The sequence below is a fragment of the Myxocyprinus asiaticus genome, chromosome 12, assembly GCF_019703515.2.
Source record: "Myxocyprinus asiaticus isolate MX2 ecotype Aquarium Trade chromosome 12, UBuf_Myxa_2, whole genome shotgun sequence".
Classification (NCBI taxonomy): domain Eukaryota; kingdom Metazoa; phylum Chordata; class Actinopteri; order Cypriniformes; family Catostomidae; genus Myxocyprinus; species Myxocyprinus asiaticus.
In genome coordinates this window covers 39,234,723-39,306,811 of record NC_059355.1, presented here as the reverse complement: position 1 = coordinate 39,306,811, position 72,089 = coordinate 39,234,723, and the positions used below count along the sequence as shown (strand labels likewise).

The 72,089-nt window shown below is 39.7% G+C and overlaps 3 protein-coding genes across 6 annotated transcripts; 2 read left to right on the top strand and 1 right to left on the bottom strand.

Moving 5' to 3' along the window:
• The first annotated feature begins 33,816 nt into the window (after positions 1–33,816).
• glyctk (glycerate kinase) lies at positions 33,817–45,103 on the top strand. Of its 2 annotated transcripts, none has more exons than XM_051712299.1 (6): positions 33,817–34,067; positions 34,552–34,659; positions 35,685–36,095; positions 41,728–41,879; positions 42,140–42,315; positions 43,868–45,103. In XM_051712299.1, exons 3-6 carry the CDS (start codon positions 35,731–35,733, stop codon positions 44,753–44,755), a joined length of 1,581 nt encoding a protein of 526 aa, XP_051568259.1. In that variant the 5' UTR covers positions 33,817–34,067; positions 34,552–34,659; positions 35,685–35,730; the 3' UTR covers positions 44,756–45,103. The 2 variants fall into 2 exon arrangements, with proteins under 2 accessions (XP_051568259.1, XP_051568258.1); XM_051712298.1 differs by having other exon boundaries at positions 34,452–34,659.
• Positions 45,104–51,667: 6,564 nt separating this feature from the next.
• LOC127449128 (T-cell leukemia translocation-altered gene protein homolog) lies at positions 51,668–53,581 on the bottom strand. Its single transcript, XM_051712323.1, has 3 exons — positions 53,197–53,581; positions 52,977–53,031; positions 51,668–52,534 (listed from the first exon to the last, which is right to left on the bottom strand). Exons 1-3 carry the CDS (start codon positions 53,405–53,407, stop codon positions 52,492–52,494), a joined length of 309 nt encoding a protein of 102 aa, XP_051568283.1. The 5' UTR covers positions 53,408–53,581; the 3' UTR covers positions 51,668–52,491.
• Positions 53,582–55,161: 1,580 nt separating this feature from the next.
• Positions 55,162–65,029, top strand: LOC127449123 (tumor necrosis factor receptor superfamily member 4-like). 3 transcript variants are annotated; one of them, XM_051712317.1, is made up of 8 exons: positions 55,162–56,544; positions 61,173–61,387; positions 61,496–61,606; positions 61,894–62,025; positions 62,118–62,190; positions 63,534–63,724; positions 63,826–63,930; positions 64,108–65,029. In XM_051712317.1, exons 2-8 carry the CDS (start codon positions 61,300–61,302, stop codon positions 64,167–64,169), a joined length of 762 nt encoding a protein of 253 aa, XP_051568277.1. In that variant the 5' UTR covers positions 55,162–56,544; positions 61,173–61,299; the 3' UTR covers positions 64,170–65,029. The 3 variants fall into 3 exon arrangements, with proteins under 3 accessions (XP_051568277.1, XP_051568278.1, XP_051568276.1); XM_051712318.1 differs by lacking the exon at positions 55,162–56,544 and having other exon boundaries at positions 58,757–61,201; positions 61,290–61,387; XM_051712316.1 differs by lacking the exon at positions 55,162–56,544 and having other exon boundaries at positions 58,757–61,387.
• Positions 65,030–72,089: the final 7,060 nt, after the last annotated feature.

Sequence of the window (72,089 nt, the reverse complement as noted above, 5' to 3'; positions counted from 1 at the left end):
GGGTGGGCCTGGCTACGCCACAAGTCGGGGCGTTTTAAATAGATTCTGTATTTTCTCTCTCTCTTTCTCTCTCTCTCTCTATCTCTCTCTCTCTCTCTCTCTCTCTCTCTCTCTCTCTCTCTCTCTCTTCAAATAATGAAACCGCCTTACTTTGATTTAGGTTTGTTTACCAAGCCAATCATCCACACAGTTACAGCAGACATTTTTAGCCCTCAATTAATCTCTGTTCGCAGGGTTTCTTAGCAAAACAAACAAACAAAACAAAAAAGGGCACTTTCAATTCCCTTTTAAATTTACAGGTACAAAAGCTCCTGCATTGTAAACATGTTAAATGGGTTATTAGCATTAAGTGCAATAAAGATAAATAGTAAGTGGTTTGTGCCCTATTAAAAAGCTGTGAGCTTTCATGTCCCAGTGCTGTAAAATTATTTTCCCTATCTGTTACTCACTTGACGTTGTGTCGATGTAGTGACACTAGGGGTCACACTTGGGAGCCCCAAACACCTCTGCTTTTTTTAAAAAATGCCAATGAGAATTGGCGAGTGGAATTTGCATGCCACTCCCCCGGACACACGGGTATAAAAGGAGCTGGTATGCAACCACTCATTCAGATTTTCTCTTTGGAGCCGAGCGGTTGTATTCAGTGCACTGAATTCAATTCCCTCCAAAGACTCACCTCAAAACTGCTGGATTTATGGTGCATTTCAGCGGCTTCTCCCCCTCTGCACCCATGGAGTGCAGAAAATGCCCCAGGGCGCTTCGGCAGAGCGAAAATAAGAGTATATTCTAAAAGAGTATATTTTCATTCACAAAAAGAATGGCACACATGGAACGTCTTTTTAAAGATGCCTTTCCGTTTGTGTGTTATTCCTGGTTGCGGTCGTTATCTCTCCGCTTCTGATGGCCACGATCGCTGTCTTACGTGTCTGGGCACTGCCCACGCGGAGACATCGTTCATGGATGAGTCCTCATTGTGAGAACATGATCATGGAAACGTTGTGGTCGCGACTTGCTTTCATAAGAAAGCAAGCCACCCCAGTGGCTCCCCGCACCGGTCCTTCTACCTACGGGTTTGAGGCCGCATCGGTTAGCACTGGGGGCGATTTGGGGACATTAATGGGACCACCTCCGCCAGGTCGAGATGGGAGAGGCGGACAAGGCACGGTTCCTTGACACCCCCATTTTCCAGGTTGGCTGTTTGGCGATGCCATCGAGGACTTTGCCCAGCAGTTCTCGGCGGTGAAGAAGAAGATGGAGGCCTTACAACATATCCTGCCCCGGCACGGCTTAAGACCCCGCATCCTGTCTGCTCGTCGCCAAGGGCTTTGCACAGACTCCCGTCCAAGATGCTTACACAAAAACGCACTCAAACAAGCATCCGGCATCAAGACTGGTTCGCGCCGGTAGACCTGAAGGACGCATACTGCCACGTCTTGGTCTTACCTCGACACAGACCCTTCCTGCAGTTTGCCTTCGAATGCCAGGCGTACCAGTACAAGGTCCTCCCCTTCGGCCTGTCCTTGTCCCCTCGCTTCTTCACAAAGGTCGCAGAGGCAGCCCTTTCCCTGCTAAGGGAAGTGGGCATCCGCATCCTCAACTATCTCGACGACTGGCTAATCCTAGCTCACTCTCGAGAGTTGCTGTGCATGCACAGGGACCTCGTGCTCCGGCACCTCAGCCGACTGGGGCTTCGGGTCAACTGGGAAAAGAGCAAGCTCTCCCCGGTTCAGAGCATCTCTTTTCTCAGATTGGAGTTGGACTCAGTCTTGATGACAGCGCGCCTCACGAACGAGAGCAGACAGTCGGTGCTGAACTGTCTGAAGGCGCTCAGACGGAGGACAGCGGTTCCACTGAAACTTTTTCAGAGGCTCCGTGGGCATATGGCATCCTCAGCGGCGGCCACACCGCTCGGGTTGATGCGTATGAGACCACTTTAACACTGGCTTCAGACTCGAGTCCCGAGATGGGCATGACGCCACAGGACACATCACGTGACCATCACGCCGATCTGTCGCTGCCTCTTCAGCACTTGGACCGACCTTGCATTTCTACGGGCAGGGATTCCCCTAGATCAGGTCTCCAGGCATGTCGTGGTTACAACAGACACCTCCAAGATGGACTGGGGTGCCGGATGCAATGGGCACACAGCCGCCGGCTCCTGGACTGGCCCGCATCTGTGTTGGCACATCAACTGCCTAGAGTTGTTGGCAGTACTGCTCACCCTGTGGAGGTTCCGGCCATTGATCCAGGGCAAGCACATGTTGGTCTGGACGGACAACACAGTGACGGTAGTGTACATCAACCATCAAGGCAGTCTACGCTCCCATCGCATGTCACAACTCGCCTGCCGTCTCCTCCTTTGGAGTCAGCAGTGCCTCAAGTCGCTACGAGCCACTCACATCCCGGGCGACCTCAACACCGCAGCAGATGCACTGTCATGTCAGGTTACCCTCAGGGGAGAGTGGAGACTCCACCCTCAGGTGGTCCAGCTGATTTGGAGTTGATTTGGTCGAACACAGGTAGACCTGTTTGCTTACCGGGAATCCTCCCACTGCCCGCTTTGGTACGCCCTGGCCGAGGCACCCCTCGGTATAGATGTGCTGTCACACAGCTGGCCCCCTGGACTATTCAAATATGCGTTTCCCCCAGTGAGCCTACTTGCACAGACCCTATGCAAGATCAGGGAGGATGAGGAGCAGGTCCTGGCCCACCCAGACGTAGTTCTCGGATCTCATGCTCCTCGTGACAGCCCCCCCCCCCGACGAATTCCCCTGAGGAAGAACCTTCTTTCTCAGGGACAGGGCACCAACTGGCACCCGCGACCAGACCTCTGGAATCTCCACATCTGGCCCCTACAAGGGACGTGGAAGACCTAAGTGGCCTACCACCCATGGTGGTAGACATTATCACTCAGGCTAGGGCTCCCTCTACAAGGCGCCTGTACGCCTTGAAGTGGCATCTGTTCACTAAGTGGTGTTCTTCCCGACGTGAAGACCCCCAGAGATGCGCAGTCAGATCGGTGCTTTCCTTCCTGCAGGAGAGGCTGGAGGGGCGGCTGTCCCCCTCCACCTTGAAGGTATATGTAGCCACTATTTCAGCTCATCACGATGCAGTAGATGGTAAGTACTTGAGGAAGCACAACTTGATCATCAGGTTCCTGAGAGGCGCTATGTGGTTGAATCCCTCCAGACCGCACCTTGTCCCCTCGTGGGACCTCTCTGTAGTCCTTCGGGGTTTACAGGGAGCTCCCTTTGAGCCCTTGGAGTCAGCTGAGCTTAAGGCACTCTCTTTGAAGACTGCCCTCCTGACTGCGCTCACTTCCATCAAAAGGGTAGGGGACCTGCAGGCATTCTCTGTCAGCGAATTGTGCCTGGAGTTCAGTCCGGGTTACTCTCATGTGATCCTGAGACCCCGACCGGGCTATGTGCCCAAGGTTCCCATGACCCCTTTTAGGGATCAGGTGGTGAACCTGCAAACGCTGCCCCAGGAGGAGGCAGACCCAGCCTTGGCATTGCTGTGTCAGGTGTGAGCTTTACGCATCTATTTGGATCGCACGCAGAGCCTTAGAAGCTCTGAGCAGCTCTTCGTCTGCTTTGATGGACAGCGGAAAGGAAGCGCTGTCTCCAAACAGAGGATCGCCCACTGGATCATTGACGCCATCTCGATGGCATATCAGGCTCAGGATGTGCCACCCCCTGCGGGGTTACGAGCCCACTCTACCAGGAGTGTTGCGGCCTCCTGGGCCCTGGCCAGTGGCGCCTCTTTGGCAGACATCTGCAGAGCAGCGGGCTGGGCAACACCCAACACCTTTTCAAGGTTCTACAATCTCCGGGTTGAGCCGGTCTCATCCTGTGTATTGACAGGCACGAGCAGATAAGTTCCAGGACAGCTGGCCGGGTGTACCGCTTGCATATAGCACCTTTCCCCTCCCTTGTGGTGAAGACGTGCGCTCTTGACTCCCAGTCATGTTCACAGACTGTGATCCCTGGATGACTTTCTTCCTTAGCCCTCTGGCAGTTGAGTTTGTGGAAAAACTCGCTGACCGGCCCAGTACGTGCGCTAATGAGCCCCTGTACTGAGTTTGGTGCTCCACATGTGCTGGTTCCCCGAAGGCGACCCCATGTGATATCTTCCGCAAAATCGTTTCCCTATTGGCAAACTGTGTCTTCCTTGGGCAGAGGCCCCTCTGCCCCCGGTCGCCATGCTCTGTAGAAACTCCTCCCCCTTCGGGTATGACCTACCATGGGACCTCTCCACATGACATACTTCCGAAAAGACTCGGTAAGACCATGTGACGTATTCCACTCAAAATGTGTGGTCTCCGCGGTGTCTTCCCCTTGGGAGGGACACCCCCCAACGCAGACACTTATGGCTCCCAGTCAGTTAACAAATTCCACTTTTTTGGGGGAGAAAAGTGAGGGAAAGAGGTCTTGGCTGGGCTAGCCTGTCCCTATAGTTGGGCAGTCGACTTGTTCCTGATGGACCATTCGACGCTCATAAGAGCATTGGGGGAGGTTACGTGACGGCCTGGTGCGCTGGCTACGAGGCACTCAGCGGTCTGCCCGTCACACACCGCCAGTTCAAGTAACACTGTTCAGATAGTTGTGGCATTTTGTATATGGACCCCTAGTGTCACTACATCGACACAACGCCGAGTGAGTGACAGACAGGGAACGTCATGGTTACTTTCGTAACCTCCGTTCCCTGATGGCGGGAATGAGACATTGTGTCCCTCTTGCACAACACTGAACTACTCGCTGAAATGGCCGGGACCTGGTCTCGGCTCAGCACAAAACCTGAATGAGTGGTTGCATACCAGCTCCTTTTATACCCATATGTCTGGGGAGTGGCATGCAAATTCCACTCGCCAATTCTCATTGGCCTTTTTAAAAAAAAGCAGAGGTGTTTGGGGCTCCCAAGAGTGACCCCTAGTGTCACTACATCGACACAACGTCTCATTCCCAACATCAGGGAACGGAGGTTACGAAAGTAACCATGACGTCTTTCATAATAAAAAAGGAAAGAAAGTTTGTGGACCTGAAAGAATAATTTACAGTATTTAATACAGCAAGGGGTCCCAGGATATGAAAGCCTCTTAAAAGCCCTTTGGCCACCTGAGAGATTGGCAATATAAAATTACTAAAATTAAACATTAGTTCATGCACTTGTATTCACTTGGATTCATAGCGAAAAAGAAAAGCAGCTTTTTTTCACAAATTAATTATAAAAAAAGGAAGACAACACAGAGAAGACCAGAAATGTCTTTAAAAGTTAAAAGTTATAAAGAAAATGAGAAAATATTTCAGTACATGTTGTAGGTCTACCTTATACATCACACATTGATGACATTTAGGATGTCATTTTATCAATTGAATTTTATCAGTCGAATATTTGAATGACATGGGATTGTCCTTGTGGTCTGCACAAAGACACTTTCTCCAAGAAAGGTTCCTGAAAGCTTGGATTGGAACATCTGAATATCTATTGATGATCTAGAGCTATCTGTTTTTGTGTCATTTGATATATCTAGTTCAAAAGAGAGAATGAGAAAGATAGGGGTAGAGAGAGCACGGGAAATGGTGAGAGTGAGTTCACTAACCCATGAGTCAACATAACCTCTGTTACGATGAAAGGGTGAGGATAAAAGAGTGACTCTGGTATGACTCAGCAGTGAACACTGACTGAGAGAGTTTCATCTTTACAAGGTGATTTTTATTCTGTTTCACTCACACTGTGGACCATGACATCCTGCAGTGAGTGCACCTGTCTCACTCTGTCTTCTTTTGCTCTTTCAAACAGTCCATGTGTAGAAATGATATCAAGGCCTAAATGTATGTGGAGTGTTGGGTGTAATTTGATTACCAAGATATTAGTTACTGTAAAGTCATTTTAAAAACATTTTAAACTCTTGTAATCAGATTACTTTTACTGACATTTACTAAAGTACATTTCTTAACATGTTTATAAAATAATATTATTTGTGTAGATTACATTTAAAACATGAATTGTGTTCATTATGTGGGAGAAACGTGAGGTACTGACTTGTGTGCGACAATCCAGACTGATCTCACAGTGAAATCGGAAACAGTAGGTTGACTTTTCTTTAGCTAAAATCGATCTGTGCTCAGCAAAATTCAAAACACTGCCCCAGTGGTCAAAGCAGTAAGTGTTGTTGGGAGTATGGGCAGTTGTGAGCATAATTCTCTGGGTTTAATGTTGTTTGCAGCTGTACAGGCTGTGATACAATGAAAATGAATGCATATTTTATAAACTTTACTCCCAACTGTATAAACCTAACCATCAGTGGTGTAGAAACTTAAAGTTAGAGGGGAAAATGCAACCTCTAAATCACAGTTGTCACTGATTAAGCAAACGTAATTACTTCCTGGTTTTAATGTGGGATCTGAACCCAGATCTCCCACACTGCTTATGCAACGCACTTCCAGTCGCACCACAAAGGTAAGGTAAGCCTGTTGGAGCTGATGCAAAAATCTCTGATAGAAAATGTTGTTGTCAGTGAGTTAGCATAATGTGGCCGGTCCTCAAGAACTGGAATTCTCGGAAACATCATGCCAACTTACTGTGTGATCATGTTGGACAATCAACAAAGAAGAATAGTTCATTTTAATTAATTAAGCGTAAAACAAAAGCTTTTCTGCGAAAAGTGTTTTAGAATAAATTTAAAAGTAAAGTAATTAGTAATGTGATTACTTTTCCATAATGTAATTATAGTAATCTGATTACCATTTTTTTGAAAAGTAATTAGTATTTTTTGTAGTGAATTACTTTTGGAGTAACATACCCAACACCGATAATGTATATTGTATATATTTTTATTTATTTAGTTCATGTCTGTTAGCTTTGATACCATCTATAGAATGTGCAAGTGTACTCCTAAATGTTGACTAGATTAACTTTTAGCTGATATTTGCAGTCTGCAATTCTACATATCCTGTACTAATTACTAAACAAGAATACATGTTGTGCTGTAACTGTAAGCAGAAAAGCATTTGGGATCATTTTAATACTTTGAATCTTTTAGGATGAGTGAGAAATGAGAATGATATAGGTTAAAATACTAATGAGAAGAAAAATCTCATGGAAGACTTCAACAAAAATATTTCAGCATTGCTTATTATCTGTTAAATGTATAATGAACTGTGTGCAGTGATTTTGCACTCAAAGAGATTCCTCTAAGGGACTAATTAACAGTCAGAATTGGCTTGCGGTGTGTTTTTGTTTCCCAGACAGTGTTCATAGATTAATCAAGTTTCAATCATTTAAACTGGGAGGAAATAAGCATGTCGGTGTTATTGTTGTTTTATACCATATTTATGTTACCATTTTTACTCATTTATTTACATTAATTTGATCTATTTATGATTAATTTGATAATGGACTACTTTCATTATATATATTTTGGTGCTGGTTTGGCCATTTTGGAGCTTGACAGCTCCCGTGTCCATTCACTTTCATGATATGGTGAAGAGCAGCATGAACATTCTGTCTATCATCTCCTTATAGAACGGCATGAGGGTCAGTAAATGGTGGCAAAATGTTAATTTTTTGAAGAACTATCCCTCTAAGCATTAAAAAATATAAGGATAACAATTCTTGTGGACACAGATAAAAAGCTTTAAAAATCTAGCCATAAATAAGCAAAACATGTTGTTTTAGAATTTTATACCCTATAACTGTAAATAATGATTATTAAGTCAGAATCAGAATCAGTTTTTTTGCCAAGTGTTATCTATCGAACACTTGTTCTTTCAAATAAAAAACAAGCAAACAAGTTGCTGAGTTCGATTAGCTGTTTCTTCAATTTCCCACAGCCCTGACATTTGAAGACAGCTCTGATGAGTGGATGCAGCCTGTAAGAGCACAGAAATGGTTTGACCGTGGCAGATTCACACGTCCTGCTCAGAGGGGATGGTGATGTTCCTGTGGTCTCTGTGGTACAGCTTGATTATGGGAACATCCTTATCGGGTCTCCTCAGACAATAAACTGTCACAGTATGGAGAAAATCCATCAATCCTCACATCTCACTTTCCAGACATCCCTCTTCACCACAAGTAGCTATATCTGCTCCTGCCCTCAATGGGGTATTTATGGGTTAAAGGAGAGCATCAAAGGCAGCCCCACTCCATTACACTTCTGTTGACCTAATTTTTGTAGGAATGGTGAAGCTTTAAAGTTGTCTAAAATATGATGGGAAAATGGGCTCACATAAGCGCTTCATATTTCTTTTTCAACATCTCCGGCCCTCTTTTTCCTTTACTTACTGTGTGCTTGAGTCTGTATTGTAAAAAGTAGATAGTTGCTACCTAAAGAAGCTATTTCTACCTGACTCGTTAAAATGACTTTTGTTGGTGTAACCAAATGCAGTCCGATTGATTATAATATTAAATAAAAAAATGTAATTGAATAAAAATTGTTACTGTAAATTTTACCTTATGAAGTAAAAAAAAAAAAAAAAAAAAATTAACTTTGTGTGTGTGTGTGTGTGTGTGTGTGTGTGTGTGTGTAAAAATATTAGCTACATTTTATTCTGCAATGGGACTTCTTTCCGAGTGAAACAGGATGCTTAAGGAGGGAGGAAAATGTACTGATTGGATCATGAGAAAGAGAGAATGCGGACTTGTCCATATCTGTGTTGTGCAGTGCATGCTTTAGAGAAGGAAACATTTGCAGTATCAGAATTCAGTGACATCACTGTCAGCACCTTTATGTGTGACCTTGCATTGACTTTGATTCTAGTTTCCCCTCACATGCCTCTTCTCAACCCTGCACCCCACACACTGACTTAAGCATTAAAAGGATAGAAATATCTATAATAATTTTTGAAAAATAGTTAATCACATAATAATAATTTTGAAATTGTATAGGCCCTAAGATTATATTTGTATTGCGTATGCTCTGTGATATCCACACAATGCAAATGTCAGATGTTGTGTATGTGCAAATTAGACATTGTGTCATATTGTAATATTATAATATCTACAAATCTTGATTTGCCAATTAAGCAGTTTGGCTCTGACAGGATGATAGATGGTGAAATAACAAATTAGGCAGCCATAGAATGCCCTGGAATTTTGCAGCTGCGTCTTGTTTTTGTAAATGGCATCACATTCATTGAGAAACCACAGCTGAATAAATATACAGTATAGTGAAAATGTCTGTGCATTGATTTGGTATTCCAAATGTTCCTCAAGAGCCCTGCAGTGCTCAGCAGAATCTGTCCTGCATTATTTACACTCATTTTGAGAAGTCTTCCAACACAACATTTTTTAAATACCATTAAGAACAAAAACTACCTTAAAAAAAAGAAGTCTTCATAGAAACCAATGCTTAAAGGGAAACCGTCCCGTTCTGAATTGTAATCATACAGTACATATTTTCTGTAATGTAACCAAAAAATTAAAATTATGTCAATATTTACTCAAACTCATGCTGTTCTTAACTGGTATTGCTTTCTTTCTTCCATAGAACACAAAAGGAAATGTGAGACAGAATGACAGCCTCAGTCACCATTCTTGTAATTGTAATTTTTGGGTGAACTGTCCCTTTAAAAGCAAAATGAAGGGTGGTACTATTTTAATGGGAACTGATTGGATTGTGAAATGTTCCACAACAGAATTAATAGAATGGAACCAAGCTGTTGGAGTGGAAGGTTGAATAATAAGAGGGATTGGTGATGTAAACTGTAAAGTTGGTTCAAAAATAACATGCACAAATGCACAAAAAGCAAAAAAAAAAAAAAAAAAAAACAAAAAAGAAAAAAACAGGAATGTGTATTTAAAAAAGTAAATAAGGTCAGTTTTGATTTCATGTTGACTTTATTGTGGATTATGTTGAGAGACCTATTAGAAGCCTTACTACTTGTCTGCTCTTCTCAATCCCTCAATCCCTTTTTCCGAATTCTGGGATTCCAGGACTTTATCCCTTTCCATCTTTGAATAACTCTACAGGATTAACAGTCACAAAACTACAAAGAACTTGAAAAACTTCTCTTCTTTCATAAGACTGATTTCTTAATCCATTGTATAAAGTGCTTTTTAACCGCCTCTGGGTAAATGTTTTAACCACTGGTCTGCTAGATACTGTATATAGAGCAATGTACCGTATGTGTGTGTGTGTGTGTGTGTGTGTGTGTGTGTGTGTGTGTGTGTGTGTGTTGGGGGTTGAGCTCAGGGTTAATATATGTTTTCTGGCTGATTGTGCACCCCTGGGCTTGTTTCTCTCTCAGCCCAGATAAAGGTCCTTGATAACCTAGTATTTCCACTACCACAGCATTGGACCCCTTTGGTGAAGATGATGTTGAATCATTTCATATACTGAAGCTGATCATGCTTTTCCATTAAGCCTAAATGACCCATAGTTCACATTTTAGATGCAATGCAATGGTATGATTTTTATTTGATGTCCTTTAAAAACCCTGTTGTTTCAAGGGCTTAATGTAAACCAATTTATTTTATTTAGCCTAAACAGAAGATGAAGTTATCATAATCAAGTTAAACCAAGAATCAATTCAGATATCAGTCATATAAAACTATGCATTTGTGAATTAGACTAGATTTGTTTATTTTTTTTATGGTGTTGAAGGTATATGTGACAAGGAGGAGGGCAGGGCCGGGCCGTGACTATGCACGCCCGGCACCCAATCGGGCTAATCAGCCGAGGAGAGGGATAAGTGCAACGAGATGTGGCAGTTCGGGAGAGAGAGAGAGCTACAGGCAGCTGCCCTGTATGCATTTATGTTTGTGTCTTTGTGTTTAAGTTTATTAAAAACATTACTTTGATGCTTCATCCGGTTCCCGCCTCCTCCTTTCCATTGAACCCTGTTACAGTATAGTTGAATTTATGTCTGCTTGAAACTGCTGTCACAATGTATTCACAATTAAATCAAATATATCATTTGTAAATATGTGCACACATTGTGGATACTTTTTAGTGTGAAAGGGATGGTCTTAAACATCATTATGCCTTGGTTATCTTTCTGTTTGCCTGAGACATGATTTAGATCCCATTTAATCATTAAAGGGCAGTAAAACTGTCAAAAAGTAGACAGTCTCTGAATAAAAGGTTGCATGTGATTCGTTTCAGATCACGGAGAAGTTTATAGGGCTGATTCTCTATCATGTTTCTCAGGATAAGGTTAACTGCCTTGGTTAAAGGTCAGGAAAGGCTCGCTTCATTTTCCGAAAAATGTTTGGTGGACTCACTGCTGAATCCCTCAGACAGATCCCTAAAAATTAGAGATTTGAACTTCATCAAGCATCCTTTATCTTAATTACAGGTGGAAACACAGCTTAAAAAGTCATTCCAATAATAAATTGTGTATTAGGATTCATTTTCTTTTTTGTTCACCTTGAAGCTGGCTGACATTTTTAGTCACATTCAAGCACAAGTTTGTGTATATCAACAGGGCAGAACCATGGCTAGTTGCCACATGGGGAAATTGCAAGTAACCTGCGGAGGAACATTTTACATCAGTTGTGTTTCAGCCAGACTGATCGCACAGTGAAATCGGAAACAGTAGGTTGATTTTCCTTTAGCTAAAATCGGTCTGTGCTTACTGAAACTCAAAACACTGCCCCCAGTGGCCTAAGCGGTAAGTGTTGTTGGGCATATGGTATGGGCATGTGTGAGCTCCATTTTCCGGGGTATAATGTCCACAGAGGGGCACTAGAAGCGAGTTGTGATGTGAGTTATTTTCAGCTATAAACCCAAACCTAACTATCAGTGAAGTAAAAATGTTATTTTAGAAAATAAAATGCAAACTCCGAATCATGCTCATCACTTATTATGCAAGGGCAATTACTTCCTTGCTTTACCACAGGATCCAAACCCGGGTTCCACGCTGCTGATGCAAAACGCTTGTGGTCAAGCGAAGGTAAACACACTGGAGCTGATGCAAAAATGTCTGATAGGAGATGCCGCTTGAGAGTCAGTTGGCATAATGTGGCAGCTAGGTTACAGGAACTCTTGGAAACAACATGCCGACTTCCTGTGTGATCATGTTGCACTATGAGGTTTTAACCTGCAGAGCCAGAGCCATGACGTGCTGTTTTCACTTTAATATTATGTTTTTTGATTCAGTATTTATAACCTAAAGATATTACTTGCTTTTAATATGATTATTCAAGTGTTTTATCCACTAGACATTAATGTTTGTGTTTTAGAATACATTTATCTCAAATTGGAGAGATGAAACTTGTGCCTGATATGAGATTAAAGCTTAAGTATGTAATCTATCCCAGTTTAATGCAGAGACAACTGTATGTAAGGTATTCATAGGTTAATTTTCTAAGAAACTGTGAGCACTGTCTTTCTGTGATGCTTTGAAAATTGTTCTGTTTGTTTTGAGGGGCCTGCTTAGACCCACCCCAGCAAGGTTACTCAACCAATGACTTGAGCTGGGGGAAGGGACTATCTCTTTTTTTGACCAACGGCAGATGGGGGGTGTATTCAGAAAACTGTTTTGTAAACATTGTTTATTTTCCAGGCCCGGGTCGGGTTGCAGACCTCTAGTTCAGAAGAGTTATATGTTAAAACTGAGTGTTTATTATAGGTTATTTTTGAAGGATGCATATGGATTTCATGTGTAAAGTTTGACCACATTTGGTGCACACATGTGAGAACTGGGTATGTAAATGTAGTATTAATCATATCTTATTTAACGATTTATAGCCCAGAGTGTTTTCCAAATAAGTGTAATACGTGTTATATGTGAAGTTGTGCTAAATGTATTGTTTTAAACTGTTGTACATGTCCTTAAAGCCTGGTTAGAAATGCATAAAATGCTTTGAGTGATTTAAGTAAGTGCTTGAGTGCATAAAATGCTGGGAATGTTATTAGCATGTATTAAGGTGATGTCTGCTGAAGCATATGGGTAAGCTAATGCTCTCTTTGTGTTCCCCTTCGTAGTCGTGTAGTCACATTGGGACACGCCCTGAGTGTCACGTGGTCTGAAGCCCTTATACAATCATGCCAATTTATTGGCTGATGGCGCTTAAGCAACAATGTGGGGGCTGCGTTGGAGTGTTCGGATTGCCCACAGTGTGATTTAATGAACGTCAAGATGCTCCGTGAAAGTCTCACCTCCTTTGGAAATTCGGTCAAGCCAGGTGCTGGTGCAGACCACGTGTTTGCCAGCACCACACGACCGTTTGATTAGTGGGAGGCGGTGCGGATGCTGAGGAGATGGGAGTTAAGCAGCAGGCCGACCTGTGGTTCTCTCTGTCACTCTCCCCGGAATCGGATTGCTCCCTAACCCTGAGGCCCGTACTGCGGCTTCCTTCAGCGTTGAGGATGAGGACGCCATATCTATGGTGGCATCAGATTCCGAGGAACTTGCTGGTGGCCAGGCTGAAGCCTTGCCTCCTAGAGGTTGGATTTCCAAATCTTCGGCAACTTATGTGTAATTGCTGAGGGTTATTACACATGCAGTGGAAAAATTGCACCTGGATTGGCCAGATGAAGCGCGGTTGGAGGATCGTAAATCAATTTTAGGTGACTGTTTTTTAGTGGGCCAGCGTGCAGCTATGCCTCGTAGGATGCTCCCTTTTTCCCTGGACATCCATCGTGAGATTTCAAAGTCCTGGGATCAACCTTATTCGGGCAGGATTACGAATCAATCGGCCTCTGAGTTTTCTAATGTGTGTCGAGCTTCCGACCACGGATATACTTCGATCCCAGCGATGGAAGGGACTCTGGCTGCCCATCTCTCTCCTTCTTCAGTGACCACATGGAAATCGAGGCCTATTCTTCCCTCGAAGCTGTGCAAAATTACATCATCCTTGTTGAGCAAGGCCTACCAGGCTTCGTGCTAGGCGGTTTTGCAAGCCTACCAGGCCCATTTTATAAGGGGTTTAGACAAGAGAGCTGGACTGGATATTGAGGCCATCAAAGAACTGCGCTGAGCTTCTGATTTGGCGCTAAGGGCTACCAAACATATTGCTTGTGCTGTTAATCAGAATATGGTTGGCCTCACAGTGGTGGAACGCCATCTGTGGCTTACGTTCCCAGATATTCGTGACAAGGACAAGGCCTTTCTAATGAATGTTTTTTCTGTGTCACAATCCGGACTGTTTGGTGATGCAGTCTAGTCGGTGGTGTAAAAATTCCACACTGTGAAACAGTACACTGCCGTGTTCTTACAGATGCTTCCTCAAAGAGAGAAAAGCCCGCCGCAGCTCCGGTGCGTTCACATTCGGTATTGTGGTCCTCATTCATTCCCGCCATCATGCGTGCATCTGCACAGGCATTAGGATGTTGGACCAGCCCCTTTTAAATGGGCAGCAGTACACCAGAAGCGAACCTGACAGACTTGCAGTGAAACAAAGGGTGAGCCCCCATTCGGTGAATGAATCCGGACAGTACAAACGTATCCTGTCTTTCCTGTTTGCCCTTCAGACAGTATCGGGTTGAGTTCGCCATTGTTCATGCTTCGAACACCTGACAGCCAGAATATAGTTCAGCTTGCACTGGGGAGTGAACATTAAAAACTCACATTCCAAATTCAGCCTCTGTCTCCATGACCAATGGTCTGGAGTCATGCATAACAGAATTCAGTGTTCATCAAATACAAGTGTACACAAGACACACAGTGAACATAAGCACCACACGTTGTCACCCCATAAAGAATGCTGGGGCCATTGTGGCGAACCAGTTTACCTAAATAAACATTTCCCCAAATGTTCATAAATTTTTCCCCATTCAAAATACCAGGGAAAAGGTTTATTCTGTCAGTGTCCCTGCTGCAAAAGCATCTTTTATGCCTGAGTACAATAAAGGCAAAACATTATTAAATTCCCTTCAACCAGCCTCAGTAGTTGGCTCAGTAGCTTCCCTCCGCTGTGCCGAAAGTAAGCCAAGTGCACCATCTAGTGGTTACAGATCATGCTGCAAGCAAAAGCCATGCATAAAACCCACTGTCTGCCCGTCTGTCGGCTTGGCAGCAGCTGAAGAGCATTTCGAACTGGGTACTTTGAACGATAAAGCATGGTTACGTAATTAAATTCAGGTGAACTCCGCCTGTGTTCAACTGGGTCGTTCCGACAGACGTTTCTGTTCGAGAAGCCCCGTTTTTGATTTAGAAAAAGGGGCAATAGAGGAGATTCCCCCTTATCAGAGAGAGTGTGGTTTTTTTGCAGCCGTTATTGTATGGTCCCAAAAAAAGACTGCGGCTTGCGTCCCATTCTGGATTTGAGACGTTTGAACTCCAAACTAATGAAATGTCAATTCAGAATGCTGACACAGAAGCAAATAATATCACAAATGCAGCCGGGGGACTGGTTTGTGACAACAGATTTGAAGAATGCTTATTTCCATATTCAGATTGCGCCGAAGCACAGGTGCTTTCTCAGATCCGTTTCGGGGGCATATTCATTTTGCATCCTTCTGTTTGGACTTCCACTGGCACCATGCACTTTCACAAAATGCATGGACGCCCTTAAGGCGTCAGGGCATCCGCGTTTTGAATTATCTCAACAATTGGTTGGTGCTAGCCCATTCAGAGAATTTGGCTGCCCATCATCGAGATGCCATTCTGAGCCATCTGAACAATTTAGGGCTGTGTGTATACCTAAACAAGAGTGTCCTGTTGCCAAGGCACTGTTTCTAGCGGTGGAGCTAGATTCATGGGCGATGCAGGCACGTCTGTCTCCAGCTCGTGTGTCTAGCGATGTTCAGAGTGGGACGCATTCTCCCTACGTGCACATTTCACAGGCTTTTGGGGCTCATGATCACGGCTTCCGCTGTCATTCCCCTGTGCATGTTGCATGCGAGACCTTTTCAGTGCTGGATGAACCCCACCAATGGACTTCAACCGCTTACACAGGCGTTCCATCTCTTCAAAGTGACACGTGGGTGCTACTGAACTCTGTTATCATGGAAATGGACCCGTCTTCTGAGGACGGGTGTAACGTTGGGACAGGTGTGTCACCCAAAAGTTATAATGACAGATGCCTCCTCCATGGGTTGTGGCACTGTATATGATGGTTGTCCAGCCAATGGGGTCTGGATGGGCAAGTGGAAATATTTGCACATAAACTGTCAAGAGATGTTCACGGTGCTGCTGGCATTAAAATTTTTCCTCCCAGAGATTCAGGGAAGCCATGTCCTTATCCGGTCGGACAACAGGACGGTGGAAATTAATAGTCCTCTCACTTCGAGCGAAACGTCACACTGTCCCTTCTGGTTTTCCCTCTCGCCCCCAGCACTGTTGGGCATCGATGTGTTGGTACATCAGTGGCTAACAGCACGTCTTTACGTGTTTCCACCAACCAGTCTGTTGCACGCAGTTCTGCAGAGAGTTCGGGAGGATCGGGTTTGGCTCCTGTTAGTGGTGCCATTTCGGCCATGTCAAGTATGGTTTTCCACTCTGGTCTCCTGGATAAAGTGCCTTGTGGAAGTTATGGGTATGGCCCCTCAACAAGGCACTCTTTTGAATGAGGGGTTATCCCCCACTGTGGTTGACACCATTCTGAATGCTTGAGCTCCATCAACTAGGAAGATCTATACATTCAAGTGGCATATTTTTGCATCTTGGTGTACAGCGTGAGGTGAAGATCCAGTTCACTGCCCTGTCGGTACAGTGTTGGATTTTTTGCAAGAGCGTTTTGGAGCCAGTGTTGTCCCGGCAATGCTTAAAGTCTATGTTTCCGCTATAGCGGCTGAGCATGTGCTTATCAATGGAGTCTCTGTCAGTAAACATTCTCTTGTCTCTCGTTTTATGCGCGGGGTATGCAAGCTTAGAACTTTTTGCCCCATCTGCATTCCTTTATGGGATTTATCTGTTGTTCTGGAGGCATTCTCAGGTGCTCTGTTTGAGCCTTTGGCAACATTCGCTGATAATTTCAGACTCTTAAAATGGCCCTGCTGGTGGCATTGGCGTCATTTAAAAGGGTTAATGATTTGCATGCCCTGTCGGTTAAACCCTTCTGTATGGATTTTGCGCCAGGGTATTCAAGGGTGGTGTTAAGGGCTATTTGCCCAAGGTCGTTTCTACATAATTTTGCTTGCAGACTGTTCATTTTCAGGCTTTCTATCCTCCCCCATTTGAGTCGGAGGAGCATGAAATATTGCATATGCTTTGCCCATTTCGGGCGCTGCAAGTTTATGTTGACTGTACTAGCCAGTGGTGTAAGTCAGAGCAGTTGTTTGTGTGCTTTGGTGGCTGCAACAGGGGTGTTTTGTTGTCCAAGCAATGACTGTCTCATTGGCTAGTTAATGCAATTTCAAGTGCTTACTAAGTGTGTATTCAAGCTCATTCTATGAGGAGCATGTCATCCTCATGGGCTTTGGCTAGAGGTGCGTCTTTGGAGGATAGTTGTATGCCGGCAAGATGGTCCTCTCCGCATACGTTTGTTAAATTTTATAATCTGGACGAGGGTTTGACTCCTACTTTCCAGGCCTACTACTACTGCTGGAACTGGAATAAACTCATAATTCCCTCTGTTTTATTCAGACACTTTAGCTCACTTGTGCACCACTATATGCTTGCCACACAGGTGTAGACAGCTGGCAGCTACTGTTCACATGGCGTGAATTTATATTGTTCCCAATGCGACTATGCAGCTCGAGTTCCTATGAAGGGGAAATTCTCGGTTACGTGAAGCGTAACCCTGGTTCCCTGAGTGGGAACGAGATGCTGCGTAAGCTGGCCATTCTCTCTAGCAGCTGCATAGGCTCGTGCCTTCATGCAGAAAATCTGACACGGTGGCGCGAAGCGAGCACCTTTATGGAGCCCATGACACAGCTCCCTAGGGGCATTGCTTATGCGCCATCAGCCAATAAATTGGCGTGATTGTATAAGGGCTTCAGACCACGTGACACTCAGAGCATGTCCCAATGCGACTATGCAGTGCCTCGTTCCCACTCAGGAAACCAGTGTTATGCTTCACGTAACCGAGACGTTTTCTTTTGACATTAGCCTCTACTGTATTTTATTTGTTGTATTTCATAGCCATATTTCATAACCATATTTCATTTTTGTAATAAATATTTTTTTAAATACAATACAGCCCCATCGACCACTGTTTTTCTTTATTTTTTTAATAACAGCTGTCAGAATAAAACCCCAAAAGTTAGTTTTGTATTCTGTGTGGTGTATTCACATCCCACCAGCTACAAATGAACAGTTGTCTTTAATTATTTTTTGGCATTAAATATTTTTATTGCCAAAATTGACCATATTACCAACTATAGAGAAAATGTACCTTCAAAAATAAACTAAGAAATATTCATTAGAACAAAAAGTGTGACAACTAGCCCCTGTCTCCTCTATCAAATGTAATCAAATAAATGAAGATCACTCAGCACTTTGTGACAGGATCCTGCCATGCCAAGATGGTGAGTTAACATATTGGAAGTGCATCCTTTTTGTGAGGGAAGTACTCAACACTTAAAGGATTTGGCTGTTGTTTGAACAAAACATAGCGAAAAATATCGCTATTCAATGGTTGTGCATAATTATTTCTGACTATATTATTAAGTGTGATCGAGACAAACCAAGTGATCAAACCATCTTCTCTTATGCAAAACAACATTCAGGCTCATCGTCCTCCCCCTTCCATTAAATAATGATGTTTAAAAGTGAGAAGAGCTCATTGTGTTGTCTGTCACTACATTAAATAATTCTACAAGACTGCAATTACACCAGCATCATATCAACACGATTTCATGATGATCACGTTTGTAACACTTATCAATAGCTCACTCCTGATAACCATTTTATAACTTTATTTTCTCTGTAGAGCACAGTAGTTCCCTTACGACTCAGTACACTTGACATTGTGTGCTAACTCATATGGGGTGTTGTCCTTCCACACGACCTAGTTGAAACCTCTCTACAATACTGGCAATATTCTAATACTGGCTATGGTGTTTGAGCCCCGCCCTTTTAGGTGCGAAGCTATCTGCAATAAAAGCAGGAGCACAAACACCATTCCTCAGAATTTTCTTTCTTCAAGACAGCGTTTCATCTCTCGTGTAGAAGCCCTCTACTGCTTCGCTGTCGACTACGCAAGTCAGCGGGCGGAATCTTCATGGCAACGAGAAGACTCTCCGCTCCCCTGCAGTGTTCTAGTGAATATCATTACGCATTGCCCCTTAACGCTCCGCTGGTGAATGGGCGCTTCAGCATCCTGATTCCCTACAGCACTTCGGCAGGTGTTGTGTATCCTTACAAAGCAACTGCATATTGTATATTGTGTGAAATGTGAATTGTATCACTGTGAGGGCATGAGTCTCAAGACGCTGTGCTTGCAAATCGCCCTCGTTCTGAAGGATGATTCAGCCTCATGCGTCCTCCCACCCGCTACTTCTATGATACCCGAGGGGTCACATGAGGATGCACGGCGGGGCCCTGAGGTCAAGCAGGATGAATTTGAGGTGGACCTCGTCTCGTCCGGCGGTTCTGATGCTGGGGATGATGACGATGTCATGTCTCTCGCTGCATCAGGTGAGTGGTCAGTGGATGATGCTACTGTCCCTCCCCCAGCGAGGGCGAGGAGCTTATACGCGCCACTGACAAGGAGATACTTTGCATCCTTTCAAGGGTGGTCGTAGAGCTTTATATCGAGTGGTCTCCTCCAGAGGAACCTACACAGTCTCGCCTTGATGAATGGTTCCTGCAGTCCGGATGCCGTCAAGCGACCGCATCTCGTAGATCTGCCCCGTTCTTCCCTGAAGTTCATAACAAACTGTCAAATTCCTGGTGCACGCCCTATTCAGCTTGCCCTCACAGCGATTACATCTTCTCCAATGTGGATTTTGGGGAAGAAACCCCCCACCCCTGAAAGAGGCGGTAGCGGCATACCTCTGCCCGGCGAGTAGCAGGGTGTGGAACTCATATTTCCACAGAGTGTGCCATCATATTTTCCTTTTGTTTTGTGATTTATTCTTTATATGGTTTATTTGCTCTATAATTATCTTATTTCTCTTGTTTATGGGTGAAGTTCTTGTGGGAACTTCAGTGTTAAGTGTAATTATTTTGATGAAATTGGGATTTGAGAATTGTTTTTGGTGTCCTGTGTTGGCCCAAGCAAGTATTTTTCTGGTGTCACTTCAGTGCTTTTGGCACTGACATATTTTTTTCCATTGCTACCATCGCTTGTTTGTGTTATTTTACTATTTATTGTGTCTAGGAAGTGCTGTGGCCTGCCCCGGGGAAGCTGGTTGCTGGATATTTTGGCCCCCCCTTCTCAGTTTGAGGTGATCGCTATCACAGTTACACTGGTTTATTGAATTGTGTAGTGTGCGCATAAGTGTGTGTGTGGTAAGTGGTGTGCTGGGCCCATCCTGGTGCAATTTTTCTTCCCTTGCAGTCAGCCCCAGCTCTCTTTTAGAAGTTTTTTAGAGAAAGTATTGGCTATGTCCTATGTGGTATGTAAAAGGAATGTGTGCAATATCTGGTCTCATCATTCACTGGGTACAACGAACCTGTGTCCTCGATCAAGGTTGTTTTTCCTTGTTTCAAGTAAGCTTTAATTCCCAAGGTGGCATAGTTGACTACATTTTTAAATATCCCTTCTTTGAATTTAACTACCGCAGCCCTCTAGCCCCCGCTCGCCACATATGTATATTACATTTTCTGTCTCTTAAATGTGCAGATTAATGGAATAGTCCATTTAGAAGTCAACAGGGGTTAACAAAAAAACAAAAACAGGAAACAGGATGTGGTTGGTACTCAGAATAATATGTTGTCATAATTGTGAACTGTCAGTTCTCAAAACCATGCGTGCTAAAACTAATGTTCCTTTGGTTAAAAATAATATAGCTACATGTGGTCAACTATTTTACAGATATGGAAATACTTACACAAGCAATTTTTTTCCCCAAGATTTTGCTCGCCATCATAGCAGCAATACTAGGCCAGTACTTGCAATGTTTATCGTATTAATCTGGATGTAGTAAATTGCAATGTACTTGCCAGAGCCCCGACCGAATGAGAATTAGCTAATTTACTAGAATTTATTTTATCCCTGAACCATTCCTTTGTCTGGAATAGCAGGTTCATCTTTCTAAGCCATGTCGACTAACATCCACACTGGCGGGAAGAGCAATCTGGTGTTTTTGGATCGTCACATCTGGCTGACCCTCACGAAAATGCGTGATGCGGGAAAAGCCGCTCTATTTGATGCTCCAGTGTCTCCAGCCGGCCTTTTCGGAGGCTCTGTGAATAGAATTGCTGAGCGCTACATCATGACTCAGCAACCTTCACAGGCTATGAGACATTTTATGCCAAAACATGTAGCAGTACTTTATCACAACCGGCTCGCTCCCACACTGTCTCAGTCCAGCACCCGGCTAAAAACACCACACCAGCTGTCTCAGCGCCAGCAAATGTCGCCGTCGAGCCACTGGTAAAGCCACGCAAGCCATGGCCCAAACATAGGCAGCCGCAAGCCCTGTGCCGACCATCCCCCCCCCACAACCCCCGCGCAGCAAAGCGCTACTGTTCCCCTCTTCCCCACTGCTGTTTGTCGGGAAAGGAATATTGTTGTTCATAATGTTGTTCAATATGTTGTTTTCTGTGTCTCACATTAATCACATGCAATAAAGTTTGCACATTATGCACAACCACTTCCCAATGGTGAGCGGCACATTATATCATGTATGAACATTCAAAGATTTTAAAAGAGTACAGTGCTCACACGAGATGCTCACACATATTCAATAAAGGGCTTTCCCACGTCAAAGCCCACATATTTTGAACAACTTTTTCCCAATGGTGAGCGCCGCAGTATTTCATGTTATGAATATACCAAATTGCCCTCTGTCCCATTATGTAGACACGTGGCGAGCTCTTACTGGTATTCTGACTGGGTGCAAAAAACGATTGAACATGGTTATATGATCCAATTTGCACATCGGCTGCCCCGTTTCAATGGTGTTCTGTCTTCCACGGTTCCATCTGAAGATGTGCCAGTGTTACGAGCCAAAATACACAATCTTCTCACAAAGAACGCGATAGAGGTTGTTTCATATGAATTAATAAGCCTGCTGTCGTGCTACATGAATGCGTGGTAAGTCCTCACGGACATGTCAGAGCTGGTGTTTACAACAATCAAGTACAATCTGTGGTCTGACCACATGATATGCCGGTGTTGCTTGCACAGACTGCAACACGCACTGCGGGATTTACAGCCGTTAATTCCTCGTTCTGGCACTCGCGACGCATCCATTCATAATGTTAACTCAGAAACAGATCTTATCGCACATCCGTCCTAAGGACTGATTTGCGTCAATAGATCTGACACCTGGAAACAGGTGCGAAATGGCCGAAACATGTCAACCGCCCAGAGCTACTGGCTGTCTTTCTAGCTTTAAGAGCTTTTCATTCCAATATTGTGAATCACCACATTCTGATTCGTTCGGACAACACAACAGTAGTGCCGTATATATGTTGCCATGACACGCTGGCCCACGTATGGACCTACTCTGTCAATGCTCAAAGTTTATGTGGCGACTACATCTGCGTATCACGCACCTGAAGCCAGCTCCACTATAGGCAAACATGATTTAATCATAAAGTTCCTTAGAGGAGCAAGACAATTAAATCCACCTCAGCCGGCTACAGTCCCGACATGAGTGTGTGTGTGTGTGTGTGTGTGTGTGTGTGTGTGTGCGTGTGTGTGTCCTTCACTGCAGGCATAACTTGAAGGCATGTGTCTGCCTGCCCGTCCAGTACCAAATGGTGTGTGTTGCAAGCAGATGGACGTGGACTCAGGCTGCGCTGCTGTTTTGTTGTGATTTTATTGCCATTATTTGTCATATTTTCCTTTTGTTTTGTGATTTATTCTTTATTTGGTTTATTTGCTCTATAACTATCTTATTTCTCTTGTTTATGGGTGAAGTTCTTGTGGGAACTTCAGTGTTAAGTGTAATTATTTTGATGAAATTGGGGCCCAAGCAAGCATTTTTCTGGTGTCACTTCAGTGCTTTTGGCACTGACATAATTTTTCCATTGCTACCGTCGCTTGTTGTGTAATTTTACTATTTATTGTGTCTAGGAAGTGCTGTGGCCTGCCCCGGGGAAGCTGGTTGCTGGATATTTTGGCCCCCCTTCTCAGTTTGAGGTGATCGCTATCACGGTTACACTGGTTTATTGAATTGTGTAATGCGCGCATAAGTGTGTGTGTGGTAAGTGGTGTGCTGGGCCCATCCTGGTGCAGTTTTGCTTCCCTTGCGGTCAGCCCCAGCTCTCTTTTAGAAGCTTTTAGAGAAAGTATTGGCTATGTCCTATGTGGTATGTAAAAGGAATGTGATTGTCTATAAAGTGACTCCAGTTTGTTTTGTTTAAAAAAAAAATTATAATATTTTTGTGCAATACATGGTCTCATCATTCACTGGGTACAACGAACCTGTGCCTCGATCAAGGTTGTTTTTCCTTGTTTCAAGTAAGCTTTAATTCCTTGAGTGAGTCCCAAGGTGGCATAGTTGGCTACATTTTTAAATATCCCTTCTTTGAATTTAACTACTGCAGCCCTCTAGCCCCCACTCGCCACATATGTATATTACATTTTCTGTCTCTTAAATGTGCAGATTAATGGAATAGTCTATTTAGAAGTCAACAGGGGTTAACAAAAAAACAAAAACAGGAAACAGGATGTGGTTGGTACTCAGAATAATATGTTGTCATAATTGTGAACTGTCAGTTCTCAAAACCATGCGTGCTAAAACTAATGTTCCTTTGGTTAAAAATAATATAGCTACATGTGGTCAACTATTTTACAGATATGGAAATACTTACACAAGCAATTTTTTTCCCCAAGATTTTGCTCGCCATCATAGCAGCAATACTAGGCCAGCACTTGCAATGTTTATCGTATTAATCTGGATGTAGTAAATTGCAATGTACTTGCCAGAGCCCCGACCGAATGAGAATTAGCTAATTTACTAGAATTTATTTTATCCCTGAACCATTCCTTTGTCTGGAATAGCAGGTTCATGATATTCAAAAACAACAGGCACTTGATGGCAGAAGAGGTAGGATATGTTGGATAAATATTGGCAGAAGAGGTAGGATATGTTGGATAAATATTAATAGACTAAGCTGTGTATTGCACATAATTATTGCTCAGTGGGGCAGTTTTAACTGTTCATGAGTTGGATAGCCTGAGGGAAAAAACTGTTCTTGTGCCTGATGGTTCTAGTGCTCTGTAGTGCCAGCCAGCAGGCAACAGTTCAAAAAGGTAGTGGGCTGGATGAGTGGGGTCCGGAGTGATTTTTCCAGCCCTTTTCCTCAGTTCTTGAAGGGAGGTCAGGGGAAAACCAGTAATCTACTCAGCAGTCTGAACTGTCCTTCGTAGTCTTCTGATGGACAGTTTCGTAGCTGAACGAAACCAGACAGTTATTGAAGTGCAGAGGACAGACTCAATGACTGCTGAGTAGAACTGTATCAGCAGCACCTGTGGCAGGTTGAACTTCCTCAACTGGCAAAGGAAGTACAACCTCTGCTGGGCCTTTTTCACAATGGAGTCAATGTGGGTCTCCCACTTCAGGTCCTGTGAGATGGTAGAGCCCTGGAACCTGAATGACTCCATTGCTGCCACAGTGCTGTTCAGCAGGGTCATTGTTGGGGTGTTCCTCCTAAAGTCCACTATCATCTCCACTGTTGTTTTGACTGCACCAGACTGCCAGCTGTTCACCTCCCTTCTGTATGCAGACTCATCATCATCCTGGATGAGACAGATCTGCAAACTTCAGGAGCTTGACAGAGGAGTCTTTGGCGGTGCAGTCATTTGTGTACAAGAAGAAGTGTAACTGGTAGAGCACACATACCTGGGGGGCACAAGTGCTGCTCGTACAGGTGCTGGAAGTGAATTTTCCCAATCTCACTAGCTGCTGCCTGTTTGACAGAAAGCTGGTGATCCACTGACAGATAGAGGTGGGAACAGAGAGTTGGTTTAATTTAGTCTGGAGAATAGCTGGGATGACGGTGTCGAAAGCCAAACTGAAGTTCACAAAAAGGATCCTTTCATATGTCTCTGGTCTATCCAGATGTTGCAGGATATGATGCAATCCCATGTTGACTGCATCATCCACAGACCTGTTTGCTCTAAGCAAATTGAAGGGAATCCAGAAAGGGTCCAGTGATGTCTTTCAGGTGGGCCAACACCAGTCTCTCAAATGACTTCATGGCCACAGATGTCAGAGCGATGGTCTATAGTCATTAAGTCCTGTGATTTTTGGTTTCTCCGGGACAGGGATGATGATGAAGGTGGAGGAGGGTGGTTGCAGGAGGTGTTGATGTTTGTGTGAAGTGAAGGTCAGAGTGGGTGTGGGGTGTGAGACTGGGCTTTTCAAATCTACAGTAAAACACATTCAGGTCATCAGCCAGTTGTTGATTCCCTACTGTGTTGGGGGATGGTGTCCTGTAGAAATAATGTATTTCAGGCCTCTCCACACTGATGCAGGGTCATTAGCTGAAAACTTGTTTTTCAGCTTCTCAGAGTAGCTTCTTTTAGCCACTCTAATCTCTTTTGTCAGTGTGTTTCTGGCCTGATTGTACAAGATTTTATCCCCACTTCTGTAAGCATCCTCTTTGGCCTGACAAACCTGCCTGGGTTTTGCTGTAAACCATGGTTTGTCATTGTTGAACATTAAATAAATCCTAGCTCATCCAGATTGGCGGCTGCAGCTTCAAAAACACTCCAATCAGTGCATTCAAAGCAGGCTTGTAATTCCAGCTCTGCTTCACTGGTCCATCTTTTTACAGTCTTTCCTACAGGTTTAGCTGATTTAAGATTCTGCCTGTAGGTCGGAAGAAGATGAACCAGACAGTGATCCGAGAGTTCCAAAGCTGATCTAGGGACAGAGCGATATGCATCCCTTAATGTTGTGTAGCAGTGATCCAATATTAATTTATTTCTGTCTCTGGTGGGGCATGTAATGTGCTGTCTGTATTTTGGCAGTTCACGGGTGAGATTGGCTCTATTAAAATCACCAAGAATAATAAGTGGGTCTGGGTATTGTTGTGTCTGTGATCTGATCAGCCAGCTTGTGGAAGAATATAAACACTCACCAGAATAAACGAGGAAAACTCCCGTGGCGAGTAGAAAGACTTAAAGTTGATAAAGAGCGCTTCCAAATTAGGACATCACATCTTATTTAATGTTGTTACATCTGTATACCAACTTTCATTGATGTGAAAGCATGTTCCACTGTTTTCCCCGTTAACTCTGTAATGTGATTTGCTCTAAACAGCTGAAAGCCTGGCAGATGTAACGTGCTCTCCGGAATGGCTTCACTCAGCCAGGTTTCTGTGAAGCACAAGGCAGCAGAGTTTGAAAAGTTCTTTCCCCTGTCCCAAATTATCCACATTTCTCTTTTGTCTCTGTCCACCTGTCTCTTTCATTACAAAGACACATTGATTCTTCTGCTGAATCTATTTATTGTGAACTCTTTTATCTGTCACTCCCTATGCTTCAGGGCAGAAGACATGAGGCCTTTTGAAGGACTTTACCTCCTAAAGACCACTGTAGGTGGCCTGTTTGAGAAGGGATAATTGGCAAAGTCATAGTGAAAATAATCAGCTGTTTTGAGGTAATAAAGAGACACAGGAAGTCTTTTTTTTTTAGGCCCAGCAAAGGCAGCAAGCTGACAGGAAGCATGACATGTTTTTTCAGTCTTTTTAGAGGCATCATCTGTTATATGCAGTAAAGTCAGTCGACAAGAGAAGAACTTGTAACAACATTAATGGCTCAACAACAAGGGTTCTCCAAAGGCCCAGAGCCAATGTGAGAGTGTTTCAGGACAGTTGACAAAATTGTCACTTGCTCTGTTGGGCCAGTGCTGCATTTTTGCTAACTTATGTTCACTGATCATGTGTTTTTATGCCTTGCAAACTAAAACAATTTGTTTTGTGTGATGTATTGGACATTGTTGTTGTGAATCATGGTATTTAAATGTCACCATGAAACATAATCTATTTGGCTAACATAGATGAGGTTATCTAGTCTTGGACGCATCAAACAAATCAGTAATACTTGAGCTTTATACCATTGTTTTCCAACAAAAGTGTATAAATTCATAGCTTTCATGGAGTTATATTATAGTTGTATCTATTATTGCAAATTAAAACCTAATGAATTAATTTTTAAAGGTAAAACAACATTAAATGAAAAATATTTTTAAAAATTCTTGCTTTTGTTTAATCTTTATAATGGTGGAAATTATGCATGTTTCTGTATAAGTCTTAGTGCATACATAATGATTATGTTGAGCATATGGTTTTAAAAGTGAATTGACTGCCACTTAATATAATGTATCTCAATATCACAACACCAGATACAATGCATCAAAGAGCTTTGCTTCATGCATATTCTGAATAATATATGAACATAGACCACAGCCAGGGGCCTCAGGATATTTAAAGCACAAAAGTAATAAGATGGCCACTCACGAGCCAAATACAGTCATGAGTTAGAGTGATTTCTCTTTGTTTTTCCTGTAATGGAATAACAAGAGCGATGGTGCAGTAGAGACAATGAATGTGAAACGGAGTATGATAAAGTATTCGGGGCTGCTAATTCTGTTTCCATCTTCTCCAGTTACTATTATTCCTTATATCGGCTTTAATGAAAAAGTGAGAAGATCTAATTGCACACAGTAAAGTCATTCATCTTAGTTACTTACTGAAAGTGAGAGTTCAGTCACCTCAGAGAGCTAAGCGTGTCCTTTGCACTGATTTCAGGTACCCTCTAGTCATGCAAATGATGCTCATTATTGCTGAGTGTTCACAAATCTCAGTCTCTTTCAGAATGCACTGGAAGTCACCTGCCATCGCTTTACTGTCATATCTGTACAATTTTATTTACAGTCCATCACATTATCGTTGCTATACACCCACCCAGATAACAAATGTTCTTAAAACATTTTGAATTGGTTGTGGGAATGTGAAAATGTCCAGTTTTCTTAATGTGAATAGAATGTTATTTAAAGGTTAGCACTACATTTCTGAAAATGTAAAAAAATTCCTGAAAACTTAGGCTACATTCACACTTATACGTTTTTGACTGAAAATGCATACTGTATATGTTTATGCCCCTTATCCACACTAGAACACCATTTTCCTCCAACAAAAAAACAGAGCATTTTGAAAAACACTTTCCATTAACGCATACTTTGGAAAATCATGACATGGAAAACTGGAAATGGATTAGTGTGGGTGTGGCCTAAATTTGCCAACAAATGTATTACATTTTCAGAAATCTAGTTTAAAGAACATATACCCACAATGTTTTACTGAGGTAATGTCCACAATACTCCGTTTTTAAGTTTTCATAATGTCATTGTTTTCCAAAGTATGCAGTACTAGAAAGAAAGAAAGTCTTTGTCCACGTTCACACTTATGTTTTAATTTGAAAACGCTTTGATTTCACTACGGTTATGCCTCTCATAAGAACGGCGTTTTCCTCCACTGAAAACAGAACGTTTCGAAAACACTCTCCATTACTGCATGCTTTGGACAATGATGATGTTAGGAAACTAAAACTGAGTTTTCAAACAAGTAGTGTGGATGTGGCCTAAATTTGCCAACAAATTTTTTAGTTTTCAGAAATCTAATTTAAAGTACTTATACGAACAATGTTGTACAAAGGTCATGTCTACAAATAATACTGTACGTTTTTGTTTGAACTCCGTTTCCAGTTTCCTAATGTTTCCTAATTTCAAAAGTCTTTGACCACGTCCACACTAATACATTTTAATTAGAAAATGCTTTGATTTAGCTATACATTAACGCCTCTCATCCACACTGGAACAAACTTTTCCTCTAAAACGGAGCATTTCACATTTTCAAAATGCTCTCCATTACAGCACACTTTGGAATATTATGATGTCAGGAAACTGAAAATGATTAGTGAGGACATGGCCTAAATTTGCCAATGAATTTAATAATTTCAGTAGGTAAAATCTTTTATTATTATTATTATTATTATTATTATTATTATTATTATTATTATTATTTTATGCACTTTAGTTTAAAATGAAATGCACTAATTTAACAGCCGGGGCCTCGTTTCCCAATAACCATTGATCTTAGCGGTTAAGAATTTTCTACCAACGATTTTACGAATGTTCGTTATTTTTTACGTACATTTCCAAAACTGCGCTTAACATGAATGTGCGAGGACGCGGTTTAAGTGCTACTTAAGAGAGTCGCTGTCCATGTGACAGTGCTGAAATCCGACCATATAGTGCTGCTCGTCATTGCCACTTCATTATATTTGTGCGTATCTTTAAAAATGTTTGTAATTTACCTCGTTGGGAATATTGAAAAATATTTTTTTTGTTTTGCAGCACAATATATTTATTTTACACAATCACTGCTTTGTTCATCAGATGTGCATTTTTAATATTTTGTTTTCAAAATTGACTCTGTGGGTCAAGATTAAAGCTTCCAGGATCAGTGCAGACAGCAGATGCCCTGTGTATGGTCCTGCTAAAGACAACAAGCATTAATGCAATATAGCAAGGTTATATGAATGATTTTCATACAAGGCAGGGACATTATTGACTTTTTTCTTTCTCTCTCTGACTGTAATTTTTACAGTTCTCTGCAACAATCATGCCACCACTCTGTTGTTACCAACTAGTCCGCAAATAACTTTATTTGTTTACTTATTAATTTATCTGTTCATCCAATATTGACTAACCATTTTCTGAATGTATTATTGTTATTATTATTATTCTTATTATTATTATTAGCCTTGTCGGTTAATAATAACAATAATATAAAATGTATTTATACTGATATTAAATGAGCATAAAATGTAGCTATAGGTATTTAAATTGTATTTTGAGATTGTCCTGCAAGTGTCTGCATAAGTCTGTGTCCTTACGATGTTCTTAGCGCTGTACGATTACTCCAGAGTACTCTTTAATCTACGAGCATTTTCAAGTACTACTTAAATTACGATGCTTTTGGGAAAACGGGCCGCAATACTAAGATGAATCTTAAGATGGATTCTACGATCTACTTAGGCTTACGATGCTTCTGGGAAACGAGGCCCAGTAATGTTCTTTTCAATAATAACACAGTGCTATCCAGTTTATATCTCTAGTTGTGCCATCTTGTGGACTTAGGAAACAATGTCAATTTAAATATTTGATGACTTGAAAATACTAATTTAATTTGAATTATGTAACCTGCACATCAACAGGTTAAGGTAAAATTGATAATTTAGTCTCATAGCCCTGTTGACAGCACTAACTTTAGTTAGTCTGTCTTTAGTTAGTTATCATTTTATTATAGGTCTTTAGTTAGACCTTGGCTATCTAACTAAAAATGATAGACCTCATATATATACAGTATATATATATATATATATATATATATATATATATATATATATATATATATATATATATATATATATATATATATACAGTATATAGCTTATATTTAAGGTTTACACATTTCAGTTTCATAACATAATAATTGTGTGATCTTTAGCTAATATTAATACAACTTAAATTTCTTCAAATTTTATTGATTTAATATTGTTAAAGATTGCTAACTATAATTTGATTAAATTTTGTTATGAAATTAAAATGTGTAATTATAATATATATAATAATTTCCATAAAAATAACTGAGAATTTCCGTAATGTTTGTGCTTGGATTAAATGCAATAATTTTGGTTGAAAGGGTGTGCCTGTTATTATAAACATTTTTGTGCTGTCTTCTTGCACTTAATTACCATACATTAACACACACAGACGTACAATATTAGCATTCTAGAAGATTTGTTTATGTTATTATGCGCTATTGTAACACCCATTCCTCCACGATTTTGGCTTAGCAGGTAAAAAGACTTTTTCCTTGGGCAGACAGCAGCAGATGTGGGAGGCGTTTAGTGCAGGGAGTGTTTTTTTGTTTTTTGTTTTTTTTACTGGTTTCTCATGTCAGAAAAAGCATGCAATGTCAATTTTAAATGCTCATTTAAAACCATCAAATTATAGCTAAGACTAATTATTCTGACAAAACGCATCCCAACTGTAACTCCGCCGGCACACAGGACTGCACAACGACCCTTATTTATGAATAATGAGCAGTATATTGCAGTTGGAATGAATAAAATTTACACCTGCTCCTTCAGTACTCCCTTAATCCCGTTCGCCACTACAGTTATTAAAACGCCATGAAAACAAATGTATTACAAAATCAAACAATTTATTCAATATAAAAATAATATATTATAGAGACTAAACTCCCAGTCAGCATATGATGTGGCTTGCGATCATCCATTAGAGACAACACCTTGCAACAGCACCAGTTTTATGCCCAGCAACAAGATTTTTCTGTGTATGGCATGTTTAGTTTACAGTGAGTGGTAGTTCGGGACAATATTTAATTAAAATTGAGACAAATATGCAGAGCGGTACGAACTGTTATTCTGGCTAAAAGGATTAAGGCAGTAGAAGACGTCACGGGTTGGCCAATCAGATGAAAGGGGCGTTGAAGTGCCACCCACATATGCAAATCTAATAGTGTTTTTATTTTATTTTTTAAACAATGGACAAAAAAGTAAAATTTAAATGAATTCTCATTTTCCGTTTCTGAAGCACAAAAATAAAACTTAAAAAAAAAAAAGCTGTTTTTACCCACATGGAATGTCTCCCTCCATTTTTTTATCCTGCTACTATTGGCTCCAAAAGTGGATACATGGAAAACCAGGTCTCATTAATATTCATAAAGTCATTACCATAGCTATTCTTACCTGTTAAAATTGTATATCTAGATATCGATAAGTGTTTTTACTTGTTAAAATCACATTTAAGATATCAGTAATTCTATTTTCACTAGTTGCAAAGGCTATTTTAGATATCAAGGCAATAATTGTTACAAGTAGAGCTCCCTTTACTGATATCAATAATTACATGTTACTAGTAAAATGTTCATACTTGATATCAACAATTGAATTACAACTAGTGAAAATGGACATTTTTGATATCAGTAATTGAATTTCAACATGTTACATTTGGTATTTCTGATATCTGGAAGTGGATTTCAGATATCAATAATTTGGAGTGTAATTAATGATATCTAACAAGACTTTCTTATTAGTAACAATTACATTACAGATATCAGAAATTAAAATTGTCACAAGTGAAAACCAAATTATTTTTATTCGTTGGAATTCAATTGTTGATATCAAAAACTGGCATTTCCACTAGTAGAAATTACATTCTTGATATCAAAAATTCTATTTTTACTAGTGAGAAAATAATTGTTGATATGTAAAATTGGACTTTCAACTAGTAAGAAACTTTTTTATTAATAATTGCATTTTGAATAAGAGTGAATGACATATCGGTATGAAACTTTACTAGTGAAAATTAAATTATAGATATAAAAAATTATGGTTTTACTAGTTGAAATCCCATTTTTGATATCAAGAATGTGATTTCTGCGAGTAACGTCATTTTTGATATCAAGAATTAAAATTCTACCTAGTGAAAATTGAATTGTTGATATCAACAATTAATATCCTGCGAATAAATAAAAGCTAAAACGGCTTGCCATACCAGTTAGGTGTGCAGACAAATGAATACTGTAAGTGATCACTAATGGAAAACCTCCAAAGGCCCTGCACACTGTAGCCAATCCACGCCCTTTATAAAATAACGGAGCATATGATTGCCACAAGGACAAGATACAAAAAAGATTGTACTCATAGAGGGTCACTTGTGCTGCAAAATAGAAATACCAGCCAGTAGTGTGACCTCTTCCCATCTGCTAGCTGCAAGCCACATGAGAATTACATAGCCTTCTGTACATCAATTATCCATGACAATGCGGTGTATCATTTTATTATTTTGTATTTATTTTTTTGCATGCTTAGAGTGACTGTTTTATAAAAAGTACAGGTGTAAGATACGTTTTGGTATGTGATACATTACCTTCTCAAATTAAACATCTTCAGCAGCCATAGAATGGGATCATGATTATTGATTCCTTGTTAGGCTATCATTTCCATGCCCCTGGAAATTGAATATTCCCTGGTTTAATCAGCCATGACGACTTAGTCTCAAGAGAAGCAATTAACTAGAATCTATGTGCACCCCCCAAGGCATCTTTATACAGGTATGAAAATGAAATCTTGTGCTTTGTTCCTGCACAATGAATATGATTGTGAAGTTTTTCGTAGGTTTGGGATACTACTTGTACTGAACACTTCTGCCACTCTTCTCCCCATGGGTGTGAGTAACAGATGGAGCTGGGAGACTCTGATAACAGGAAGGATGATGTCATCTGCAGCACAGTGCTGTCACCTCCACTGTTTTGGTGCCACAAATAACAGCAGAGATGGTAAAGTGACTCCTTTGGTGTGCAGTTTCTTTTGTGTAAGAGTGTTACAAATGTGTGTGTGCTGTCAAGGGTTTAGTAGTTGTAATGTCTGTGGCAGTTCAGTTTGACTGTTTTTGTCGCTGCTTATGTTGGCTGTTATCGAATGATGCCACCTCCAGGTGAACAAGTGTCACTGCTTCTTTAAAGCATACCAACTACTTGTCTGATTACTCTCAGTGAATTCACGTTGTTATCTCTTATCGTAATTGTAAGACTGATGAAACAAGGGAACCTTAAACTGGCCATTAGCCATTACGCTTTTAGTTTGTAAATGTTTTCAATAAGACAAGAAACTGGGCAGTAAGCACCCAGCATCAGGCGACATTTTTTGTATTCCTCCATGAGGCGCTTGGGGCAACGCAATGAACTGTGATTGGTTCATCTTGATCAGCGCTGAGAAAAATAACATGTACCACATGACAACGGATGTACGTGCCATTTCAGCGCCTTGAAAATAATTTACATCCGCATAACAATACCGAGAAACTTTAGTAGCAGTTGAGTTGTGCACACAGAGTCTAATTAGGAGAAATACTGTTTAGACTCATCATACCTGACCAATGTTTTACTCTAATTGCCATCTTACCGCACAGTTATTACCCGACCACTTTTGTCCTCCAATGGTTATATACTGTAGGTGTGTGTTAATTGACAAACAACCCGTGTGACTGTCAACAAAGTCGAGCGATGGCGATGACACAGGTAAATTACATCTGTTAACGGCTACACCAGATAACAATTTTTGGTTCCCGCAACGTTCCGTTAACGTTAGTTAGTGTATGGTTGAAAGAAAAAAGGCATTGTTCCTTGGACGTTAGGAGTTGGCTTCCAAAACACACGCTAACGTTGGGGGAACGTTCTGACTGTGTTTGCTGAGACAGGCGTTTACTGTTTTAAAGAGCCGTTTTTATGTTTTCATCGGTAATGAGTCATGACAGGTCGTGGGTTGATGTTTATGTTTATTTTGTGCGGTATGATTGTAATAGTGGTGTGTCCATAGACGTACAGTATACAACACTGGCCGGCGTTATCACTTTAACTTGTTTCTAACATCTGTTACATTACCTTCCCCCTCTGTTGTTTTAGGATTGACCCTTGGTGAATCCATAAACCTCCTTTTTAAACTGGCTAGTTAAAAACTACCCTCTGCCCTATGGTCAGCTCTAGTCAATCATTATTCACTCAGTACACAGGCTCTGGTGTAATGCAGCTGACATAGTGACTGGCTTATGGTTTGGGGAGCAGTTTTGTCAGTTCTTAAAAGAGCTTCAGGTTTTCCAGGCACAGTGTGCAGGTAAGTTTTCATAAAATTAATGAAGGCACAATGTGGCTACCTTGTAATTAGTGTTTTCAGATTTAAAATAACAATTTGAAACCTGATATGAGTTGAAGTTCTTTAAGGATTAAAATTGTTCAGTTAATATACTGACTGAAACAAATGAAATAAAATGATATATATATATATATATATATATATATGTAAAATTATTTATATATGTATGGTACCTCAAAGTTTTGTTTACATGTATCTATTGACGTGAGCAACAGATGAAATGAGTTGTAGCTTTCTCATAAGCTGTTATTGATCTCTAATGTTGAAAGTTAATGTACTTGAATATTAAAGTAATAGTTCACCAAAAAAAAAAAAAAAATTCTTTCATCATTTACTCATTCTCAGCCATCCCAGATGTCTATGACTTTCTTTCTGCAGAACACCAACATTTTTTAAAGAATATCTCTGCTCTCTGTAGGTCCACACAATGCAAGTGAATTGTGACCAAAATTTGACGCTACAAAAAGCACTTAACGGCAGCATAAAAGTAATCCATAAGACTCTAGTGGTTAAATCCTTATCTTCAGAAGCGATATGATATGGCATGGGTCAGAAACAGATCAATATTGAGGTCCTTTAGTACTATAAATCTCCTCTTCCACATTCTACTTCTAATCACCATCTACTGGTCAGGGCTGATCAAAGATGGAAAATTATAATAAAAAAGGACTTAAATATTGATCTGTTTCTCACCCACACTTATCATACCGCTTTTGAAGACGTGGATTTAACCGCTGAAGTTGCATGGATTATGTTTATGCTGCCTACTTTTATGTTTTTGGAGCTTTAAAGTTCTGATCACCATTCACTTGCATTGTATGGACCTACATAGCTGTGATAATCTTCTAAAAATCTTCATTTGTGTCCTGCAGAAGAAAGAAAGCCATACACATGTGGGATGACATGAGGGTGAGTAAATGAAAAGAGAATTTTCATTTTGCGTGAACTATTTCTTTAATCACCCTGCTTCTAATTTCTCTCCTCAGGTGTTAAGCAGCCCTCTTCCTCTGGTGTGGACAGTTTTATTGGTTTATGGCTCAGATTCTTGCTCTCACACGTTCTCTTCACCTGTGGCATCCACTGCGGGTGGGGTTTGCATCATTACGCTCTCGTAGGATGTCATCATTAGAGACGCGAGCCCGGGCTGTGTTTTCTGCGGCGGTTGAAGGTGTGCAGCCAGACAAAGTGGTCTGCAGGAGTCTGGAGCGACATGGAGACAAACTGCTTGTGGGTGGTCAGAGTTTCACTCTTAGTAATAACCTTTATTTGGTGGGCTTTGGTAAGGCTGTGCTTGGGATGGCAGCAGAAGCAGAGAGGATTGTAGGGGACCATCTGATTAAAGGGGTGGTCAGCGTGCCGCATGGTATACAGAATACACTACAACATCATGGGAAAGAGTAAGTATTTTTCACCATCTTAGAATGTGTTTTTGTTTGGTTTTGTTTTTCTTTTGCTTGGGTGAATCTCACAAAACCTTTCAAGAACATGTCATATTTGTGAAATTTCACCTTAAACTCAAAATAAGGAAATGAGAAGTGATATTTCCTTTAAAAAAAAAAAGCTATCAAGATACTCCCCCCATTCTCTGTATTTTAACACAAAAAAAGTTATATATACACTGGCGGCCAAAAGTTAGGAATAATGTACAGATTTTGCTCTTATGGAAAGAAATTTGTACTTTTATTCACCAAAGTGGCATTCAGGTGATCACAATATATAGTCAGGACATAAATAACCTGAAAAATTACTATTAAAATTTGAAGTTCTTGAACTACTTCAAAGAGTTCTCATCAAAAAATTCTCCATGTGCAGCAATGACAGCTTTGCAGATCCTTGATATTCTAGCTGTCAGTTTGTCCAGATACTCAGGTGACATTTCACCCCACGCTTCCTGTAGCACTTGCCATAGGTGTGGCTGTCTTGTCAGGCATTTCTCACTCATCTTACAGTCTATCTGATCCCACAAAAGCTCAATGGGTTTAAGATCCATAACACTCTTTTCCAATGATCTGTTGTCCAGTGTCTGTGTTTCTTTGCCCAATCTAACCTTTTCTTTTTGTTTTTCTATTTCAAAAGTGGCTTTTTCTTTGCAATTCTTCCCATAAGGCCTGCACCCCTGAGTCTTCTCTTTACTGTTGTACATGAAACTGGTGTTAAGCGGGTAGAATTCAATGAAGCTGTCAGCTGATGACATGTGAGGCGTCTATTTCTCAAACTAGAGATGCTGATGTACTTATCCTCTTGTTTAGTTGTATCTGGGCCTTCCGCATCTCTTTCTGTCCTTGTTAGAGTCAGTTGTCCTTTGTCTTTGAAGACTGCAGTGTACACTTTTGTGTGAAATCTTCAGTGTTTTGGTAATTTCAAGCATTGTATAGCCTTCATTCCTCAATGATTGACTGATGAGTTACTAGAGAAAGCTGTTTCTTTTTTGCCATTTTTGACCTAATATTGACCTTAAGACATGCCTGTCTATTGCATACTGTGGCAATTCAAACACAAAGACAATTTTAAGCTTCATTAACGAACCAAATAGCTTTCAACTGTGTTTGATATAATGGCAAGTGATTTTCTAGTACCAAATTAGCAGTTTAGCATGATTACTCAAGGATAAGGTGTTGGAGTGATGGCTGCTGTCTAGATTTAATAAAAAATTATTTTTTTCAAATAGTGATGGTGCTTCTTTTTTTTTTACATCAGTAATGTCCTGACTATACTTTGTGATCAGTTGAATGCCACTTTGGTGAATTAAAGTACCAATTTCCTTCCGAAACAGCAAAATCTGTACATTATTCCAAACTTTTGGCCGCTAGTGTATATACTGTGTGTTTGTTGTTATACACACACACAGTATATATACACTACCGGTCAAAAGTTTAGGGTCACTTACTCATTCATTATTATTATTATTTTTCACATTTAAGGATAATATTAAAGTCATCAAAACTATGGAAGAACAGAAATGGAACTATAGGAATTGTGTTGTGACTAAAAAAATTCCAAAATAAATCAAAACTATGTTATATTTTAGCATCTTCAAAGTAGCCACCCTTTGCATAGAATTTGCAGAAACATACTCTTGACATTTTCTCAACCAACTTCTTGAGGTATCACCCTGGGATGATTTTTAAACAGTATTGAAGGAGTTTCCTTCAATACTGGGCACTTATTAGCTGCTTTTCTTTATTATTCGGTCCAAATCATCCATTTCAAAAACTGTTTTTTTTTTTTTTTTTTTTTTTTTTACGTTTTGTAATTAAATAAATTAATATGTTGGCACAATTATGTTTTTGTCTACAAAACTAATTTTAAAACATTTAAGCATATGCCTTCAAATCAAAAGGTTTTTAAGATCATGAGAAGCATTTCAGTCAGGTGACCCCAAACTTTTGAATTGCAGTGTATATATAGGCAGGCAGGGTATATATAAATTTAGCTCAGGTGCATCCCATTTCTCTTGATCATCTTTGAGATGTTTCTACGCTTTGATTGGAATCCACCTATGGCAAATTCAATTGATTGGACATGATTTGGAAAGGCACACTCCTGTCTATATAAGGTCTCACAGCTGAAAATTCATATCAGAGCAAAAACAAAGCCATGAGGTCAAAGGAACTGCCTGCAGAGATCAGAGAGAGGATTGTGTCGAGGCACAGTTCTGGGGAAGGCTTCAAAAAAAAATTGCTGCATTGAAGGTTCCCAAGAGCATAGTGGCATCCATAATTCTTAAATGGAAGAAGTTTGGAACAACCAGGATTCTTCCTAGAGCTGGCCGCCCGGCCAAACTGAGCAATCCAAATGGGCCTTGGTAAGAGAGGTGACCAAGAACCCGATGGTCACTCTGGTTGAGCTCCAGAGATTATGTGTGGAGATGGGAGAAACTTGCAGAAGGACAACCATCACTGCAACACTCCACCGATCTGGTCTTTATGGCAAAGTGGCCAGACACTTGAAAGCCTGCTTGGAATTTGCAAAAAAGCACCTAAAGGACTCTCAGTCTGTGAGAAACAAGATTCTCTGGTCTGATGAAACAAAGATTGAACTGTTTGGCCTCAATTCCTAGCGTCATGTCTGGAGGAAACCAGGCACTGCTCATCACCTGCGCAATACCATCCCAACAGTGAAACGTGGTGGTAGTATCATGCTGTGGTGGTACTTTTCAGTGGCAGGGACTGGTCATGCTTGAAGGAAAGCTGAACACAGCAAAATAGAGAGATCCTTAATGAAATCCTGGTCCAGAGCACTCAGAACCTCATACTGTGCCAATGGTTCACCTTCCAATAGGACAATGTCCCTAAGCATACAGCCAAGACAACGCAAGAGTGGCTTAGGGACAACTCTGTGAATGTCCTTGAGTGGTCCAGCCCTGACTTGAACCCAATTGAACATCTCTGGAGAGACTTCAGAATGGCTGTCCACCGATGGTCCCCATCCAACCAGACAGAGCTTGAGAGGATCTGCAGAAATCCCTAAATCCAGGTGTGCAAAGCTTGTCGCATCATACCCAAAAAGACTTGAGGCTGTAATCGCTGCCAAAGGTGCTTCAACTAAGTACTGAGTTAAGAGTCTGATTACTTATGTCAATGTGATTATCAGTTTTTTCTTTTAATAAATTTGCAAACTTATCAAAAATCTGGTTTTTGCTTTGTCATCATGGGGTATGGAGTGTAGATGATGTGAAGGTTGTTTTTAATCATTTTAGCATAAGGCTGAACATAAAAAATTTGAAAAATAATGAAGGGGTCTGAATGCTTTCTGAATGCATTATATATATATATATATATACAGGTGCATCTCAATAAATTAGAATGTTGTGGAAAAGTTCATTTATTTCAGTAATTCAACTCAAATTGTGAAACTCGTGTATTAAATAAATTCAATGCACACAGACTGAAGTAGTTTAAGTCTTTGGTTCTTTTAATTGTGATGATTTTGGCTCACATTTAACAAAAACCCACCAATTCACTATCTCAACAAATTAGAATATGGTTACATGCCAATCAACTCAAAACACCTGCAAAGGTTTCCTGAGCCTTCAAAATGGTCTCTCAGTTTGGTTCACTAGGCTACACAATCATGGGGAAGACTGTTGATCTGACAGTTGTCCAGACGACAATCATTGACACCCTTCACAAGGAGGGTAAGCCACAAACATTCATTGCCAAAGAAGCTGGCTGTTCACAGAGTGCTGTATCCAAGCATGTTACCAGAAAGTTGAGTGGAAGGAAAAAGTGTGGAAGAAAAAGATGCACAACCAACCGAGAGAACCCCAGCCTTATGAGGATTGTCAAGCAAAATCGATTCAAGAATTTGGGTGAACTTCACAAGGAATGGACTGAGGCTGGGGTCAAGGCATCAAGAGCCACCACACACAGACGTGTCAAGGAATTTGGCTACAGTTGTCGTATTCCTCTTGTTAAGCCACTCCTGAACCACAGACAACGTCAGAGGCGTCTTACCTGGGCTAAGGAGAAGAAGAACTGGACTGTTGCCCAGTGGTCCAAAGTCCTCTTTTCAGATGAGAGCAAGTTTTGTATTTCATTTGGAAACCAAGGTCCTAGAGTCTGGAGGAAGGGTGGAGAAGCTCATTGCCCAAGTTGCTTGAAGTCCAGTGTTAAGTTTCCACAGTCTGTGATGATTTGGGGTGCAATGTCATCTGCTGGTGTTGGTCCATTGTGTTTTTTGAAAACCAAAGTCACTGCACCCGTTTACCAAGAAATTCTGGAGCACTTCATGCCTCCTTCTGCTGACCAGCTTTTTAAAGATGCTGATTTCATTTTCCAGCAGGATTTGGCACCTGTCCACACTGCCAAAAGCACCAAAAGTTGGTTAAATGACCATGGTGTTGGTGTGCTTGACTGGCCAGCAAACTCACCAGACCTGAACCCCATAGAGAATCTATGGGGTATTGTCAAGAGGAAAATGAGAAACAAGAGACCAAAAAATGCAGATGAGCTGAAGGCCACTGTCAAAGAAACCTGGGCTTCCATACCACCTCAGCAGTGCCACAAACTGATCACCTCCATGCCACGCCAAATTGAGGCAGTAATTAAAGCAAAAGGAGCCCATACCAAGTATTGAGTACATATACAGTAAATGAACATACTTTCCAGAAGGCCAACAATTCACTAAAAATGTTTTTTTTATTGGTCTTATGATGTATTCTAATTTTTTGAGATAGTGAATTGGTGGGTTTTTGTTAAATGTGAGCCAAAATCATCACAATTAAAAGAACCAAAGACTTAAACTACTTCAGTCTGTGTGCATTGAATTTAATACACGAGTTTCACAATTTGAGTTGAATTACTGAAATGAACTTTTCCATGACATTGTAATTTATTCTAATTTATTGAGATGCACCTGTATGTGTGTGTGTGTGTGTGTGTATATATATATATATATATATATATATATATATATATAGTTTAAATTATTTAAACTAGTATTTGTGCATCATTTTGTGCTGATTTACATAAAAAAAAAATCATTATGTTAAAGTATTTTCTTTTTCTTGCATTACACTAATGAGAATCTAATACAATCATTGAGAATGACTTCACCATTGAGAACAATGGGAATTACAAAGAAAATCCTCAAAAGTACAACATCCAGATGCATTACAGTATTGAGGGGGAAATGTGCTTAATTGTAATGAAAATTATGTTACTATGCAAACAATTCTTAATAGTCCAGAAATATGCTTCATTCTCTTTACGCAAAATAACTTATTTATATATATAAAAAAAATTACTATTGATTTTTGGGGAAATGTTTTTGTGTGATTCACCCATTTATTAGCTATAATTGAAGCAGTTATTACTGTAATTACATTGATTTGAAATTTGTTTACAACAATCAACCGAAACTTAAAAATAGGCATCATAATTAAAGATTCTAAGCACTAAAATCACTTAGACTTAAAGTTGAACTGACTTCAGTGGACTTAGCTACTATAGGTAGAACATTTTTATTTTTTATTTAGACTAGCTGTATGGAAGTTACAGAGAAACTCTTGTTTGTATGCCTATTCAGGAAGATGCTGCTTGAGAATAACAGTAGAATTACAGTGATGGAAGGAGCAAAGCACAACTTACCAGATGCAGATGCCCAGAGGTCAGCAGAGTGTATTCGAGAGCTGGCCAGTGGTCTGACTGAGAAAGACCTGCTGCTTGTGCTCATCTCTGGTACTGTGATTTGTACAGAGGTCAATTCATTAAATTCAGGTGTCACCTTTCACCATAGTGCAACAATGTAGAAAGTTGCAACCACAACCCAAGTTTGATGCCTGAATTGTAAGTGCAATAATGGCAATTGTAAAGAAATGCCCATGGGGAAAACAATCAATTGACTTTTTTTAAATACATTTCTTTTGCAACATATTTATTCATAGGGATAGAAATCTTAAACATTATATCTTACATTTTTTGCACACATTTATGCACAGGTGGTGGTTCAGCTCTGTTACCTGCTCCGGCCCCACCCATGTCCTTGCTGGAGAAACAGGATGTGACACGGCAACTTGCAGCAGCAGGGGCCACAATTCAGGAGCTTAATACAGTGCGACGAGCTCTGTCCCTGTTAAAGGGTGGAGGACTTGCCCAATGTGCCTACCCAGCCCAGGTAACACTGACATACAACAATGAACAAAAAGACCTAGAACACTTTTAAAAAGGTGTGCAGTATATAGCAGATTTTTATTTAATTTTTTATATTTAGTAATGCTGGGAAAAATTAAGCTTTCTGAAACTCAAAATAATTTGAACCAATTCAAAGCACTTTAATCAGGTAAACTGCTGGTTGCAATAATGTCTATACAATGGGAAGACTAATCAAAAGCAGCTTTAATGACACAATGCTCTATTTTTTATTTAAGGACAATCTACAGTATCTTGGAAAATGTAGATGTGAGTCTTAGAAGAATCTATCTTTGTAGACCTTCATACTGTATAAGTTGGCCTTTTTTATGATAATTATTTAGAATGTTTCAAAACAGTTTGAGGTAACTAAGCCATGTGGCTTGGCCGTTTTGATACGTGCGCCGAGACACTAGTTCAAAACAAAAGATTTGTAAAGGTTTCGAAGCTTTTTGAATAGGGATGGGAATCGTAAGGAATTTAAAGATTCTGGTTCAGATTCCTCTTAACAATTATGGTTGCTTAAATGTTCCAGTAACGATTCCAGTCATTCTTTTTTTTTTTTTAAGAATTATTTGGAAATGAGAAATGCAATTCTTAATGTATTTTATTCCCTCAGCAGTCTATTGCCAAATGATAAGATCATTTCAGGTTTCTACAGAGCAGAAATAAATCAGAAATAAATTTAATACAGTTCTTGTAAAAGGTGTGTATGCAGACTTTTTTGAGACATAAATACAAGCAAGTAATTGATCCAAAATACATTTTAAATAAAAATCTAAACAAACAAGAAATGTGATGGCATATTACATTTATTCTTTTATAAAATTCCACTTATTACAACAAAATTTGTGTATCTTTAATTACAATTGTCATATGAAGAACCAGTCAGTAACTGCACTGCTTGATTTACGTCTCAGAGGTCTTAGGAAGTAACATTACATAACAGTTCCAGAGACAGTTTAGACTGTGTTATGTAGTCTAATGTTATGGATCAGGCTTGTAAGACTTTAACAGTTCTCATTTCATTTTGAGTTGGAAATTCATAACTTGCAATTGATTACTTCGATACTGGAGTATACAGGAAGCACCTGTACATTCAAAAGAGCTGGCTTATAAGAGTCATTTGCTTGGGAATCAAAATACACTTGTAGCACTGTGTGTTTTACACTGTAGAACCAGTCGAGGGCAGCACTGCTGCAATGCGCCTCTGAAAACACTGTCAGAGTATTTTAGTTGTTCCATCCACATCGGTGGGAAATTGCTTGTAAGGGAACTGTTAACGGAAGTGAAAGTCACAAAGCTCATACGATTCTGGTATTTTTTAAAGAATGGAACTGGTTCTGAACAGGAACCGATTCTTGGTACCCAACCCTATTCGTGAAGCAGTGTTTTAAATGCCCCATCACTAATATTTTGCAGTTCTGAAATTTTTCTCTGCTATTACCTGAAAAATATTTATGAAAAGATTCAACTTAACCTAGTAATGTTGGATTTGCTTAATATTTACTCGAACTCTGACATTTATTTTCTTTAAGGTGGTCGCATTGATTCTATCAGATGTCATTGGAGATCCTCTGGATTTGATAGCCAGTGGTCCTACAGTTGGGAGTGACACATGGCCAGAGGAGGTCTGGACTATCTTGGATCATTATAAGCTTTCTGACTTACTCCCTTCCTCTGTGAAAGAGGTGCTTAGTAAAACTGGCCCCAGTAGGGGTACACAGGTGCATGAAAAGCCACAAGAGGTCAAAAACCATGTTTTAAATGTTGTGATTGGTTCAAACACCATTGCTCTTGAATGTGCAAGCCGTAAGGCCAGTGAATTAGGACTTCGACCTGTCATTCTATCTCCAGGGGTATGCGGTGATGTTTGCTCTGTTGCCCGCCTATATGGCCTGCTTTTGTGGTTTGCATGTTCCCCAGGAAAGGAACCTCCTCCAGAGCTTGCTGCACAGATCCTTCAGCTAGGGCCAGAGGTTGGGATAGAGAGCTGGGACCTGTGTCGCACCATGCAGGTGCTTGAAGAGGAGAGGAAGGAAGGTTGGGGCGCTACCTGTCTGCTGGCTGGAGGAGAGCCAACTGTGCAATTGACCGGAAAGGGCAGGGGAGGCAGAAACCAGGAGTTAGCCCTGCGGGTGGGGCTTGAGCTTAGTGGTGGAGAAGTGAAGAGTGGTGCAGTGTTCCTCAGTGGAGGAACCGATGGGCAGGATGGCCCCACTGATGCAGCTGGTGCAGTCACTGATGGGAACCTGATGGAAGAGGCCATAACTCAAGGTCTGGACATTGATGGCTTTCTAACAAATAATGATTCATTCACATTTTTCTCTAAGCTCTCTGGAGGAAGAAGATTACTTTTGCCTGGACTGACAGGCACCAATGTAATGGATGTGCATGTAATGCTGCTGCCACCACCACCCCAATGACACTGCTGGTGATTTGACTATAGATAGATGGATGGATGAATAGATTAGTATGCCGCAAGTGCACTATTCCATTAAATTGTTAGAAGAAAAGTATAATTCTAAGCAAACCCAAATTGTAAGATTTCTCATTATAGCATATATTTTCATAACAAAGTAATTTCTTGTACATAACAGCTAACAATATCTGCAGTGTCACTTTTACCACTTTAAAGTCATGAAATCAGCTTAAATTGACCGTATTTAAGGTTTTCATTCACAATCCTCGTCTTTTTGTGCACGATTCATCAGTGCATGTTATTCCAAAATAATACATTAAAAAAAGTTTGGTTTTGTAATCTTTAATCAAAATGTAATAACTTGCTCCACCTCTGAAGTAGAGATCGACCGATATTGGATTTTGCCAATATGATAACTAAGGTGGTGGAAAAGTCAGATAACGGATTAATCAGTTAATAGTTTTGAAGATCGATTTATAGAATGTAAAAAAAAAAATCTTTGTCTTTACATACTATGACGGGCATGGGCATAGATGCTACAGGAGTTCAAAATGGATACACTCCCAGATACAGTTTATTGTGCAACCAAAATCTTAATAATAAATAGACAAAAATAAAGATTTGGTGCATAATGAGGGACATTTAACTATAAACAAGCCCGAAACACTCAAGGGACTCTTATTTTGAAGTAGAGGCTCCGTTGCAAAGCTCTATATTAAAGCATTTACAAGGTTAAGCTTTTTAAAGCCTATATATTCACCAGATGAATGGATTTGTGTGTGTGTGTGTGTGTGTGTGTGTGTGTGTGGGCGCGTGTGTGCGCGCCGATCAGCCACAACATTAAAACCACCAGGTGGGCTGGTTTGAGTATTTCTGTGACTGCTGATCTCCTGGGATTTTCACACACAACAGTCTCTAGAATTTACTCCGAATGGGGCCAAAAACAAAAAACATCCAGTGTGTCGCAGTTCTGCGGACGGATATGCCTTGTTGATGAGAGAGGTCAACAGAGAATGGCCAGACTGGTTCGAACTGACAAAGTCTATAGTTACTCAGATAACCGCTCTGTACAATTGTGGTGAGAAGAATAGCATCTCAGAAAGCTATTCTTAGATGTGGGTTGGCGCTGTTTTGGCGGCACGAGGGGGACCTACACCATATTAGGCAGATGGTTTTAGTGGTGTGTGTGTGTGTACAGTTGAAGTCAGAAGTTTACATACACCTTAGCCAAATACATTTAAACTCAGTTTTCACAGTTCCTGACATTTAATCATAGAAAGCATTCCCTGTCTTAGGTCAGTTAGGATCACTACTTTATTTTAAGAATGTGAAATGTCAGAATAATAGTAGAGAGAATGATTTATTTCAGCTTTTATTTGTTTCATCACATTCCCAGTGGGTCAGAAGTTTACATACACTTTGTTAGTATTTGGTAGCATTGCCTTTAAATTGTTTAACATGGGTCAAAACTTTTGGGTAGCCTTCCACAAGCTTCTCACGATAAGTTGCTGGAATTTTGGCCCATTCCTCCAGACAGAACTGGTGTAACTGAGTCAGGTTTGTAGGCCTCCTTGTTCGCATACGCTTTTTCAGTTCTTCCCACAAATATTCTATCGGATTGAGGTCAGGGCTTTGTGATGTCCCCTCCAATACCTTGACTTAGTTTTCATTAAGCCATTTTGCCACAACTTTGGAGGTATGCTTGGGGTCATTGTCCATTTGGAAGGCCCATTTGCGACCAAGCTTTAACTTCCTGGCTGATGTCTTGATGTTGCTTCAATATGTCCACATAATTTTCCTTCATGATGCCATTTATTTTGTGAAGTGCAGCAGTCCCTCCTGCAGCAAAGCACCCCCACAAAATGATGCTGCCACCCCCATGCTTCACGGTTGGGTTAGTGTTCTGCAGCTTGCAAGCCTCACCATTTTTCCTCCAAGCATAACGATGGTTATTATGGCCAAACAGTTCAAATTTTGTTTCATTAGACCAGAGGACATTTCTCCAAAAAGTAAGATCTTTGTCCCTATGTGCACCTGCAAACTGTAGTCCGTCTTTTTTATGGCAGTTTTGGAGCAGTGGCGTCTTCCATGCTGAGCAGCCTTTCAGGTTATGTTGATATAGGACTCGTTTTACTGTGGATATAGATACTTGTCTACCTGTTTCCTCCAGCATCTTCACAAGGTTGTTCTGGGATTGATTTGCACTTTTTGCACCAAACTACATTCATCACTAGGAGACAGATTGCGTCTCATTCCTGAGCGGTATGGTGGCTGCGTGGTCCCATGGTGTTTATGCTTGCATACTATTGTTTGTACAGATGGACATGGTACCTTCAGGCATTTGGAAATTGTTCCCAAGGATGAACCAGAAGTGTGGAGGTCCACAGTTTTTTTTTGTTTTTGTTTTTTTTTCTGAGGTCTTGGCTGATTTCTTTTGATTGTCCCATGATGTCAAACAAAGAGGCACTGAGTTTGAAGGTAGGCCTTAAAATACATCCACAGGTACACCTCCAATTTAGTATGCCTCCTATCAGAAGCTAATTGCCTAAAGGCTTGACATCATTTTCTGGAATTTTCCAAGCTGCTTAAAGGCACAGATAACTTAGTGTATGTAAACTTCTGACCAACTGGAATTGTGATATAGTCAATTAAAAATGAAACAATCTCTCTAAGCAATTGTTGGAAAAATTACTCGTGTCATGCACAAAGTAGATGTCCTAAACGACTTGCCTATTATATATATATATATATATATATATATATATATATATATATATATATATATATATATATATATATATATATATATATAGGCAAGTCGTTATATATATACAGGTGCATCTCAATAAATTAGAATGTTGTGGAAAAGTTCATTTATTTCAGTAATTCAACTCAAATTGTGAAATTCGTGTATTAAATAAATTCAATGCACACAAACTGAAGTAGTTTAAGTCTTTGGTTCTTTTGTGATGATTTTGGCTCACATTTAACAAAAACCCACCAATTCACTATCTCAACAAATTAGAATATGGTGACATGCCAATCAGCTAATCAACTCAAAACACCAGCAAAGGTTTCCTGAGCCTTCAAAATGGTCTCTCAGTTTGGTTCACTAGGCTACACAATCATGGGGAAGACTGTTGATCTGACAGTTGTCCAGAAGACAATCATTGACACCCTTCACAAGGAAGGTAAGCCACAAACATTCATTGCCATAGAAGCTGGCTGTTCACAGAGTGCTGTATCCAAGCATGTTAACAGAAAGTTTAGTGGAGGGAAAAAGTGTGGAAGAAAAAGATGCACAACCAACCGAGAGAACTGCAGCCTTATGAGGATTGTCAAGCAAAATCGATTCAAGAATTTGGGTGAACTTCACAAGGAATGGACTGAGGCTGGGGTCAAGGCATCAAGAGCCACCACACACAGACGTGTCAAGGAATTTGGCTACAGTTGTCGTATTCCTCTTGTTAAGCCACTCCTGAACCACAGACAATGTCAGAGGCATCTTACCTGGGCTAAGGAGAAGAAGAACTGGACTGTTGCCCAGTGGTCCAAAGTCCTCTTTTCAGATGAGAGCAAGTTTTGTATTTCATTTGGAAACCAAGGTCCTAGAGTCTGGAGGAAGGGTGGAGAAGCTCATAGCCCAAGTTGCTTTAAGTCCAGTGTTAAGTTTCCACAGTCTGTGATGATTTGGGGTGCAATGTCATCTGCTGGTGTTGGTCCATTGTGTTTTTTGAAAACCAAAGTCACTGCACCCGTTTACCAAGAAATTTTGGAGCACTTCATGCGTCCTTCTGCTGACCAGCTTTTTAAAGATGCTGATTTCATTTTCCAGCAGGATTTGGCACCTGCCCACACTGCCAAAAGCACCAAAAGTTGGTTAAATGACCATGGTGTTGGTGTGCTTGACTGGCCAGCAAACTCACCAGACCTGAACCCCATAGAGAATCTATGGGGTATTGTGAAGAGGAAAATGAGAATCAAGAGACCAAAAAATGCAGATGAGCTGAAGGCCACTGTCAAAGAAACCTGGGCTTCCATACCACCTCAGCAGTGCCACAAACTGATCACCTCCATGCCACGCCGAATTGAGGCAGTAATTAAAGCAAAAGGAGCCCCTACCAAGTATTGAGTACATATACAGTAAATGAACATACTTTCCAGAAGGCCAACAATTCACTAAAAATGTTTTTTTATTGGTCTTATGATGTATTTTAATTTTTCAAGATAGTGAATTGGTGGGTTTTTGTTAAATGTGAGCCAAAATCATCACAATTAAAAGAACCAAAGACTTAAACTACTTCAGTCTGTGTGCATTGGATTTATTTAATACACGAGTTTCACAATTTGAGTTGAATTACTGAAATTAACTTTTCCATGACATTGTAATTTATTGAGATGCACCTGTATATTATACATACAGGGTTGGGGAGTAACGGAATACATGTAACGGGAATACGTATTTAAAATACAAAATATAAGTAACTGTATTCCACTACAGTTACGATTTAAATCATTGGTATTTAGAATTCAGTTACATTCAAAAAGTATTTTGATTACTGAAGAGATTACTTTGCATTTTATTGTCATTTGTTTAATTTAATATTAAGTCCTTTCAGATGGAAAACATTTATACATATAAATGATGCGATCCAAAGTGCATTTGAACAGCAGTGATACACTTTATGATGTGTTACATTCATACGAGCAGACAGAGAAGTACATTTGAAGTAGAAGAAATAGAAATAAACCTTGTGTAAATTTTCAGCTTTACGCCAAGCTAAAATGCTATTTCTAGCCATTTTACATGCACGTTACCAAGCACGATCATATTATCAAGAAAATTCACGTTAGATCATAATTTTTTCTTGTAAGACCTTTGATATTAGGGCAAAAATCTTATTCTTGATAATTTTGTTTTCTTGTAAAAATATCTAAAAATCCTTAAAACAGATCAATTTGATTTATCTTGTTTTAGAAACACTGCATAAGATGTTTAGGTTTTTCAGAGAATGTATTTTTAACGTGTATTTTGTCTTACTGTACTGGCAGAGAGTTTTTATCGTCAAAACAAGCGAGAAAAAAAATAAATAAAAAAAATCTACCAGTGCTGAAGTAATATTTCAAAGTATTTAGAATACATTACTGACCTTGGGTAACAAGATACATTACAAATTACAGCATGTATTCTGTAGTGGAATACATTTCAAAACTAACCCTCCCAACCCGGTGTATGTATATATACACAGTGCATCTGGAAAGTATTCACAGCGCTTCACTTTTTCCACATTTTGTTGTTACAGCCTTATTCCAAAATGGATTCAATACATTATTTTCCTCAATTCTACAAACAATACCCCATAATGACAACATGAAGAAGTTTGTTTGAAATCTTTGCAAATTACAAACCCCCCCCCCCCCACACACACACACACACACACACACACACACACACACACACACAAATATTCACAGCCTTTGCTCAATACTTTGTTGAAGCAACTTTGGCACCAATTACAGCCTCAAGTCTTTTTGAGTACGATGCTACAAGCTTGGCACACCTATTTTTGGGCAGTTTCTCCCATTCTTCTTTGCAGGACCTCTCAAGCTCCATCAGGTTGGATGGGGAGCGTCAGTGCACAGCCATTTTCAGATCTCTCCAGAGATGTTCAATCGGGTTCAAGTCTGGGCACTGGCTGGTCCACTCAAGGACATTCACAGAGTTGTCCCGGAACCACTCCTTTGTTACCTTGGCTGTGTGCTTAGGTTCATCTTCCAACAGGACAATGACCCTTCGACCCGGTCTGAGGTCCAGAGCGCTCTGGAGCAGGTTTTCATCAAGGATGTCTCTGTACATTGCTGCATTCATCTTTCCCTCGATCCTGACTAGTCTCCCAGTTCCTGCTGCTGAAAAATATCCCCACAGCATGATGCTGCCACCACCATGCTTCACTGTAGGGATGGTATTGGCCAGGTGGTGAGCGGTGCCTGGTTTCCTCCAGACATGATGCTTGCCATTCAGGCCAGAGTGTTCAATCTTTGTTTCTCATGGTCTGGGAGTCCCTTCAGGTGCCTTTTGGCAAACTCCAGGCGGGCTGTCATGTGCCTTTTACTGAGGAGTGGCTTCCGTCTGGCCACTCTACCATACAGGCCTGATTGGTGGAGTGCTGCAGAAATGGTTGTTCTTCTGGAAGGTTCTCCTCTCTCTCCACAGAGAAATGCTGGAGCTCTGTCAGTGTGACCATCGGGTTCTTGGTCACCTCCCTGACTAAGGCCCTTCTACCCCGATCGCTCAGTTTGGCCAGGCAGCCAGCTCTAGGAAGAGTCCTGCTGGTTCCAAATTTGTTCCATTTATGGATGATGGACGCCACTGTGCTCATTGGGACCTTCAATGCTACAGAAATTTTTCTGTACCCTTCCCCAGATCTGTGCCTCGATACAATCCTGTCTCGGAGGTCTACAGACAATTCCTTGGACTTCATGGCTTGGTTTGTGCTCTGACATGCGCTGTTAACTGTGGGACCTTATATAGACAGGTGTGTGCCTTTCCAAATCATGTCCAATCAACTGAATTTACCACAGGTGGACTCCAATCCAGTTGTAGAAATGTCTCAAGGATGATCAGTGGAAACAGGATGCACCTGAGCTCAATTTTGAGTGTCATGGCAAAGGCTGTAAATACTTATGTACTGTGATTTTTTTTAAAAAATTTTTATTTTTAATACATTTGCAAAGATTTCAAACAAACTTCTTTCACGTTGTCATTATGGGGTATTGTTTGTATAATTTTGAGGAAAAGAATAAATTTAATCCATTTTGGAATAAGGCTGTAACATAACAAAATGTGGAAAAAGTGAAGCACTGTGAATACTTCCCAGATGCACTGTGTGTGTGTGTCTGTATATATATATTATTTATTTTTTTCACCAGATGAGGTTTAATGAGGAATAAGGTTTATTTTTATTCACAAGATATGCAGTTGGAGACACACAAAAAAAAAACCTATCGCAACTATTGGCATAGATTTCTGCAGATAACCAATAGTTCCAAAAAGCAACTATCGACACCGATGAATTGGTAAAACCAATATATCAGTCTTCCTCTACTCTGAAGCAGCTTTCCTTTTTGGCTGACATCAAAGTTCTCTTTTATTCCATCCACATAACTAGATACAAATTGCATTTTATTGTTTTCACAGCAAAAAGACAGCAGTAACCTTGGATACCAGAAGGCATGTCAGAGGCACATTTATGTCTTCTTATCTATATACAGACTATTATCTTACATCTCAAATCAATGATATTATGTGATTTCTACAAATAGTGAACAGTTTGTGAACATTCGGGACCTTTCATTTTGTCCAGCATTGCTGTCGGTTTTTAGTAGTCAAAGGATATTATTTGTGTATCTCTCAGGTCTTATCAACTTGCAGAATTCTATCCAAATAAAAGTGTCTCCAAAACAACCTGAAAGAAGAGTAGGAACCACTAGATGTCAGATCATATGCTCTCTGTGCAGTGCACTGCATAGCACATTTCTACTGGGTATATTTGAACAAAGTTTCATGTGTTTGGGTCTTGAATCTTGCACCACAGTCCATCACAGTGTCAAAAGTACCAATGAATATACATGTAAGGGTTTTATGGCACAGGTTCTGTTTTATTTAAACATCTTGGAGGAATGCAGTCACCGTTCTCCAACTTGTGAGTTTGTGCTCTTCTTAGTCCAGCAGCAGGTTCATCACTCACGGTGGGTTTTCATGGCATCACCAGCTGCACTCTCCCTAGGGCAAGCAGAAAACATAAGAATTGACAATGGAAGAGAATGTACTTCATGCCAAATAACACATCAAGCAGTGACAGTAGTGTTCAGCTGTGTGACCTGCTATAATTTTAAAACTATTTCAAACAGACTAATTCTTGTCAAATATGTTTTTATTATCTCGTATTATTTGAGAGACTACGAAATGCCTGTACTTATACCAAATAATTTGTCACGTTGCAGGACAATCTAAAGGAATAGTTTGCTCAAACCCGTATGACATTCTTTCGTGAAACACAAAAGGAGATGTTTGGTAGAATGACAGAAAAAAAAAGATGCGATGAAAGTGAATGGTGACCGAGGCTTCCTAAAATTCAGCTCTTTTGTGTTTGTGTTCTACCCAGAAAACGGGTAATATAATATATGCACCTGTTATGGAAGAAAACGAATGGCTGGCTACCTACCATCCACTCCGATGGGATGCTGTGTCAGGGGTACCTCCATTCTGTCCTCCAGTTCCTGTAAAAAAAATATTGTATTTAATTTAGTTCTCAATTACTGCAATTCAAAAAGGCGTAAAATTATATACATTATATGGTTTCAACAATAGACTGATTCATATAAATGACGTCGTATTATGCGCAACATAATCCATTTGTATCTGTTACTTCTGCGGATACCCACCCTGTCTGTAGTACATATCGTTGACAGTGTTCCCGTACACTTTCCAGGCGAAGTGAATCGCGATGAGACTGAGGACGAGCCAGCTGAACAGTATTTTAAACACTGCGACTCTCATGTCGTTGGCCAGCCAGTCATCCACAAACTCGGACAGAAAGGACACCAAACTATCAACAATACGAGCCACGAATTCAAAATCCCACGATTCCTCCATGCTTAAGGTTGCTGTCTCACATGATAGGCGCAAATTTCAAACTAGAAACCCAAACGAGTTTTCGGGAAATATATGTAATGTAGCCCCCATTTTTGTTTTTAAGTAAACAAGCTGAGCCACTGTCTTCCTCGCATGTGAGCACACACTGTTGGTTTGAAAACGTTTGTGGTATCATCAGCGCCATCTGTCGGCTGGAGTGAAGCATTGCAAGACTGCAATAGCTATTCCCTTTATTTTGTAACACGGAAGCAGCGGGTCTTACAAAGTTCCGCTGGAATTGACCGCAGTGTAACTAGAAGGTTATAATACCAGAATTTAGTGATATGGGCTTATAAACTATCACACAATCACAGGATGTACAGCAGAATTATGTGCCAATGTCAGATAATTTTCTTATGTCAGCATTTATAGTAAAAGAGTAAGTAAATCAATCACTTGTTGCTGTGTTGTTGAATTGAAGAGCAGTAATAAAATCTGCTTCTTTCTTTACCGAGATCGTGACGATGCAGTCTTTCTTGTCTCCATGTAAACCTCCGTTCATATGTACAGTTGAAGTCAGAAGTTTACATACACTTAGGCTGCAGTCATTAAAACTAATTGTTTAACCACTCCACAGATTTAATATTAGCAAACTATAGTTTTGGCAAGTCGTTTAGGACATATTTGCGCATGACACAAGTAATTTTTCCAACAATTGCTTACAGAGAGATCATTTCACTTTTAATTGACTATATCACAATTCCAGAGGGTCTGAATTTTACATACATTAAGTTAACTGTGCCTTTAAGCAGCTTGGAAAATTCCAGAAAATGATGTAAAGCTTTTAGATAATTAGACAATTAGCTTTTGACAGGAGGTGTACTGAACTGGAGATGTACCTGTGGATGTATTTTAAGGCCTACCTTCAAACTCAGTGCCTCTTTGCTTGACATCATGGGAAAATCAAAAGAAATCAGCCAAGACTTCAGCAAAAAAAAAAGTGTGGACCTCCACAAGTCTGGTTCATCATTGGGCGCAATTTCCAAATGCCTAAAGGTACCATGTTCATCTGTACAAACAAAAGTATGCAAGTATAAACACCATGGGACCACGCAGCCATCACACCGCTCAGCATGCATTCTGTCTCCTAGAGATGAACGTAGTTTGGTGCGAAAAGTGCAAATCAATCCCAGAACAACAGCTCCTTGTGAAGATGCTGGAGGAAACAGGTAGACAAGTATCTATATCCACAGTAAAATGAGTCCTATGTTGACAAAACCTGAAAGGCTGCTCAGCAAGGAAGAAGCCATTGCTCCAAAACCATCATAGAAAAGACAGATTACAGTTTGCAAGTACACATGGGGACAAAGATCTTGGAGAAATGTCCTGAAACAAAATGAAACAAAAATTGAACTGTTGGGCCATAATGACCATCGTTATGTTTGGAGGAAAAAGGGTGAGGCTTGCAAGCTGAAGAGCACCATCCCAACTGTGAAGCATGGGGGTGGCAGCATCATGTTGTAGGGGTGCTTTGCTGCAGGAGGTACTGGTGCACTTCATAAAATAGATGGCATCATGTGGAAGGAAAATTATGTGGATATATTGAAGCAAAATCTCAAGACATCAGCCATGAAGTTAAAGCTCGGTCGCAAATGGGTTCGTCCAAATGGACAATGACCCCAAGCATCAGGGGCGTAGATTCCAGGGGGGAGGTAATACCTCTCCCCCCCCCCCCCCTGTGCTTCCACAGCAGTGCCCTTACTCTTTGTAAGCTCATCATCATCGTTCTTCAGTTATCATCATCGGCAAACCTAGTGACTCAAAACACAAGTTAAGTTGGTCTACAATTATACTCACCGGTGTTCTCACCTGTGTTTCAATAAAGTTCCCGCATCTGGGTTCACTTTCCATCTGCGTGTGTTGCCTTCCTAACAGAAGACTAGACCGCCATTATGGACCCAGCGGGAGCAAATATTCATCTCTCCCCGGACAATATTGAAACACTGGTTAACCGGTATCGTCAAGCCCTCATCACCACTTCGCCAGCGTCCACTTCAAACTCAGACATTACCAACCCACGAGAATCTGTCGATACTCGACACCCTGCTTCTGCTCCGCCTCCTGCTGCCACTTCTTTGGCCTCTGCCTCGGTGAGTTCAACCGGTCCTTTTGTCTCACCAGTGCCATATGCTGGTTCGGCGGAGGGCTGCAATGGCTTTCTACTTCAGTGTTCACTTGCTATGGAGATGTAGCCTCACAGATTCAGTACTGAAAGAGCTAAAATAGGTTTATCATCTCCCTCCTCACTGGGCGAGCTTTGCAATGGGCCACCACCATATGGGAGCAGGATGGATCTGTCACTCATTCCCTCGAAGCTTTCATATCTCACTTCAAAGAGGTCTTTGGCCGCGCTGTGGGAGATTTTTATGTTCATGACCAACTCTATCACCTCCGCCAAGGGAAAAGGGTGATATCTGATTATGCCATCCAGTTTAGAACTCTAATGGCAGTGGGCCTGGGTATCTCAGCAAGTAAAGACGCTGACTACCACACCTGGAGTCGCAAGTTCGAATCCAGGGCATGCTGAGTGACTCCAGTCTGACTGCAGTTGGGTTAACCTCCTCGTGGTCGCTATAATGTGGTTCTCGCACTCGGTGGGGTGAGTGGGGAGTTGTGCGTGGATGCTGCGGAGAATAGCGTGAGCCTCCACACGTGCTAGGTCTCTGCGGTAACGAGCTCAACAAGCCACGTGATAAGATGCGTGGATTGATGGTCTCAGATGCAGAGGCAAATGAGATTCGTCCCCCGCCACCCGGATTGAGGCGAGTCACTATGCCACCATGAGGACCTAGAGTGCATTGGGAATTGGGCATGCCAAACTGGGGAGAAAAGGGTCAAAGTCAGTTTCAACAGTGTGTTCACGAAGATTTCGGTGTAAACGCCCACTGCTGTGATTGGGTAACATCTTTGCATGTGGATAAGTGTAAACGCCCCTGCCATTACGCGTGTGTAGGGTTGTTTTGAAAACTTCGGATGGTTAAAAAAATGACAACCGGAGGAATTCATCCATACATGTTTGAGCCAGAGTCTGATCCCGACTTCGAAGAAAATGAACCCCCTCCACAAACACCACGGATACTGCAGTCTGAGACAGCGTGGTAACCAATCACTGCAATTTACTTGTCTGTTTGTGTAATAGGTATAACTTTCATTGTTGTTTAAACCAAGACGCAACACAATGGTGTATATCTTTTCTGTGTTTTACAAATGCTGAGTAACGCATGACAGTACCAAATAAAGTGTAAATACATTGTGCTATCACATTTATAACTGTGAAAGTATACACTTACCGTGCAACATGTAAACATATACAGGATACATTTACCAGTGTTTGTCGCACTGTCGTTCGTCATATAATCATCTTTCATAATGTATTCAGTGTAGTGACAAACGCATATGTCGTTCATTACAATGAGTCATGTTTTCATTAAAAGGGAAATCGATTGTCTAAATATATTGATATGAGTACTCTTTAGGTGCATCTGTGGCAATTGTGCCATCATGCCAACAGAACAAGAAAATGTATGCTGCTTAGAGATCCCTGTGCATTAAAACTAATACACGAGCGTCTAAAATCACTAGGATCAAATACTCAGTACACATCTAACCGTCTGTAACATACGAAGCAAAACAATTAACATGGATATTCACACTTGTTTGTTGCGACATCACTGTGGGGTCCAATATAGTTGGCACTGCATCGACTTTTAATTTAAGTCTCTCTGCAAAGCCTGCTTCGAACTCTTGTTTGTGAAAGAATCATCAGCAAAATGAAGCGAGCAAACAAACACGTTCTTACCGACACGATCCGGGACTTCATTAAAAATAAACATCAGCCACTCTTTCTTAATGTTGGGATCCTTGCGAAGCAAATGCAAGAAATCTAGTTTCCCACAACCTTGCACTGCACAACCTCTTGACATCTTCATGGCCATAGTGACACTTCCTATTGCTCCAAAAATAATCTCACCGCTCTACTCTTACCGCAAGACTGATGGGCGGGCCTAAGCAGTGTCGACGATAAATTAGGCGTTGATCTGTTTATGCAGAGGCTGGCCTGTGCTGACGTAATACCTCACTATGACGTATTAGTGAGGAGGAATTAGAGCACAAGTCATTTTGGCACCTTGGTTTCTCGTTTGGAAGGCTGTGTCCTCCGGAGGTCGCATTTGTTGGCCGCATCCGTCACCACCAATAGTGTCTCGTTTCAGAAAAGCGAGTAAGACACTTCGAATGCGACCTTCTTTCATGGGAATTCGGAGGGTGCATGAGGTGTATCCTTAGTGGGCACTCACAACCCACAATTCTTTGCTTCAACGGAAATATCTAAAAAAAAAAAATGACGCCAATTTGCCCGTAAATATGATGTTCAAACGCAAGGAATGTTAATTCCCATGTTGAAGTACCTCAGTAGATGGGTGCAGAGTATATAATATGTATTATTATATTAATATATAATTAAAATAAAGTATTAGACTAAAAGTACACATGTAAAATCTATTTTCTTTTCTCTTTACATCAGTATAACTCTCCTAAAATTTACCTCATACATTCCCTTCTAAAGGGACTTTGTTCCCTTCTCATTCAAAGCACTCGTGCTTGTTAAAGAGTGGCGTGCTGTCATAGCAACCATGTTACCTTCCGTTTCCATTTCTCCTATGAAGGTCATCTCGTTTAAACAAGGCTTGTTTTACTGCAGCCTTCAAAGGATGCGTCCTACCTAGCACGTAGCCTTCGAAACGAGACACATTTAAAGCCTTATTTTTGACTAAAGAATACATTTTCGGTTCTGAAATTTACAGTATGTTTTTATAGTGCCTTGAACTCTTATATGTCAAGATATCATGGCAAGTTTGATTTTCAAATTCATGACACCTTTAAGGGAGTAGGAGCATTTTTTGCATACATTTCCATGAATATATCGTTTACAGCACCTTTAAGTTTCTCTTGCCAGTGAAGTTTGATATGAATTGAATCTGCCCATTTGATCCTATTATTAAAAAAAGTCTACTGAAAAATGCAAAAACATTCTGAGTATTTTAACGTTAAAAAATTGGCACCCTCTGTTCACTTCCTGGGATATAACATCGGTCCCGAATGCAAACAGATGGACCCAGGGAAAATTGAAGCTGTTCAGACTTGGCCACAACCCACTGCTGTCAAAGGTATACTCCTCGATGACCAGATTTGTGGTTTTTTTTTTTAATGTATTTTTTTTAAAAGGAGGGGAAAATGTTTTTTTTTTTTTTTTTTTTTTTTTTTGTGGTAATCAATATTATGCCACAAATGCTGTCGATTGAGCTTAACTTGTATTCAGCCCGGCATATTCCTTTAATAGATGTACACTCTATGGAGTATTTAAACATATTGAGCATTTAAACCTTTTTAGAATAAAGACAGATTATTACCTCAATTGGTAATGTGGAAATAAATGTGATCAGTGTTAAAACACAGACAAGTACCACACTGAAATCATCAATTCAGGGATATATATATATACTTCAGGAATATTTTGTTGGTCATCAGTTTAACCCCAAAATAATAATCAATTAGAGATTATAGCAAAGTATAAATCTGTTTGTTATGTGTCTAGATTATCCATTATGTTTCAATAGATTTTTATTAATTCCACCAGCAACTGATATTAATCTGATATAACTTCTGAGTGGTACGTCTCAGTCTTTTGCGCTCAGCTGGTGTGATACCTCTGTGATATCAAAAGAACAAGCTTTAAGTACTCGGATTTTCCATGAACCACCGTACAAACTAAATATTACATTACAGATAGGTCAGTTGTTGACACACAATAAATAAATAAATAAGTGATATTCTGTACCCTTAAGAAGAAGTCCAACATTACAAAAGACTCTGAGCACTTCAAGAATAAACTATTACCTGGATATATTAACCTAGCAATACGATTAAAATATAATGAATATATTTCCAAAGTGCAGAGGGCTACTGAATTCATACAAGCATAATGGTAAAAAACAAACAATATAACTGAACAGAAGTAGGGCAAGTGAAGTAAATATTCCAACCACTGTGTCATTCCCCGCCATCACCTTTATTTTCATTTTCTATTTTTATCTGCAAGGCTGAGTAAGCTGCCTAATAAAGAGCACATTACTTCCATTCTTTAATCATTTTGTTTTTGATGTTAGGTTAAGTAAGGGAAAATACCGAATTAATCAAAGGAAATTGAACTACCTTTCACATTTCTCTTTTTTTACTTTGTATCTCTCTATACTTTCTAAGTCCCTACATATTTATAAGAATTTTTAAATCCTATTTCTCAAACGGGATTACAGAGTTCTCTGTGTTTGACGACCGGAACAGGCTTAAGATAAAATCTACACTTTGTCACAGTAAATGGAAGCAGTGCACTATTTATGCAAAAGAAAAATAAAGAAAAAAAGATGCAGTTCTATTAACAGAACGTTATAAGAGATTTTTCCTTTACACAGTTTACTGGAACATATGTAAACAATTTGTTATGAAAAATGTAGTTATTGTTCTTGGTGTTGCCATGACAAAACCATTTCTTTCTAAAATCTGTTTATTTTTGTCTGTACTAAATTATCTCAATTAATCCATCCTTTCTCAATTGATTAGAAAGAGTACAGTGTAACAAACACTTATCAACCACGTTTAACCTATTTCCCCGCCGTTAACAGTAGACTAATCATTGAACAGAAACTTCAACCACTATACACTCATGCATGATGTGTCAAACCAACCTGTTTTCAATACTGTTAAATAACAGTTAGTTTTTCCTATGCAAAACATCTCTGAGTCATTAGAATACATAGAGAGAGTACTGTCACATTTTACACTTTTAATTAAGTTTATCATTAATTAATTGTAATAAATTCAATTAATTGTAATAAATGCAAATGTGAACTGTGATGTTTTGTCTTCTAAAATGTAGATAAAAGATCCAGTGAAAATGGTAACAGGGAGTTATTTGGACATTATTTCAAATGGCTAAACAATTTAAGAAAGAACAAATCAGAATTCACCTGCAAGTGTGATTGGATTTGGTATATTAGAATAGTAATTTGATGACTAACTTAAATGAACAAATCATAAAGTGTTTACTTAATAACATATGTGCTGCACTAATTATGAGAAACAGTTCCTATTTTCTTAAATGGATAACTATGTAGATGAAATAGAATAGATTGCTGTTGTAGTGAGAAAATATGAAAGTTAATTTTATTAAGCACATGTGACAGAAACAAGCTTCAAGGACAACCTGAAGTGCGATAGTGAGGTAGATTTCAGTTCCTGCAGTGTTAAACAGCTATTCAGAGCCTAAACACATGAGAATCGTCCCCATTGGCCTGTGAAAAAAGGTTTAAACATTCAGTAGAGAGAAGTGATTAAACAGACTTTAGTTTGGGGCAGAAGTAAGTCTGGTCTATGTTATAGACTGATGGTAGAAAAGCATGGTAACAGTGTAGACCAGCAAAATCAGCAAAAAAAAAGATTTTTACTATCTGCCAAAGTATGCACAGCAAACCCTTGACTTCATTTTTAACTATTTGACAGCTAACGTAAATCAGGTTCAGAGCAATTTTTACATGATTTGAAATAAGCAGGGTTTTAACTTAAGGATTTTGATATTAGAACAAGAAAGACACACCATAACTGAATGATCCTACAGTTTTTTTTTTTTTTTTTTTTTTCCATTGTGGGTGCAATGGAAAAATGTGACAACCAGTGGCGGAGGAAGTTCTTGTAAGTTTGGGGGTAAATGTCACCTTGTCTTTTGGGTGAAGTTTCAGTCTCTATTTCCTCTCGTTTGAGGGTAACACACAGTTTCAACACTATACTACAGTATTGCTGTCATGTTCTGGCACATGGAAGTTCTCTCAGCTCTCCTATGTTTGCTGTTACCTCTCCTAAATGCAAGCGCGTCAACAGTTTGTCAACCAGGTATGTATGATAGACTACTTATGGCTAAATACCTGGTTTGTGATCACATTATCTAATGAGAGACTGGCTAACAAGCCACCACATATAATGAATGTCTGTTCTTTACAGGTCAGTTCCGCAATTACAATACAAATAAATGTGAGCCCTGTCCAGTCAATCAATACAGTTCTAAAAGTGGAACAGACATTTACTGTGATAACTGCAGCACATGTAAAAAAGGTAAGTGCTTTAAAATGTAGAAACTTTTGAAACTCCTTAGGGAATTTATGTTTATATTAATTAGTCATAATAAAGCAAGGATTTTTATTTAGATCAAAAGAGCATTCTTTTCAGATAATTAGGTTTAATCAAAACTAGGATATGTAATGCTATAAGATGAGCCACTCAAAAAGTGACTTTTGTTAGCTTGCAAAAGAAAAAGAAGCCAAAGAAATCCTTGCAGGAAAAAATAAAACCTTCATTAAAGTCAGTGTGCCATTATTTATGTTTTAACCTTTTTCAAACAGGTAGTACAGTCGTCGAGGAGTGCACACAAACCAAAGACACTCACTGCAAGTGTAAGAGTGGTTTTAAGCCCAGGGATGTGCTAAAGGAAGAGATTTGCTTTTGTGACAAGGGTGATGGACTGAATGATAAAGGTTAAATAAAAATGTATTACATTCTACTGTACCTTTTAATGCTGAATCAGACCAAACAGATAAAAATTAATCTTAAATGATTTCTCTTTTAGGAGACAAATGCGAGAAATGTAGCAATGGCCATTTCACCGATAAAATTGACTCGATTTGTCGAAAATGGAAAGAGTAAGTTGGTTTAATGAATTGTTAAACAAAATGAATTCATAAATTGATCATCATGTATAAGATTCAAAGATTTTGAGAGTCAGACTCCCACTGATTACCAGACTGTACATGTGCAATCAGCGCCCTCTTGTGCATCACATATGAATCAGCAATGAAATATAAAGGACTTTGCAGAAATGGTAGGCTACTGTATATGTGAATGCCAACTTTAAAGGAATCTTCCAGGTTTAATACAAGTTAAGATCAATCCACAGCATTTGTGGCATAATATGGATTACCACAAACATTCATTTGACTCATCTCTCATTTATTTCAAATACAGCGAAAATTGTTTTCAGTAAGGCTCTTACAATGGAAGTGAATGGGGCATGATGATAAACTTTAAAATACACACTGTTTCAAAAGTATAGCAACAAGATGTAAACATTATACGTGTTAGCATGATTTTAGTTTGATAAAATCAGGGATTTACTGTACCAGTGTTACGGCAGTTACTAGATTAGAGTGTTTACCTGCATTATGACAACAAAGTTGTAAATTAACTTTACACAGATGAGATTAGTAATCAATTTTAGAACTTTAAGATCATGTTAACATGTGGAATGTTTACGTCTTGTGGCTATACTTATACTTGAGTGTGCATTTTAGTTTTGGGCTGACCCCATTCACTTCCATTATTAGTGCTTTACAGTAAGCACGATTTTTACTTTTGTAAAAATAAATTAAAAAAGCATGACGAGACAAAATTGTTTTTTTGTGTTAATCAACATTATGCCACAAATTCTATCGATTGAACTTAATTTGTATTTAACAAATTAAATTTGTTTGGTTCATTTTAAAGGAATAATGTGGATATTCCTTTAAAATGAACCAAACTGAATCAAGGAGGGAAGTGTGTAATAATATATTATGTATTATTATAATATTATATGACAATAGTAGTTTAATATTCTACGTTTAATAATAATAATAATAATAATAATATATATATATATATATATATATATATATATATATATATATATATATATATATATATATATATATATATATATAATACAAGGTTCTAGTAATTCAGGTTGCAAAAATCAACATGAGTGAATGAAATTAGGGCTGAGACCTGGCCACATAACTGAGATCAGAGCCCACATGTAAAGCCCAGGTCAGTCTGAATGCAAAGCAAACTGTGTACTTTTTCACTTGGTTTACATTTTGCTACATTTGAAGGGGTTTAAATCTGGTTCCTTTTAAAATTACTCAAGTGTATAAACACAGCAAAACCAATAACTCCTTAGCTCTGTGAATGCCTTGTGAATAGAATTCCATTCATTTTGCATCTCCAGATGTAAAAGTGGTGTTAAGATTCCAGGCAGCAGCACCTCTGATGCTGTCTGCAATGAACCATTAGATGGGGTGACAGAAGCTCCCACAACCAGTTCCAAATCCTTGTTACAGACGACCACCATATCTTCAACTACCTCTTCAACCACTACAACCTCCCCTCCCCAGAACAGACACAACTTCTACATCTTGTGTACTCTCTCTTTACTGATTCCAGTTTTATTAGTCCGTATTACTTAATTTGTCTCACTCATGAAGTACTAATCATTATTTCCTGTATGAAATTAACTGTAGGTCCGGTCTTGATATGCGCTGGTATTCTTCTGCTGACTGGACTCTTGTGCAAGTGGAAAGTTACTCACTGCATTCATAACCACAAGAAAGAGGCTTCTCGACAAGGTATACCCCTAGGGTAGTTTACCCAAAAATGTAAATTCTATCGTCATTTACGTCATACATACATTTATTCATTTTTGGGTGAACAATATCTTTATTAGATTATTTGCATTTTGTGGTTGTTTTTGTGTGTGTCTGCATGGCTCCTCTCAATTCATCCTTCTTGCCCATTTTTTCTAGAAAGTGTATGCAGGAAGCCTGTTGAAGAATCTGGTGAGAAGTGCCTCTCCTTGCTTGTCTAACACAGTCTTTAACATCTACAATGTTTGGTTTTGTGGAGTGTTTTGGGTAGCACTTTACATCATTGTTCCCTTTGTTAAGGGTTAATGGGTTTATTAATGACTTATAATTCATTTACAAATCCATTATAGACCATTGATATGCAGTTATAACAACATGCATAAAAAGGGTGACTTTCGTGCAATACCTGCCAAATAGTGAGCCATTTTACCTCACTTGTTATAAATGCTTCTTAGTATTAGTAGTAATAGTAGATATGAAATTCCTAGCCAACTTAAACACAGTAAATTGTGCGCATTGTAATTGTGATTTTAGCTTACATTGTAGAGGAAGGCTTTCGGATTTCTGATTTTCTTTCTAATTATTTTTATTATTGTTGTTTATATTTTCTACAAGTTTCAGTGAATGTTATGTTGATTATGTTGTTTTATGTAAATACAGTCAATGAGAAATGTAGCTTACATTAGGGCTTGATTAATTTCCATTTGAATTCAGATGACTCGTAAAATTATAGCCACGAATTGATTTCAATTCATTACTTGGAAGTCAACGTAGTAGTCTGCTGATTAGTGAATCTGAATCGTTAACTTCACGTTTACCAAGTTGGCATTGCAGTCGATAGCTGTAGGTAGAATTATTGATGCTGTGACCTTATAGTCATTTCCACTGTGCCACAGTTGTTTACCACAGACATGTCCTGTGGTGACTCATACGTTACCTGAGAGAAATACTGTATGACGAATTATTGTAACGATTTTCCCATATTTAGGTGGGCTAAGGACAACTTCTGAGAATCTTTCCTTTTGTTTGTTTGTTTGTATAGCCTCGTCATGAGGGTCAAATTTTGTTTCTGTGAAATGAAAATAAATTAATTGTGAATATACAATTTTTCTCGCCAGTGATTTGTCATTTTTTGTTTGTTAGCTTTTCTTTTTTGGTCTTTCTTGCTTCATTCTTTGTAATTAGTGAGTTTGTTGTCATTCTATTCGATGTGTCGAACCACAGCACGATTGTGAGTGTGATACAGTATTATTTTTTATTCTAGAACTTAATAACTCACGGTTCAGACAAAAATTGGCTAGTTAGTTCGAGCATTTCTTCTCCGCCAGCGAAAAGGTTCCAACAGAAACCAGAGCCTCAAGCACAACTCCACTCTCTACACTACTCATACTCTGGTTTTAAACTATGGGTATTCTGTTCTTAAACGAATCAGTGTTTTTGAAAAAATCTTTTAAGTGAATGAATCGCTCTCATTCACTTCTGATGTTTCGTGGCAAGCGACTCAAATTAGTCAATTATTGAGTGACTCATAACATAAAAGACGCTTTTTTGTCGCCACCTACTGCATAAATCTGCAATCTCTAGAAATGGTCACTGAATGAGTCGGTGAATTAAATCAATTAAATTCCACTATTTGGAAAGCAACAAAAATGGAGAAGCAGAGTGATACAAATTGTGAAGCATTTTCAAGGACCAGAACTAACTGTTGTATAATAATATGTTATATAGTACATAGTAAGGGCTAAATCTAGAAGATCCATAAACTGAAATTATGTAGAATTACTGTAGGCTATTATTATTCAATTTTTCAAACTCATTCAATTTTTTAAACTATTATTCAAACTTTGATGCATCATTTCAGCCTTTAGACTTTCCTTAAAAGTACATATAATGTTTGATCATATTTGATTGATTACATAAAACCTGAGTGTCACATTTAGATGGTGTGTTGAAACTCAGCGAGGTTTGTGTATTTTCATTGTGTTGATTTCTGTACTTCATTTGCATATAGCAACATCAGAGCTGGTGCTGTCCCCTCCTACATCTGTGTATCTTCCGATAGTTGACAACGTCCCCTCACTCTGTATCTAGAAACGCGAAACACTTCTGAGGTTCTTGGGAGGTGACAGCTTTCGGCTGAACTTCAAAATTTCCATCCACATGCAAGAACTCACGTTCCAAACCTTGAAGCTAAATGCCGTTGTTCACCTTCGTCATATGAAACCACAAAATGGAACAACTGCAGGTGCTTTATATTGAGGCCTGCCTCTTAAAACAGTTAACAGCTTTCTAAAGATTGGGTCTACTCATTTGTTTTTGTTTGAAAGGGATAGCCTATAGTTCACCCGAAAATGAAAATTCTGTTGCCATTTAATCACCTTCATGTTGTTCCAAACCCATATGACTTTCTTTCTTCCATGGAACACAAAAGGAGGTGTTAGATAGAATGTTAGGAACTGACATGCAGTTTAAAGTGACAAATGAGGACAGAATTTTCCTTTTTGGGTGAACCAACCCTTTAAAAGTAGAGAAAACTAGAGACTGAAAAAACAATTTTGTTGGCTTAACAACCATAACGTATAAAAAATAAATTAGAATCAGAATAAGCATTATTGCCAAGTATGCTTACACATACAAGGAATTTGTCTTGGTGACAGAAAACAATACAAAAACAGCAGCAAGACATAATAATAATGTACATTCACACACATACATACATACATACACACATACACATACGTAGTGCAAATCTAATACAAATCTGTTATCTGTTATGTACAGTGTAACAGTTCGTCCCTGGTAAAACTGACTGGAAAAATATTACTAAACACAGGACAAACAAACAAAAACAACAAAAGAACTGAAGAGCTACACACTGAGGCAGCCATCCGCGTCGCCATCTTGAAGACTATCAAAGAGCTTCAACTCAGAAATGTACATATTTATAACATTTTTAGCTTACTTAATTTTCATTAATTATAAGGTGAACTTAGAGTGATACATAAAGTAAAATAATAATTGTGAGTTCCTTGAACATATTTAACTTATAAATCCATAAAATGAAGATTTTAAGTACTACTGACTTAAACAATCAAGTACAGAACTGAGATTGTGGGAAATACCAATAAGTCCTTGCACTTCAATAATTTAAGCATGTTTGTTTGGTCAAAGGGAACTTATGTGGGCATTTAATTAGTTGTTATTAAGAATTCATAGAGATTTTAGCTATTTTTGGTATTATTAATGTTGTTTTACTGCATATAACAGTTTTTTGTAAAGTTACCACTGGGACAATTAGTGTTCTATTAGTGGTAACTTAATGTCAGATCCATAACTTCCATAATTTGGATCCTGTTCAATCCGTGTAATTTTTCCTTTTGTGTATGACTATAGCTGAAGTGCAGCTTTATGTGCACTTATTTAGGGAATCAAGTTTAATGCCTGACCTCAGTTATTATTTTCTTTTGAACCAATTAAATTAAGTAGAAATAGTGATATAAGTGTTGATTTGAAACGATGTGTAATTAGTTGTTAAATCTTATTTGTCTGAAATACATTTTTAAATAAATAAAGCTGAATGAACTGATACATTTGTGTATATCTAACAACGGTTTTCTGGTTGTGCTGATGTAAAATGACCATAAGTTGGAATACGAAAACACAACGTATATATATATATATATATATATATATATAACCAAACTTACACTGTTTCTGATTGGTTTATCCACTGCTTAGGCAGTTTCAAAAGTGATGACATTTTATTTTGCGTCACAGTGTGGCCACCCCCAAAGGGGAAACTTGTAAAAGGATCTGAAAGGTGAAGTGCAGTTGTGTGATGTTGAAGTGCAAAAGTGCTTTTTATGGCTTGTATGAAAGTTAGTTTCAGTCACCACTGACTTTCAATTGGTGATTTTTGGGTTAACTATTCTTTTTAGATGAATCTCTTCCTCCCTAGAAAAGATGGAACACTTTTTTTATAGAATAGCCCACAAAAAATAAAATACTATATTTTCAAATGGTCTTTGATGCAAGAACGATTTATGATATATATTCTCAATCTGTTTGATTCAAAGGACCAGCACCCTCTGCAGGGCCTCACAGCTGCAGTTAAAAATGCAGGGAGCAAATTGTGTAGATGAAGCCATGCAAATTGTCCCAAAAATCTTGCAGCTTCACGATCTCTTCTACGCCTGAGCAGTTAGTGTTATCTGAGCAGTTTAATTTGGTCTAAAATCACTTTTCTGCCAAGTGCCAAGAGAACCAGTGCCCTGCCATGCCTGCACACTGCACTGCACATCGCTTTAACTTCCTCTGTGTTTTTTTCAAAAGAATGAACCACTTCCCTTGCCTTCTAGTCAAAGAGCCTCACTGCTATGCAGATCAAAGTTTCCCTCACAGCTCTTCAGTTGAATTCTTGTAACTGAGAGTAGGCCGTTGTAAAATAATGACACCAACAGATTGTTTGACTGTGGCTAAACTGGTGCATTTACTGGTAGGTTGATTAATGTGCCCTGTCTCTTAAAATATAGTAAAATAAATGAAAACACTTCACAGTAAAATGCAGCTATATGTTGCTATCGGGGTGCCCACCAGAAAGCTTTTCCAGTTTTTCATGATTTGGATTAGGATTTTTAAAAATCATTTTATAAATATCGCACTCAAAATTAGCCATTTCTAGCACTAGTATTTTTTTTTTAATTATTTCTTTAACTTAAGGTAAGTCACAATTTTAAAACTGTATGTATATCTTTAGCGAACAGCTCAACATAAAAATTACACACTAAGTACATATTTTTCATTAGTACTTTAATTAATTGTTTGAATTAGTTGTAAATAGTTTGCAAAGTTCAACCATACATGAACTCTGTAGTATAAAGTGAACCAAAGAAATTGTGTTGGAGGTGTGTTGGCTCACCGCTTTAACATTGTACACACAGACCCAAGGGACAACTACAGAATGAGTGTGTCATTGTTAGATTTGCGATTATGTGACGTCAACCTAACATCAGTGTTAAACGTGACATTTTGACCACTTTAGACAGCAGCTCTGAAAAGACCAGTTTTGCTGGGTATACCCATTGCGTCAGAGGGAAAGCGAGGCTCTAAGTGAAACCACACAGACGTGCAAGTCACGCTTATAAGAAGTCTGCCAGCTAAACCACATAGACCACCTCTTTTCTTTGACATCGTTATCGGTAGTATTTTGCAAGGACTTGTATGATTAAATTCAGAAGAGAATCTCAATATTAAATGATTAATCAAATCAGCCCTCAGCTACTGGGGGAACTACTTGCCTGCTGGTGAAATTATATCACACTATTGTATAGTTTAGTAGACTATACAGTAGTATTGGTTTCAATCAAAACACTTTGTGAGACCATTTGGGAAAGTCTAATGAAGAGCTGCAGAGGTACTTTTCAGTTTAGAATTTTTGCATATTGAATCTATTATTAACACACACGCACTACACTACACAGTTTTTGATAGGTCAAGAAAGACCAAGACTATGAATTTTGAAGGTAATTGTCATGGTTGGGGGGTGAGGGGGAAGATAAAGGACCCAAAAGCAGAGATGACAGTTCAATAGTTCAATTTTTTAAACATAGAATGTGAAGTCACTGAAAGGTGCTCCCAGCGCCGGCTGCTGATGGCTGATCCAACAAGCCACTCTGATAGAATTAAAGTCACTGAAAGGTGCTCCCAGCACCGGCTGCAGACGACTGATCCAACAAGCCACTCTGGTAGAATTAAAGTCACTGAAAGGTGCTCTCAGTGCTGGCTGCAGATGGCTGATCCAACAAGCTGCTCTGGTTCAAGACAAGTGTGTTCGTGAGACGAGTATGTGCATTGTGGTAGTCTGGAGCAATCCGAAGAGAGTCCGTTGAAGGTGTGGTGCAAAGTGAAGCCCAGACGAATCTCCCGAGACACGGGCAGATACCGACGAATCCTTCTCCACAAGTACTGGGCAACAAATGGTGAAAGCGACCGCAAGCAGGCAGGGAACCACACCTCTATAGACAGGCAACCAACAGATACGCGAGCACGTTCCAACTACACAAGAGAGAAATTTTAGACATGACAGCGAACAATAAACTGGCAAAGAAGGATGGGAAACAACAGGAATAAGTAGGGAGTGCTATCAGAGTAAAGCAGGTGGAAGCGGGCATGTAATTCATCACCGTGATCAGCGTCTCCCCGGGATCGATCAGCATTTCCATGGTGCCGGCTCCACCTGTGAGACATGAGGGAGAGAAAAACAAACAACAGTGTGAACCAGCACACATGCTGGAACCGTACCAGAAATAGTGCACAAAAGGAGGCCAAAGGAGTCTTACTCATTGGTGTGCGTATAGTATTAGCTTGTATGAGTCCTCCAGAAAGAAAGAAGAAGGTTCAGGTGATCCTATTCCAAATAGTCTTTTGTATTTACAGTTGTGCTCAAAAGTTTGCATACCCTGGCAGAAATTGTGAAATTTTGGCATTGATTTTGAAAATATGACTGATCATGTCTTTTATTTAAGGATAGTGATCATATGAAGACATTTATCACATGGTTGTTTGGCTCCTTTTTAAATCATAATGATAACAGAAATCACCCAAATGGCCCTGATAAAAAGTTTACATACCCTTGAATGTTTAGCCTTGTTACAGACACACAAGGTGACACACACAGGTTTAAATGGCAATTAAAGGTTAATTTCCCACACCTGTGGCTTTTTAAATTGCAATTAGTGTCTGTGTATAAATAGTCAATGAGTTTGTTAGCTCTCACTTGGATGGACTGAGCAGGCTAGATACTGAGCCATGGGGAGCAGAAAAGAACTGTCAAAAGACCTGCGTAACAAGGTAATGGAACATTATAAAGATGGAAAAGGATATAAAAAGATATCCAAACCTTGAAAATGCCAGTCAGTACTGTTCAATCACTTATTAAGAAGTGGAAAATTCGGGGATTTCTTGATACCAAGCCAAGGTCAGGTAGACCAAGAAAGATTTCAGCCACAACTGCCAGAAGAATTGTTCGGGATACAAAGAAAAACCCACAGGTGACCTCAGGAGAAATACAGGCTGCTCTGGAAAAAGATGGTGTGGTTGTTTCAAGGAGCACAATATGACGATACTTGAACAAAAATGAGCTGCATGGCCGAGTTGCCAGAAGAAGCCTTTACTGCACCAATGTCACAAAAAATCCCGGTTACAATATGCCAGACAACACCTTGACACGCCTCACAGCTTCTGGCACACTGTAATTTGGAGTGACGAGACCAAAATAGAGCTTTATGGTCACAACCATAAGTGCTATGTTTGGAGAGGGGTCAACAAGGCCTATAGTGAAAAGAATATCATCCCCACTGTGAAGCATGGTGGTGGCTCACTGATGTTTTGGGGGTGTGTGAGCTCTAAAGGCACGGGGAATCTTGTGAAAATTGATGGCAAGATGAATGCAGCATGTTATCAGAAAATACTGGCAGACAAGTTGCATTCTTCTGCACGAAAGCTACACATGGGACGCTCTTGGACTTTCCAGCATGACAATGACCCTAAGCACAAAGCCAAGTTGACCCTCCAGTGGTTACAGCAGAAAAAGGTGAAGGTTCTGGAGTGGCCATCACAGTCTCCTGACCTTAATATCATCGAGCCACTCTGGGGAGATCTCAAACGTGCGGTTCATGCAAGACGACCAAAGACTTGGCATGACCTGGAGGCATTTTGCCAAGACGAATGGGCAGCTATACCACCTGCAAGAATTTGGGGCCTCATAGACAACTATTACAAAAGACTGCACGCTGTCATTGATGCTAAAGGGGGCAATACACAGTATTAAGAACTAAGGGTATGCAGACTTTTGAACTGGGGTCATTTCATTTTTTTCTTTGTTGTCATGTTTTGTTTTATGATTGTGCCATTCTGTTATAACCTACAGTTGAATATGAATCCCATAAGAAATAAAAGAAATGTGTTTTGCCTGCTCACTCATGTTTTCTTTAAAAATGGTACATATAACCAATTCTCCAAGGGTATGCAAACTTTTGAGCACAACTGTATACTGTATATTTATTCATCTTTTCTGTGTGAAACTTTATTTTTATTTGTTTTTTTATTTATTTATTTTTATTTTACATTGGTTACATTATGAA

Excerpts from the sequence above, each read along its gene's own strand:
- LOC127449128 (XM_051712323.1), bottom strand. The coding sequence starts at position 53,407 with ATGGAGGAATCGTGGGATTTTGAATTCGTGGCTCGTATTGTTGATAGT. Across the intron at positions 53,032-53,196 it reads CGATATGTACTACAGACAGG|GAACTGGAGGACAGAATGGA; the intron begins GTGGGTATCCGC and ends TTTTTTTTACAG. Across the intron at positions 52,535-52,976 it reads GCATCCCATCGGAGTGGATG|GGAGAGTGCAGCTGGTGATG; the intron begins GTAGGTAGCCAG and ends TGCTTGCCCTAG.
- LOC127449123 (XM_051712317.1), top strand. The coding sequence starts at position 61,300 with ATGTTCTGGCACATGGAAGTTCTCTCAGCTCTCCTATGTTTGCTGTTA. Across the intron at positions 62,026-62,117 it reads TGATGGACTGAATGATAAAG|GAGACAAATGCGAGAAATGT; the intron begins GTTAAATAAAAA and ends TTTCTCTTTTAG. Across the intron at positions 63,931-64,107 it reads GAAAGAGGCTTCTCGACAAG|AAAGTGTATGCAGGAAGCCT; the intron begins GTATACCCCTAG and ends CATTTTTTCTAG.
- glyctk (XM_051712299.1), top strand. The coding sequence starts at position 35,731 with ATGGCTCAGATTCTTGCTCTCACACGTTCTCTTCACCTGTGGCATCCA. Across the intron at positions 36,096-41,727 it reads CTACAACATCATGGGAAAGA|GAAGATGCTGCTTGAGAATA; the intron begins GTAAGTATTTTT and ends ATGCCTATTCAG. Across the intron at positions 42,316-43,867 it reads AATGTGCCTACCCAGCCCAG|GTGGTCGCATTGATTCTATC; the intron begins GTAACACTGACA and ends ATTTTCTTTAAG.